This window comes from Phocoena sinus, chromosome 12 (genome assembly GCF_008692025.1).
Source record: "Phocoena sinus isolate mPhoSin1 chromosome 12, mPhoSin1.pri, whole genome shotgun sequence".
In the NCBI taxonomy this organism is placed as follows: Eukaryota; Metazoa; Chordata; class Mammalia; order Artiodactyla; family Phocoenidae; genus Phocoena; species Phocoena sinus.
Window position 1 is genome coordinate 39,990,153 of NC_045774.1, and position 72,089 is coordinate 40,062,241.

A 72,089-nucleotide genomic window follows, 5' to 3' on the forward strand; every position below is an offset into this window, starting at 1 on the left:
AACTCCTGAGGCAAACAGTTAAGTAAGTTTCCCGTATTACTGTAAAGTTTTATGACATTAGAAAACATTCATCTATTGTCAGACTTGCATAGCATCACTACAGATTGCTAGGAGACTGTAAATGTTTTTACAAGCATAAAGCCTTCACTTTTTCCTACTGCTATCTACTGCAAAAAAAGTTTGCACAGCTACTGGTCCAAACATACTCCTTCTATTGACTCAGAGTAACAGATATAGCCTTTAAAGATCTAAGTTGAAGAAAGAAAAAACTGGTTATTATCATTTAATCCACGGAGGGAGGGGACAATATAAACAAGTCTCAAATTTCAATAATGTCCTTGAAGAGCTATTCCTAGCAGAGCTTTGGTTGATGTAGATCTACCAGAAACACTGGACTTTAAAAAACAGGGAGGTGAAACTGTCTTCCGGGTTGTAGAGACAAGACCACACCTGAATACACCCAATCTCTCTGAAAGAATTAAGTACCTACCTCATCATAAAAACCTCCCTTTATGCAAACTAACCAGATTGCCTCAACCTTAAATGAATGCAAACACTTTCTCAATAGATGCATTTATCTCCCCCAACAGCTTTTTCTAGGTTCCTGTAATCATAGGTCATTGCTTTGCATAAAGGTAAACATCATTCCTACCCTTATTCCCACAATTAACTTCCAAATTTAAATTATTCTGTTGTAAAAACTGAAGAAGGAGCCAGACAAATGGTATCCTGGAGAGAGAATTCATTAGCCATGGGACCAGGAAAATTCTTCTAAAGTTTATTAAATTGTTATCTTTAAAAAATTATAATCATCCATTGTTATATTTAGTAATTACATAGAATTAAAATGAACCAAAGGAATTAAAGTGAAATGAAAGAGCACAATAGGAAGATGTGATAAAAATTTGCAAAAAATTCAGATTTGTCAGTGACCCTACTTATTCTGCCTATTATTTAGTTTAAAAAATGTAGCAGAAAACAAAATATCCAGGTTATTAGGTTCTTAAAATAGATTATATGAGCAACTTTAAATATTACCCATATCTCTACAAAGCCACATAGATAAAATTTTAGTTATGACGCTATTTTGAAACTAATTTTTAAAAAGGCATTAATGCAGGTGTCTACTAGAAATAATATAAAATTATTCAGAAAGAAAAGAGCATTCTAAGCTTAAGCTTAATCTACTTCATCTCTATTTAATAAATGTTTGACCACTCACCTATGAAACATAATAAGCAAATAAAAAATTTATCATCTCAGTAGAATAAAGATGCCATGTCAATGCACTGCCATTTCATGGTTAGTGTATCAACAAGTAAGTAAATGTTAACAATACTTTATGTTGTATTTTTATATCTGGTAGTAGGCCCAGAAATGCCTTACAAAGACAGCAAAAATACTAATTAATAAAAGTTAGAAAAAAAAAATGTTGGAACAGGTTAGAGCAAACCAAGTAAGAGGATAATTTAACAAGGATGTTAGAAGTTCTATACACCTTATATGCTATGGAGGTATGGAGCCTCTAGCATACAAAGGGCAGTACTTAAATAAATAAATAAAAAGCCTTTGTATGATGCTTAGCAAAGAAGTTTTTGACCTCTTTTTTTCTGGGAAAAAAAAATGAGAATAAAAATTGTGGTTGTTTTGAAATTAAATATACACACATTCTCAGAACAGTACTTGGCACAGAGCAAAAAATTAAAAAATACTACCAGTAACTATTATAATTTCGGTTTGTGGGAAGATAATGGCAGAAGGAAAAGGCAGATGAGAAAAACGTCTTTTTCCATGAAAATCTCTTTCATAGCACACTATGTTCTATGTTATATGGAAATAATATTGCCTTTAGGACCACCTCAATGGCAAGTGATGATTCTGACCTTTTTTAAGTTTGATGGAGAAAATGAGATGAGGCATTAAAAGAATACAAAGGTGAATGCACAAACACAACGAGAAATATAAAATGGCAAAATTTTCAGTCTTTCAATGGGGTTTTATAGACTTCATCATCACAGGACTATACACCCATACTATGTTTTGTTAAATTTAAGAGTAGAAAAAAAATTTTAATATAGACATATTTAGCTGTGGGGCTCATTCATATGTAACTGTCTACTTTTTAACACCTTTCAAGCCACATAATTACACTTTTCAGATATGGCTAGGAAGTAAAATATATAGCTTTGTCAATGTTTCTTTATTACATTGATGTGAGAAAATGAAGGGTTTTCTTCATGAATGAAAATATTTACCATTGGGTCCCACTTTGTTTTTTTTTTTTTTTTTAAACATCTTTATTGGGGTATAATTGCTTTACAATGGTGTGTTAGTTTCTGCTTTACAACAAAGTGAATCAGCTATACATATACATATGTTCCCATATGTCTTCCCTCTTGCGTCTCCCTCCCTCCCACTCTCCCCATCCCACCCTTCCAGGCTGTCACAAAGCACCGAGCTAATATCCCTGTGCCTTGCGGCTGCTTCCCCCCAGCTATCTACCTTACTACGTTTGTTAGTGTGTATATGTCCATGACTCTCTCTCGCCCTGTCAAAACTCACCCTTCCCCCTCCCCATATCCTTAAGTCCGTTCTCCAGTAGGTCTGCGTCTTTATTCCTATCTTACCCCTAGGTTCTTCATGACATTTTTTTCCCTTAAATTCCATATATATGTGTTAGCATACGGTATTTGTCTTTTTCTTTCTGACTTACTTCACTCTGTATGACAGATTCTAGGTCTATCCATCTCATTACAAATAGCTCAATTTCATTTCTTTTTAAGGCTGAGTAATATTCCATTGTGTATATGTGCCACATCTTCTTTATCCATTCATCCTATGATGGGCGCTTAGGTTGTTTCCATGTCCTGGCTATTGTAAATAGAGCTGCAATGAACATTTTGGTACATGACTCTCTTTGAATTTTGGTTTTCTCAGGGTATATGCCAAGTAGTGGGATTGCTGGGTCATATGGTAATTCTATTTGTAGTTTTTTAAGGAACCTCCATACTGTTCTCCACAGTGCCTGAACCAATTCACATTCCCACCAGCAGTGCAAGAGTGTCCCCTTTTCTCCACACCCTCTCCAGCATTTATTGTTTCTTGATTTTTTGATGATGGCCATTCTGACTGGTGTGAGATGATATCTCATTGTAGTTTTGATTTGCATTTCTCTAATGATTAATGATGTTGAGCATTCTTTCATGTGTTTGTTGGCATTCTGTATATCTTCTTTGGAGAAATGTCTATTTAGGTCTTCTGCCCATTTTTGGATGGGGTTGTTTGTTTTTTTGTTATTGAGCTGCATGAGCTGCTTGTAAATTTTGGAGATTAATCCTTTGTCAGTTGCTTCATTTGCAAATGTTTTCTCCCATTCTGAGGGTTGTCTTTTGGTCTTGGTTATGGTCTCCTTTGCTGTGCAAAAGCTTTGAAGTTTCATTAGGTCCCATTTGTTTATTTTTGTTTTTATTTCCATTACTCTAGGAGGTGGGTCAGAAAGGATCTTGCTGTGATTTATGTCATAGAGTGTTCTTCCTATGTTTTCTTCTAAGAGTTTGATAGTTTCTGGCCTTACATTTAGGTCTTTAATCCATTTTGAGCTTATTTTTGTGTATGGTGTTAGGGAGTGATCTAATCTCATACTTTTACATGTACCTGTCCAGTTTTCCCAGCACCATTTATTGAAGAGGCTGTCCTTTCTCCACTGTACATTCCTGCCTCCTTTATCAAAGATAAGGTGTCCATATGTGCGTGGGTTTATCTCTGGGCTTTCTATCCTGTTCCACTGATCTATCTTTCTGTTTTTGTGCCAGTACCATACTGTCTTGATTACTGTTGCTTTGTAATATAGTCTGAAGTCAGGGAGCCTTATTCCTCCAGCTCCTTTTTTCGTTCTAAAGATTGCTTTGGCTATTCGGGGTCTTTTGTGTTTCCATACAAATTGCGAAATTTTTTGTTCTAGTTCTGTGAAAAATGCCAGTGGTAGTTTGATAGGGATTGCATTGAATCTGTAGATTGCTTTGGGTAGTAGAGTCATTTTCACAATGTTGATTCTTCCCATCCAAGAACATGGTATATCTCTCCATCTATTTGTATCATCTTTAATTTCTTTCATCAGTGTCTTATAATTTTCTGCATACAGGTCTTTCGTATCCTTAGGTAGGTTTATTCCTAGATATTTTATTCTTTTTGTTGCAATGGTAAATGGGAGTGTTTTCTTGATTTCACTTTCAGATTTTTCATCATTAGTATATAGGAATGCCATAGATTTCTGTGCATTAATTTTGTATCCTGCTACTTTACCAAATTCATTGATTAGCTCTAGTAGTTTTCTGGTAGCATCTTTAGGATTCTCTATGTATAGTATCATGTCATCTGCAAACAGTGACAGCTTTACTTCTTCTTTTCCGATTTGGATTCCTTTTATTTCCTTTTCTTCTCTGATTGCTGTGGCTAAAACTTCCAAAACTATGTTGAATAAGAGTGGTGAGAGTGGGCAACCTTGTCTTGTTCCTGATCTTAGTGGAAATGCTTTCAGTTTTTCACCATTGAGGATGATGTTTGCTGTGGGCTTGTCATATATGGCTTTTATTATGTTTAGGAAAGTTCCCTCTATGCCTACTTTCTGGAGGGTTTTTATCATAAATGGGTGTTGAATTTTGTCGAAAGCTTTCTCTGCATCTATTGAGATGATCATATGGTTTTTCTCCTTCAATTTGTTAATATAGTTTATCACATTGATAGATTTGCGTATATTGAAGAATCCTTGCATTCCTGGAATAAACCCCACTTGATCATGGTGTATGATCCTTTTAATGTGCTGTTGGATTCTGTTTGCTAGTATTTTGTTGAGGATTTTTGCATCTATGTTCATCAGTGATATTGGCCTGTAGTTTTCTTTCTTTGTGACATCCTTGTCTGGTTTTGGTATCAAGGTGATGGTGGCTTCGTAGAAGGAATTTGGGAGTGTTCCTCCCTCTGCTATATTTTGGAAGAGTTTGAGAAGGATAGGTGTTAGCTCTTCTCTAAACGTTTGATAGAATTCACCTGTGAAGCCATCTGGTCCTGGGCTTTTGTTTGTTGGAAGGTTTTTAATCACAGTTTCAATTTCAGTGCTTGTGATTGGTCTGTTCATATTTTCTATTTCTTCCTGATTCAGTCTTGGCAGGTTGTGCATTTCTAAGAATTTGTCCATTTCTTCCAGATTGTCCATTTTATTGGCATAGAGTTGCTTGTAGTAATCTCTCATGATTTTTTTTATTTCTGCAGTGTCAGTTGTTACTTCTCCTTTTTCATTTCTAATTCTATTGATTTGAGTCTTCTCCCTTTTTTTCTTGATGAGTCTGGCTAGCGGTTTATCTATTTTGTTTATCTTCTCAAAGAACCAGCTTTTAGTTTTATTGATCTTTGCTATCGTCTCCTTCATTTCTTTTTCATTTATTTCTGATCTGATTTTTATGATTTCTTTCCTTCTGCTAGCTTTGGGGTTTTTTTGTTCTTCTTTCTCTAATTGCTTGAGGTGCAAGGTTAGGTTGTTTATTCGAGATGTTTCCTGCTTCTTAAGGTGGGCTTGTATTGCTATAAACTTCCCCCTTAGAACTGCTTTTGCTGCATCCCATAGGTTTTGGGTCGTTGTGTCTCCATTGTCATTTGTTTCTAGGTATTTTTTAATTTCCTCTTTGATTTCTTCAGTGATCACTTCATTATTAAGTAGTGTATTGTTTAGCCTCCATGTGTTTGTATTTTTTACAGATCTTTTCCTGTAATTGATATCTAGTCTCATGGCGTTGTGGTCGGAAAAGATACTTGATACAATTTCAGTTTTCTTAAATTTACCAAGGCTTGATTTGTGACCCAAGATATGATCTATCCTGGAGAATGTTCCATGAGCACTTGAGAAAAATGTGTATTCTGTTGTTTTTGGATGGAGTGTCCTATAAATATCAATTAAGTCCATCTTGTTTAATGTATCATTTAAAGCTTGTGTTTCCTTATTTATTTTCATTTTGGATGATCTGTCCATGGGTGAAAGTGGGGTGTTAAAGTCCCCTACTATGAATGTGTTACTGTTGATCTCCCCTTTTATGGTTGTTAGTATTTGCCTTATGTATTGAGGTGCTCCTATGTTGGGTGCATAAATATTTACAATTGTTATATCTTCTTCTTGGATCGATCCCTTGATCATTATGTAGTGTCCTTCTTTGTCCCTTTTAATAGTCCTTATTTTAAAGTCTATTTTGTCTGATATGAGAATTGCTACTCCAGCTTTCTTTTGGTTTCCATTTGCATGGAATATCTTTTTCCATCCCCTTACTTTCAGTCTGTATGTGTCTCTAGTTCTGAAGTGGGTCTCTTGTAGACAGCATATATAAGGGTCTTGTTTTTGTATCCATTCAGCCAATCTGTGTCTTTTGGTGGGAGCATTTAGTCCATTTACATTTAAGGTAATTATTGATATGTATGTTCCTATTTCCATTTTATATACTGTTTTGGGTTCGCTACTATAGGTCATTTCCTTCTCTTGTGTTTCGTGTCTAGAGAAGTTCCTTTAGCATTTGTTGTAAAGCTGGTTTGGTGGTGCTGAACTCTCTCAGCTTTTGCTTGTCTGTAAAGGTTTTAATTTCTCCATCAAATGTGAATGAGATCCTTGCTGGGTAGAGTAGTCTTGGTTGCAGGCTATTCTCCTTCATCACTTTCAGTATGTCCTGCCACTCCCTTCTGGCTTGTAGGGTTTCTGCTGAGAGATCAGCTGTTAACCTTATGGGGATTCCCTTGTGTGTTATTTGTTGTTTTTCCCTTGCTGCTTTTAATATGCTTTCTTTGTATTTAATTTTTGACAGTTTGATTAATATGTGTCTTGGCGTGTTTCTCCTTGTATTTATCCTGTATGGGACCCTCTGTGCTTCCTGGACTTGATTAACTATTTCCTTTCCCATATTAGGGAAGTTTTCAACTATAATCTCTTCAAATATTTTCTCAGTCCCTTTCTTTCTTTCTTCTTCTTCTGGAACCCCTATAATTCGAATGTTGGTGCGTTTCATGTTGTCCCAGAGGTCTCTGAGACTGTCCTCAGTTCTTTTCATTCTTTTTTCTTTATTCTGCTCTGCAGTAGTTATTTCCACTACTTTATCTTCCAGGTCACTTATCCGTTCTTCTGCCTCAGTTATTCTGCTATTGATCCTATCTAGAGTGATTTTAATTTCATTTATTGCATTGTTCATCGTTGCTTGTTTCATCTTTAGTTCTTGTAGGTCCTTGTTAACTGTTTCTTGCATTTTGTCCATTCTACTTCCAAGATTTCGGATCATCCTTACTGTCATTATTCTGAATTCTTTTTCAGGTAGATTGCCTATTTCCTCTTCATTTGTTAGGTCTGGTGGGTTTTTATCTTGCTCCTTCATCTGCTGTGTGTTTTTCTGTCTTCTCATTTTGCTTATCTTACTGTGTTTGGGGTCTCCTTTTTGCAGGCTGCAGGTTCGTAGTTCCCGTTGTTTTTGATGTCTGTCTCCAGTGGCTAAGGTTTTTTCAGTGGGTTGTGTAGGCTTCCTAGTGGAGGGGACTAGTGCCTGTGTTGTGCTGGATGAGGCTGGATCTTGTCTCTCTAGTGGGCAGGTTCACGTCTGGTGGTGTGTTTTGGGGTGTCTGTGGCCTTATTATGATTTTAGGCAGCCTCTCTGCTAATGGGTGGGGTTGTGTTCCTGTTTTGCTAGTTGTTTGGCATAGGTTGTCCAGCACTGTGGCTTGCTGGTCGTTGAGTGAAGCTGGGTGCTGGTGTTAAGATGGAGGTCTCTGGGAGATTTCCGCTGTTTAATATTATGTGGAGCTGGGAGGTCTCTTGTTGACCAGTGTCCTGAAGTTGGCTCTCCTACCTCAGAGGCAGAGCCCTGACTTCTGGCTGGAGCACCAAGAGCCTTTCATCCACACGGCTCAGAATAAAAGGGAGAAAAAGTAGAGAGAATTAGTAGAAGTATGAGGAAAGAAAGAAGGAAAGGAGGAAAGGAAGGAAGGAAGAAAGAAGCAAAGAAGGAAAGAAAGGAGGGAGGGGGGGAGGGTTGGATGAAGGAAGGAAGGAGGGAAAGAAGGAAAATAAGACAGAAAGAAAGATGATACAGTAAAAATAAAATAAAGTATAATATAGTTATTGAATTAAAAAATATTTAGGAAAAAAAAGGGACGGATAGAACCTTAGGACAAATGTTGGAAGCAAAGCTATACAGAGAAAATCTTTCACAGAAGCATACACATACACCTTCACAAAAAGAGGTAAAGGGGGAAAAATCATAAATCCTGCTCCCTGAGACCACCTCCTCAATTTGGGGTGATTCGTTGTCTAAAGGAGGGAGGGAAGGAAGGAAAGAAAGAAAGAACGAAGGTAAAGTATAATAAAGTTATTCCAATTAAACTTAATTATTAAGAAAAAGAATTTTTTAAAAAAAGTCATGGACGGATAGAGCCCTAGGACAAATGGTGGAAGCTAGAGTATACAGACTAGATGTCACACAGGAGCATACACGTACACCTTCACAAAAAGAGGAAAAGGGAAAAAAATCATAGATTTCGCTCCTAAATTCCCCCTCTTCAATTTGGGATCATTCCTTGTCTATTCAGGTATTCCACAGATGCAGGGTATATCAAGTTGATTGTGGAGCTTTAATCCGCTGCTTCTGTGGCTGCTGGGAGAGATTTCCCTTTCTCTTCTTTGTTTTCACAGCTCTCAGGAACTCAGCTTTGGATTTGGCCCTGTCTCTGCGTGTAGGTCGCTGGAGGGCGTCTGTTTTTTCGCTCAGACAGGACGGGGTTAAAGGAGCCGCTGATTCGGGGCCTCCGGCTCACTCAGGCCGGGGGTTGGGGGATGGGGGAAGGAGGGGCACTGCGTGCGGGGCCGGCCTGCGGGCGGCAGAGGCAGCGTGATGTTGCGGCAGAGGCCGGCGTGACGTTGCACCAGCCTGAGGCCCGCCGTGCGCTGTCCCGGGGAAGTTGTCCCTGGATCCCGGGAACCTGGCAGTGGCGGGCTGCACAGGCTCCGCGGAAGCGGGGTGTGGAGAGTGACCTGTGCTCGCACACAGGCCCCTTGGTGGCGGCAGCAGCAGCCTTAGCGTCTCCCGCCCGTCTCTGGGGTCCGCGGTTTTAGCCGCGGCTCGCGCCCGTCTCTGGGGTTTGTGCTTTCAGCCGCGGCTCGCGCCCGTCTCGGGGGCTCGCGCCCTCAGCCGCGGCTCGCGCCCGTCTCTGGGGTTTGCGCTTTCAGCCGCGGCTCGCGCCCGTCTCGGGGGCTCGCGCCCTCAGCCGCGGCTCGCGCCCGTCTCTGGGGTTCGCGCTTTTAGCCGCGGCTCGCGCCCGTCTCTGGAGTTCCTTTAAGCAGCGCTCTTAAACCCCTCTCCTCGCGCACCAGGAAACAAAGAGGGAAGAAAAAGTCTCTTGCCTCTTCGGCCGGTGCAGGCTTTTCCCCGAACTCCCTCCCGGCTAGTCGTGGTGCACTAATCCCTTCAGGCTATGTTCAAGCCGCCAACCCCAGTCCTCTCCCTGAGCTCCGTCCAAAACCAAAACCCGAGCCTCAGCTCGCAGCCCCGCCCGCCCCGGCGGGTGAGCAGACAAGCCACTCGGGCTGGTGAGTGCCGGTCAGCACCGATCGTCTGTGCAGGAATCTCCCCGCTTTGCCCTCCGCACCCGTCGCTGTGCACTACTCCGCGGTCCCGATACTCCCCCCTCTGCCTCCCGCAGTCTCCGCCCGCGGAGGGGCTTCCTAGTGTGTGGAAACTTTTCCTCCTTCACAGCTCCCTCCCACTGGTGCAGGTGCCGTCCTTATTCTTTTGTCTCTGTTTTTTCTTTTGCCCTACCCAGTTACGTGGGGAGTTTCTTGCCTTTTGGGAGGTCTGAGGTCTTCTGCCAGCCTTCAGTAGGAGTTCTGTAGGAGTTGTTCCACGTGTGGATGTATTTCTGGTGTATCCGTGGGGAGGAAGGCGATCTCCGCGTCTTACTCTTCCGCCATCTTCAAGGTCCCCCACTTTGTTTTAAGTCGTGTGCAAAGCACTGAAAATTCAAAGATACAAGGAGAGTGCTTATCCTCAATTAAATCCCTTAATTTATAGAGAGCTAACCTGTCTTTATGTATCAAAATTGCATCTTCAGCAACCAGAATGACATTCTTTATGTTGAATATTGGAGATGGCTCAGAAGAAAAGGCAAAAAAAAAAAAAAAAAAAAAAAAAGAAGGAAAGAAAGTATAACTATAGTTTACTAGGAGAGGGAAAATAGTTAAGGAAAAAAAAAAGGAATCCAAGCTGACAGATATATTAAGAGTTGGAAATATAAAAGAGAAAACAATTATATTATGTTTTTGATCATGATGCTTATTAAACATTAATATGTTTAAAAAGAAAAATTAAAATCTCAGTTTCCTAACTTTGGAAAATAAATGATGAGAAATACGATATGAAATGTCCAGAGAAGTCAAGAGATTAGAATCAGACCACAGGATGTGTTCTGAAATAACATACTGGGCTTCAACCAGTAATTCATGTTGAACAATGGAATGAAATGAGATCATCTTGGTAATTAACAATGGTGGGGCAAGAAGAATAGGCATAATACCTATATGAGTAACTAATGCTAAGTGTGTGATATAGTTACCAGTCTGTGATATAATAAGAAAATTGTAAAGTTTAAAACTAATAGAAGTTACACATTAAATGTACTGTTCTTGTAGAAATAACAAAAGAGTAAGTCAATTAAGTAACATCTAATAGTATATATTTGTTTCTAGAGTTTCAATAGCAAAACCCTGGTTAAAGATTTGATCAAGGTGGGAATGTGAAGTGGTACAGCCACTGTGGAGAACAGTATGGAGGTTCCTTAAAAAACTACAAATAGAATTACCATATGACCCAGCAATCCCACTACTGGGCATATATCCTGAGAAAACCATAATTCAAAAAGAGTCACGTACCAAAATGTTCACTGCAGCTCTATTTACAATAGCCCGGAGATGGAAACAACCTAAGTGCCCATCATCGGATGAATGGATAAAGAAGATGTGGCACACATATACAATGGAATATTACTCAGCCATAAAAAGAAACGAAATTGAGCTATTTATAATGAGGTAGATAGACCTAGAGTCTGTCATACAGAGTGAAGTAAGTCAGAAAGAGAAAGACAAATACCGTATGCTAAAATATATATATGGAATTTAAGAAAAAATATGTCATGAAGAACCTAGGGGTAAGACAGGAATAAAGACACAGACCTACTAGAGAATGGACTTGAGGATATGGGGAGGGGGAAGGGTGAGCTGTGACAAAGCGAGAGAGAGGCATGGACATATATACACTACCAAACATAAGGTAGATAGCTAATAGGAAGCAGCTGCATAGCACAGGGAGATCAGCTCGGTGCGTTGAGACTGCCTGGAGGGGTGGGATAGGGAGGTGGGAGGGAGGGAGACGCAAGAGGGAAGAGATATGGGAACGTATGTATATGTATAACTGATTCACTTTGTTATAAAGCAGAAGCTAACACACCATCGTAAAGCAATTATACCTCAATAAAGATGTTAAAAAAAAAAAAAGATTTGATCAATTACACAAATGTATAAGGATTTCACTAGTACAGTAGTCTTCTCCCCTTATCCATGGCGGATACGTTCCAAGACCCCCCAGTGGATGCCTGAAACCGAGGATAGTACCAAACCCTATATATACTACTTTTTTCCTATACATACATATCTATGGTAAAGTTTAATTTAAAAAGTAGGCACAGGGCTTCCCTGGTGGCACAGTGGTTAAGAATCCGCCTGCCAGTGCAAGGGACACGGGTTCAAGCCCTGGTCCAGGAGGATCCCACATGTTGCGGAGCAACTAATCCCGTGCACCACAGCTACTGAGCCTGTACTCTAGAGCCCACAAGCCACAACTACTGAGCCCACGAGCCACAACTACTGAAGCCCGCACACCTAGAGCCTGTGTTCTACAACAAGAGAAGCCACCACCATGAGAAGCCCACACACCACAATGAAGAGTAGCCACCTGTCGTTGCATCTAAAGAAAGCCTGTGCACAGCAACAAAGACCAACAAGGCCAAAAATAAATAAATAAAATTAAAAATTAAGAAAAAAGAAAGAATTAATAAAAGAGAGAAGAGAGAGGGAGAGAGATAACAATGTATGGAAAACCTTATAACATTTTTATGTTTGAAAGCTTCCAAAAGGTTAAGGATGGTTCATCATAGGCAAAGCTGATGACTGTAAGTGAAAACTGAAAAAAATCTGCCCGGTCCCAAAAACAAGTATATATTCAACTTACTAAAGATAATATAATTCATTATGATAGTGGAATGAAACCTCCTGAAGAACAATTGCAGTTGGATGCAATGATCATATAAATTGCAAAATGAAACACCAAAGAAAAGGTGACACTGAGGGTGTTAAAATATAAGACTGAGTAATGTTCATAGTGGGTAGGATCAAGAAACCAATCAGGTTTAAACACCTGAATCTGTTGTAAAATTAGAAATAATAAAGTTGGTAAATTTTTATATTTAATTATTCATTTCCCTTTTCTTTAGCCATAAACTTCAGCCATTTTAACACATTTTGTATCAATATCTTGTTTTGGGAAACCCAAATAGTATAAGTACATGCTAAATTTATTTTGTGTTTCAGAACTACTTAGGATCGGATATAACAGTGAATCATTTTACCTTTTGATAAAAGTAAATCAGTCTGTGAACTTTGTTTATACTAGATGACTTACATAGAAAAATTATTCTTATTTCCTTATATTATGGAAGCAGGAGTTTGCGTTCCTAAATTGACTCAAATTGTAGAAGCCACAGTGTTCTATAATATGATTGTATAATTTTAAAAAAAACAGGCAGACTAATCTAGGTAAATTCTACTTCTTACATATAATTCATATTATATTCAGAGTTGATGGTTGTACATGTGATTGCTGGTTTCTGTTGCAATACTTCATAAAAGGAACTAAAGACATCTATAGACTTTTTCCTCATTATCTTTTCTTTTTCCTAAAGTAAAAATAAAAAGTTATGTGAAAATTGCAAACTTTGCTTGAAACAAAAACAGATAAACCTGAGAACATTCTTAGGATACCATTGATCCATTCCTCTTTAAGCTTAATGGAACAATTTGATAGAAAAAAGATATACCTAATATATCTTAGATAGACAGCTTACATATACTATCTTAATTCCTATAGGGTACTTTTTGCTTATTGGTTGATTGACAAGTCAGAGATGATGCATGTTTCTTACAGAAAATTAGTTATGGTTCTTAGATAAGATTACCTATCAATGAAAAGACATGTTTAAGAGCAATTGCAAATTTCTAAATCAGGGGTCCCCAACCTCCAGGCTAGTACCTGTTAGGAACCGGACCACACAGCACGAGGTGAGCAGCAGGAAAGCGGGCAGAGCTCCATCTGCCGCTCCCCATCGCTCGCATCGCAGCCTGAACCATCCCCCACACCTCCAGCTCCGTGGAAAAATTGGCTTCCACAAAACTGGTCCCTGGTGCCAAAAAATGTTGGAGTCCTCTGCTCTAAATGACCCAAGAGATATTCCCCTTTATATTTATAATATAAATAAAATATATTATAATTACAGTAAAAATAATATTTTAAAAACACAAAATTTATCTCTTAAATTAACTCATTTGTCTCATAAAATTGTCTATGTATATCCAGTTGCCATGCTGTTCTATTATTAAATCTTTAATCATCACATATCCCAAATTTTCACCTTATTCAGATTACCTGAGAAATTAAAGAGGCACTGGATACTTGTACAAGCTTTCGTATTATGTTTAGTGTCCAACCTAAATTTTTATGACAGAAAAAAGTACTGTAAGTTTTTCAGTGATTAATTTCATGTTACAAGGTATCGTTGAAATTTAATGATATTTCCACAAGAATCTAATTATATAAGTTATTAAACAGAAGCAAGATTTAAATATTTACTCTACAGTGAGATGATAGAGTAATGATATTAAAACATGTCTTGAGTTTTCAAATTGATAGTGGAAAAGTTTACCCCTAGATAACAGTTCCAGAATTTTACTGGGTTTTCAAGATCAGCATAAACTGCCTAGTTCAAATGGCTGTGAGATAACAACTGAGAGTGAGAATATTTTTCTCCCCTCTCCCAAATCTTTCATTTGTCATTTGCAAATAATGTATCTATTTCGGAAGAAGATCATTGATGAGGTCATTTGAACTTGACATACAATACCAAAATTGTCTAAAAAACCCCAGTTATAAAATTTGAATATATATTCTGGGTAATATTCTTCCCTCAAGTTAAAATTTTCAGCATGTATAAAGTATCACATTTTATGATTATAAAGTATAAAATTCCCTAAATTATACATGTTCCAAAATTTTGTTTTTAAGTAGATTTTTAAATAATTGAATGTATTTTTCCATACAAGTTGTAAGAACTTATTTTTAAGGAAGAAAAAAAAAGGTAGATAACAATACCGTCTCAGAAATGTCAACAAAAAATAATCAAAAGGATTGGAAAGAAAAATATCATAGTTTATGCTGAATAGTAGTTCTGGAGGGAAAACATGTTTAACTAGAAAACGATAAAGAAGATGTTTGTGAAGGAGATGGTGTTACATTTCCAAGCACATTAACAGCTAATTTCTGTGGTTCTCCCTTTATGATTTTAAATTCAAAATGACTATTAGATACACGCACACATGTACACACGGCCCATGTACATTAGTAGATACATACATCCTTCTTAAATCTATCCACTGAAAGAGTCTAAAACAATGATATCCCCAGGACTACTTGAAGTAATGACTGATTCTGGGGCTGGTATAGGCAGAGTTAAATATGAGCCTTGAACATCTTTTGGTGCCAAAAAGTAAAGAAGTGCTCAGAAAATTATAGAGATATATAAGGACACAGTGGTTCCATTATAACTTTTTTTTAAATATTTTTTAAATTTTTTGACCACACCACCCGGCTTGTGGGATCTTAGTTCCCCAACCAGGGATTCAACCTGGGCCCTCAGCAGTGAGAGTGCGGAGTCCTAACCACTGGACTGCGAGGGAATTCTCCATTATAACTTTAAATCATAGAGCCCTGTTTCTTTATGTATTTATTCCCAGCTGTGAAAAGTGAGGGAATTAGTGTGCTTAAACCACCACTTACCTTTCTTCTCCCTCTCTACCTTCAGAACTATGTTATAATCTTGGGTTATTATCATTCAGCACGGACCTAATACCAGGCACTACATAAAGAGAAGGGTCAGAGAAGGAATAAATGAAAGTAAAATAAAAATATTTTATTTTTCTTATTCTTAATCGAGCTAATAGACAACTATTTTAAAGTAATAATAGCAACAATGTATTGGGCAATTATAGTTTTTAAATAAGTAAGATGAATGACATCAATGTTATAAGAGTGGGAGAGGCGACTTGAGAATACTCTGTTATTAAAGGTACCTGCACTGTCCATGAAGCATTATAGTGTTACTTGAAGATGTTCTTAGATTTGTTGTAAATGTATATTGCAAACTCTAGAGTAACCACTAAAAATTTTTTAAGAAGTATAATTGTTATGTTAAGAGAAGGGAGAAACTGGAATCATAAAAGGCTCAGTTAACACAAGAGAAGACAGAAAAAGGAGAAGCAGAAAAGAAAAAAAGAACAAGGGCGATGAATAGAAAGTTACCAATTTGTCTCCCATGTGCTCAGAAACAAAACTATCTGGTACTATGATGGTGGAAGATTTGCCATCTTTTCTATTTGGATCACTTTGGTCACCAGATGCTAAGGATTCTGATACTTAGATGCTGTGCCTGCTCCTACTGGTGATCAGGAGAGTGAAAAGAATGTATTATATTCAGTTATGTGTATCTTTTTTTGTTTTGTTTTTGTTTATTTACTTATTTATGGCTGTGTTGGATCTTCGTTTCTGTGCGAGGGCTTTCTCTAGTTGTGGTAAGCGGGGGTCACTCTTCATCGCAGTGCGCGAGCCTCTCACTATTGCGGCCTCTCGTTGCGGAGCACAGGCTCCAGACGTGCAGGCTCAGTAGTTGTGGCTCACGGGCCTAGTTGCTCCGTGGCATATGGGATCTTCCCAGCCCAGAGCTCAGGGCTGCCATGAGCTCCTTGCATCTTACAGGAGTTTTAATAAAACACACCTCTCAGTTTTTATTCACCAACACTTCTCTCAGGACAAAGTAATGAATCCATGGAAACTGGGCCAAAAGATTGTCTCAATGACAGACACATTCCTTCACTCAGAATCACTGTCCCTTTTTTCTCTTCCTGAGATAATATATGTAAATAGAACTCCATTTATTCTGAGAAGTTATTATGCGTGCAACACACGATGGGAAGGACTGGTGAGCAACAGTGAATATAAACCCAGTTCCTGCCATCAATAACTTGATATTCTAGTAGAAAAGGTAGGGGACAAAAATAGACAATTACAACATAGTATAATAAGTGCTATGACAGAGAGGAGTATATGACTATAGAAGCACAGGGTAAAAGTACTTAACCTAGACTGGAAAGGCTAGTGAGAAAAGATATGATGACCAAGATAGGTTGTGAAAGATGGGAAAGGGTTAGTTAGATGAAGAAATATACTGCAGACAATGTGAATCACATATGCAGAAACAGGGAGTTGGAAGAGAGCCTGACATTTTCAGGGCTGTGCTGGCACTCTTAGGATAATTTCTTTTCCAGAAGGCTCCTTGCTTCCTTTTACAATATGACCTCTGTCTGGGCCTGCACCTCAATCCACCAGACATCCAGGGACTTTTCTTAAACTGAGGATTAATAGTTAAAGTGCAAGATGGAATCGTGTCTGAGTAAAACTCAATAACATTGTTAAAAAGAGAATGTGAAAGGTAAAATAAGGAGAAGAAAAGAGATAAAACCTAACTTCCTTCCCCCACAAAAATCTCAGGAGGTACCATATTCCAGGTATTTTGTTGGTTCTGGGCCAATAAGTAGAGTGGGGAGATGGTATTCAATCCATCATGCCAAGAAGAAATTTGTATTAACATATTTGTAATTTGTGAGAGATGCCAATACCTGTCAAATTAAAATATGAGAAAACACAAGCCTTTGTCAGCAACTGACTAAAATGACAGGTGCTAGCTTTCCTAATATGACCCAATCCAGTGAATTCTCATTCTTTGCTGCAAAAACAACTGCAGAAATCATCTGATGTCCTGTGTTAGTCTTGGTCATTCTGCTGGCCTAACATGCAAGGCGTTTGCCAGGAAGAAGAGGGTCAGTTGTGTTTTTGAGGCCCGTACTTTGGGGTCCCACATTTTGGTATCCTCAGAAAATCTAGCTAATTTATCTTTAATTGCCTTTCACCTTAATACAGTGTCCTACGTTAAGTTGAGAAATCAGCCAGTCATCCCTAAGCAACCATAGATGTCAAAATCAATCAGATCTCATCCTACAAACAAGTTAAACAAGTTGCCAAAGCTTGAGATTTCATCCTCACAGTATGTAAACGTAGCAATAAATTGTGGACTTAGCATGCCAAGACAGAGGATAAAATGAAAATAATTGGTCATCTCTCTCTGCAATGGGGGGCTGGATCTCAAAGAAAATAATTTTTTAAAGCATGAGTGAAAATGCTTATGCTTAACCCCTTGCCTTTCATTCCTATTCTGTTCCTTCTTGATGGAGATTATTAAATCAATAAAAATTTTTTTAAACGCTTACCGTGATTTCATAAACATTATTTATTATCTCTAGCTTCCCATCTCACTTTTCCCCTGGATTCAATCCAGCAGAGAAAAGTATCTTCATCTGTTGCTTAAACCACAGCAAGCCCAATTTTCCTTCATGGCATTTCTTTTCTTTTGCATTAAGTTCAGTTGGTTTACTAGGAAATAATTTCTTTCCTCAACATTACCCTTTGAACTTAATAAAGGTATTGAGTAGATGTGGTTTCTAGATTTGGTACCAGAAAATATTTATGTGGAGAAAAGTTGAAAATAATAGATAACTCCAGAAATTATTCATTTATGTCAAGTTTTATGTCAGTTAAGAGCCTCTGTCCCAAACCTTTGGATTTAAAAACACCTTTTTCGTTTTCAGAAAGTTTAAGGATCTAAGGTAACATATAGAAGAATAAGTAGGTAAGAACATTTAATAAAAATAGACTGTGAAATAGTAGACTGAGCTCTAAAAGATCCTCGATAATAAAACCTATTCTGAAATTAAAATAACTTTTATGATGCCATTATAACACAACACTAGACACAGCTCAATAAAACAGATTTGATGGACCGGAACTGACTCTATTATATGTAAATTATAATATAATATGGGAAGTGTCAAATCAATTAGAAACAGATGGGCAGTTTAAAAAACTGTGTTGGCCAAAATATTCAATGTCATAGAAAGTTGGGAAGAGACGGTTAGAGACTGAAGAGACACAACAAAATGCAACATATGGACTTTGTCTTGTCTCAAATGCAAAGAAATCAATTGTAAAAAGACAACCGTGAGCTATGGACTGAGTATTAGTCAATATTAAGAAATTATTTTTAATTTTGTTACATGTGATAAATGCATGGTAATTATATTTTGAAAAAAAGGAGGTGTCTTTCTCAGGTAGAAAAGCATACTCAATTATTTACAGGTGAAATGACCAGATACCTGGGATTTGTTTTAAAATATTCAAGACTAAAAAAGAAAAAAGGAGTGAAGGAGAAATGAAGTAAGAAAGACAAAATAATCATTGGGAAAGTATAGGGATTCATTATGATTTTTGCTACTTTCAAGTAGTTTTGAAAATTTCTGTAAAAGCGTTTTTCTAAAAAACACTGGAATTATTTCTTCAAATAAATCTCACATTGAAACAAAGCAGAGTGTTTTGCTGAAGGAGGAGAGAGAAGAGAGCTACAAACTCCTAGCTCTTGACCCTTTCCCAGGAGAGTCCCTGAAATGTCTCTGTTGGAGCATGGTATGAGAACAGCAGCATCTGGTTCAACTCCCTCAGCTGATAGACAGCAGAGCTCTCTCCAAGCACCACGGTGTCCGAGTTGACTCTTCCCATCCCATAGCTGATCTTTTTATAGAAGTACTCACCTTCCTGCACAAACCCCTCTTCACCTGTCCAGGTAGGGATCTCCCTGTATACACTCTGACTTCACCCCTTCCCTTGCTCTTGGTGCCTGAGAATTTGGTAAATATGTTATTCATCTTTTGATTTGTTGTCCTCATATGCAGAATATTTTATCATGGGACTAACCATAGTTTCCATTTTAATAAAGGATGCTTTTTAAAAAGAAAATGGTGTAGAGGCAATCGGTCAACTACTCAGAAAAAAAAGTCAATAGATGCCTTAACTAGGTTCTACTCCAAAAATACAAGAGTAGTAAAAAGTCAAATGTAAAATAAAAAGCATAAAATGAACAGCTAAAATAAAATTGTGGTTAAATATCAAGGTAAAACATACCTAGGTAAAAGATAGGATTTTCTAATCTTGAAAGTAAAAATCAAAATCTTTACTATACAAAGTCTAAAAACTTTCATCCCCAAAACATACAAATGTTTTAAGGGTTAAAAACATACAATAAGCTAGAAAAAGAGCCATAGCAAAAAAAGACAAGTGGTCAAACATTTTATTATTAAAAACAGCTCTTAAAAATACTAAGATCACAGAAGAGCAAAAGGCTAAGGTCATAAATAGTCATTTCATATGAGAAAAATATCATAGGCATATCTACATAAATATCTATATTATTCTTGCCACTATTAATTAATGTAATTGTAAGGTAAATGAGAGTTTTTACCTATCAAAACAGCAATAAAAATGTATCAAATATAGTTCTCACTCAGTTCAAAAACATCTCTAAAATATTCAAATCTTTGACTCTAATTCTTAGAATTTATCCTAAAGAAACAAATCTTATCAAAAAAATAAATTGTTCATTAAAGTTTGCTTATCACAGTAAAAAGCTGAAAACAAGTTAAATGTTCAACAGTAGAAGATGATTAGATAAATAATGATTCAAATGCTTAATGATATTGTAAAAGATTCTGTTAATGCAAAAATGTTTCTGTTTTAAGGTTAAGTCTAAAAAAATTAAAGGATGTAGATTTTAATATAAAAATGGTCACTAATATTTTCAAATTAAAGGTTAACTTTTTCATAAATTCAAAATAAAATCTATTTAGTCATTCTTTCCTTTGGATGTTGAGATTAAATGATTTTGTTCTTTCCTGTTTTTTGTTAACTTTTAAATTTCTCTCAAATTTTCTCTAATAAATACTCATTACTTTTATTATTTTGTTAAATATAATTTGGAAAAGGTGTGTGCTCTACTTGCAGTGTAAACAACTTTACACTGTGTATTTATTAGGAAAGAATGACATAGAAGTTTGGCAGTATGAGCTGTTCCTTGGTCTTCATAGTCTTATAGTATGTCATATTGAAATTTATCTTTTCCCTTATAGATCTTTGTATCAAGCAGCTAGCTAGGCAGAAAGTGAAAAGGAATTGCTGGGTGAAGACGAAATAAAGGTCTCTGGCAGAGCTACTGATCTTCCCTTAGCAAAATTCTTGGAGATTCCGAAAGGTAATGCCTCATATTATACTGAACGAAAAATTGCCATCATGATCAAGACATTTTCTATCATGAGCCTAACACAATGTCAATAATGTTAATAACCACATGCTGATGATGGAACATAGTGAAATATTTGAGATATGTTATTTAGGGAAAAAAGAGCATTCTGCCTACTAAAGTTTCCTCTTTTAATTTTAAAAACATGGCTGAAATATGCATACAAGTATTGTAGTATTATTTGTAATAATGGCAAATTGGGAAAAAACTGAAATGTCCAACAATAGAGGAATAATTAAATACAGTACTGACTATTCATCCTTGTGGAATATTATATAACCATTAAAAATGAGGTAGGTCCATATACTTTGACATGGAAGTTTCTTGTAAAGAATAAATAAAATAATTCACAAGCTATATGTATACCTGTGTATAATTTCATTCTCTTTAGGGGGTGGGTTGGAAGGGGCCTTCACTTTTTTACATACTTCTGCCTTTGCTTTTTTTTTTGCATTCCGTGGGCCTCTCACTGTTGTGGCCTCTCCCGTTGCGGAGCACAGGCTCCGGACGCGCAGGCTCAGAAGGCCATGGCTCAAGGGCCCAGCCGCTCCGCGGCATGTGGGATCTTCCCCGACCGGGGCACGAACCCATGTCCCCTGCATCGGCAGGCGGACTCTCAACCACTGTGCCACCAGGGAAGCCCTGCCTTTGCATTTTTGTGATGAGAAGATGTTGCTTTTATAACTAAAGAAGAAGGAGAGGGAAAAGAAGAGGAGGAAGAGGAAGAGGAGGATGAAGAATCAACAGTAACAGGAGCAGCAACAAAGCAAGGAAGGAAGGAAAGAAGGAAGAAAAGAAGAAAGGAAAAAAGGAAGGAGAATTTGCAACTGACACCACCAGATTGATATAGAGTCATTCTCCAGAGCTGGTCTTGACTATCCACAGAGGGTGTCACAAACAGCAATGTCTTAGTGAAATCACTGTAGGTCACGGTATGGTCCTAAATTTTTATAGCTCAAATATCAGTTTACCAAGAGCTGATCTATTTCTGAAATTGAGGCCTGATGTTTTTTCCAAATATGAGGCAGATGTAAAAACTAGGAAACCACTGCATACATTTATTATTAGAAATAAATGTAAATATTGGCCCAGAGCCTCACATTCTCTGATCAACCTCGTCCCCTCACTAACAAGGGCATTTGGGAGAGCAGAGTGGGCAAGGATGCAGATATGGTTGCAGAACTTAACTGGGCCACTTACTGCTACTGACTTTGGTCAAGTTTCTTAACCTCAGTTTACACATCTGTAAAAAGAAGATAATAATTATCTCTCAGGTTTGTTGTGCAGAAAAGCATATATGAATATACAGAGGAGGTAGTTTGATGAGCATAGAAAATGGGGGAAGAATTTGATGTGGGTGGCTAGTTTCAACCTATATGTCTATTTCCCTAATGGAGGTATACCTGACTTAGAGCCAGAGAATTGTATCTGCTACAATTGCATTCATTAGTTAGCAGTCAATATATTATTAATTTGCCAGACAAAACACTAGGCAGTAACAAGACTGCAGAGAAAAAGAAAAAAAAAGGCTCCATAGTGAGTCCCTGACTTACTATGGTTGGAGTTATGATTGTTTTACTTCGTGATACGCATTCAGTAGAAACCATGCTTCAGAATTTGAATTTTGATCTTTTCCAAGTGAGCGATAGCAGTACAATGCTCCCTCATGATGCTGGGCAGCTGCAGTCAGCCACGCAATCACGAGAGTAAACAACGAATACATTTACAACGATTCTGTACCCATACAGGCATTGTTTTTCACTTTCATTACAGTAATCAATAAATTATGTGAGGTATTCAACACTTTATCTTTAATTGCCTTTGTGTAAAGATGACTTTGCCCAACTCTAGGCTAACGTAAGTGTTCTGAGCATGTTTAAGTTAGGCTAGGTTGTTCTGAGCGTGTTTAAGTTAGGCTAGGTTAAGCTATGATTTTCAGTAGGTTAAGTATATTAAATACATTTTTACTTATAATGAGTTTATCAAGATGTAACCCCATCTTAAGCCAAGGAAAATCTGTATTAGGGAAGTCAAACACTAAACCATTCAGCCCACATTGTAAAGAAGAGAGCAAGGTGCCATGGGAGTATAAAATGGGCAGCCCCAGGAAATCAGAGAAAGGTCCCAGGAGGAAGCAACATTTCAGTTGAGAACTGAAGGGTGAGTAGGAGTTAGCTAAGTGAAAAATGTAAGAAATTAATAAGCAGAAACCTCAATTAAATATAAAGTCAGAGGACTCACACCCAGCTCCAATAGCAGAGCCCAACAGGAAGAAGAAAGGCTCCTCTTCTTTCCTGACAACAACACAGCCAAGGAAAAACCATGGACTCTTTGTTTACTACAGCCCTCCCAACTTCCTTTTCCCCTCTATAAAAGCATCCTCCTTCCCTTGCTGTGTGGGCCTTGCCTGTGGCTCCCTGTGGTTGCAGACCCCGAATTGCAATTCTCTGCTGATCCCAAATAAACCCATTTTTGCTGGAGAAATAACTGGCGGTCTATTAGCTTTAGGTCAACAAAGAGAAGGAGTGTGACTCAGGCAGAAGGAACCGTTTGTGCAAGGACCACAGGTGGGAAGAAACTGAGAGATTTGGAGGTACTAGGAAAAGTCAAGAACAGCTGTGACAGAGGGCTATGAAGAGCGATGAGACTGCAAAAAGTCAGATCCAGCAGATCCAGTCTGCTTAGAGGCAGACTGAAGGATTGCAGTCATTTCCACAAAGACAAAAGGAGGCATTAAAGATTTCTAAACTGGAAATTCACGCTGTCTCCCGTCTCCATTCTTTTCCTTTATGTTAATAATACTCCTTTTAGCTGTCTTATGGTGGGGACACATTCTGACCCTTATTCTTTATAAGGTTAATATTTATTCATCAAATTCTCAGAGTTCTGAAAGTGACGATGTGTCCCTATCTACTGTAAGAACTGAATTTATTTAAAGTATTCTCACCTTGTGTTCTTTTCATATTTGTAATGGTCTTAATTTTCTAGACCTCACGTATATCACCAAATGTGGTGTCAGACACTAAGGTTTGTTTTTCAATGGCTTCTGATTACACAAATTGTCCTATCAGTGTTTTACTTATTACAGTTTTTTACAGAAGTAGAAAACAGCGGTAATATTTTGGCATTCAGAATTTGACCACGCTGGATTTTTTTTTCCTAGCCATACTAATTTTCCCTTTGTTCATTTCCTTTGAAAGAAATTGTAGCCATTAGTTAATGCCACCCATTTGTCAGGGACTGTCCTATACACGTCACTCACATCTCATTTAATCATCACAATAACGTTGCAGTAATGAATTTCTATTTTCTTTAAAGTTGGGGGACTGAGGCTCAGAGGTTATATATCTTGTTCAAGGTCGCACGGTAAATAAATGACAAGCACTTCCCCAAATAGTCAGTTTCAGTTTACCTGTGCTTCTGCCAACTTCAAAAGTCCCTAGAACCATAAATGTAAATTTTTTTTAAAAAGTATTCCTAGACTCAAAAAATTCATGTTTGAAATTATAGGCACTGAAGAAGGTGAGAGGAAGAGTATTCTACTCCTCAGACCTCTGGTCCACAAACTAAAAATATGCAAAATCTGATCATTGATGAAAAATACACATTACTTGCTATAAATGGAACTGAATGGTTAGAATAAAAGTGAGTACTCCACGTCCAAACCATCAGTACAGCTTTGCCCTGACACATGGTTGTATTTATGGTTTGAGGAGATACTAAAAATAACAAGAAAGGGCAGAAGTCTTGTTTAAAGCAGCATCTTTTAAAAATGTGTAGCGTGCAAGGATGAACACAAGACCAAATCTTATTTAATGTGGTAAGAATTTTTTCAGACACCCTTTTCTTATAAATTTCTCATCTAGTTCCACTTACATCATTTTTGCTTGACATATCATTTCACCACAGAGCACATTTTTATTGATTATCCAAGTTTTGTGAATACTTTTTAAGAGACAACAGAGCGTATGTCTCACAAATATTGGAAATTCCCCAGAAGTCCTGGGAAGTTTGGAAAATCTTAAGACATTCCTGTTTCTAATTCTTGAAAACATTTGCAGCTTTAATGTAATGTGGCTTTTAAAAACAGTGCCTGCTTTTTAAAGGTCATCTTGCATCTAACCACAAATTGAGAGGATTATTCAAAATATTTTTTGAATGAAAAACAAAACCCTGTCTAAATACCTAAACGAATCAGATTATTTTTGTCATCACAAACTATGGGGTTAGCACTATGGTAGACTGATTCATAACAAATTGAAAGAGTGAAATTTTGTTTTAATAATTTATTTCCAAAGCTAAAATGCTGCTGTAAGCAAACAAAAAAGCAGTAAGTTCCTTAGTCAACTAGCTAACTACACTTTTTTTCTCTTAGAACTACTCTTCTTTATCTTACAAGATTAGAATACTTTTATATGAACATATTCCCACACAGAAATCTTTCTTTAATGTGATGTTACTTATAACATATTATAGCTTTTTTAGCTCTTTTTCTCTCACACATAATAGCTATTTATCACGTAGAATCATCAGTTTAGAGGCAGAGTTTGGCTATAATGCTGACTAAAAAGACTGGTCAAATGCCAAATGGTAGCCTGCTTCCCGCATTTGCCGCATTTGGAAGTTTGGATAACCATCACGTACAGCTCTTACACTCTTTAATCATAAAGTGTTGCAAGTCCTCCAGACAAGTGAGGACGAGAGTAAAAATGAACATTAAACAAACTTTTTGATGGTTTCTGATGATACTCTTTAATCACAAATAAACTTCTGCTAGATTATTCCAGAGTTACTATCTAAATGTTTAACTTGCTCTAGTTTGTTAAAAGGTAAATATTTAAGGGAACAAGCTATAAGTTATATATGGCAAAAGGAAGTATTTGATACAAAAAAATCAACAAACAAAACCCAACAACAAAACTGTTCTAAATGTGTATAAGAAAAAGAAAGAAAGGAATTTGGTGGAAGCTTTATATCACTGAAATTGTTTTAACTTCTACTGTAGATTCATGGTAGGAAACAAATTCCATAATTGAAACTCCAGCTATGAACAAAACCTGAGAGGAATAGAATGTATATATTATATTTTAAGCTATCACAAGTCAGAAAATTCTAGTGAGAGATTAGACTGAAGAAATAAAGAATGTGAAAATGGAGAAGAAATATGATTGAAAGTTCTAAACTGAAAGAAATAACTTCAATAACATTATAATTTATTGCATCTGCTGTCATTTTTATTTTACAAATTATGAATTATAAAATTATAAATTATATGATATTTCAAGTATACAGAAATAATATAACAGGAAAATATCTATTATAGTTTTATATTTGCCTTGAATTATAAATGACAGGATGCTGGATATAGTTACATTTAACTTCCAAATTACTCAGTCTCACTGAAATTTGAAACTCATGGTTCCCCCAAATATTTTTGAATTAACCTGCCCAAGGAAGGGCAGTCATTGACAAGCTTGGCTAAAATATGAAAAATTGTCTCAGAATAAACATTTTCTTTAACTAGCTCTCTGGTTGTGTCTACCTTTGAAAATGTCTTTATATAGGGAGTAGCTTGAATGATTAGAAATTAATATGTTAGCGAATTATAAAGGTCAGTTTAATTCCAGTTGCTCTGAGTTGAGAAAAACTTGAATGTGAGCCGCAATCACATCAAAGTCTTCAAAAGCAATGGCCAATTTATACTCTAGGACTCTGGGTGGAGTTGAGACTTCAAGTAGTGTTTTAAAGAATCTCAAAATATACCTTTTACCCTCCAGAGTTCTTTGAGTTAATCTCAATTGAAGTTGTTTTCTCACAGGCTTAAGGTTAGTTTAAATTTTTTCAGGGAAGGGTTTCTAAATTAGTTAACTGTGTTCAGAATTAATAAATATACCTGAATATATGAAATATATAACTCTGACCCAAGCTTTTCAAAGCAGAAGGCAGTCTTACATTTCTCTCCATTTACTTTTAAAATAAAAGAACCCTCATGGTTTCTGCTACCATAGCAACTAAAAGCTCTCTTACTGTCTATACTAATTCTGATGAACAGTTTTGTAAAAAGTAACTGACTAAGAGATTCCAGCACAAATACCCGCCCAGGCTCCATTTCATTCCGTGTCTTGTAGGGACAGATGGCTCATTACATTAAATAAGACCTGAGACCAGGGTTGGCTTTCTAAAGTGGGTGCCTCTTGAGACAGATTTTATATTCAACAGGAAAGTGTGTGGGCATTGAAATTACTCTACACGTCACAGCCCAAATAAGCATTGGGTCATTTGAGAGAAACATCCGGAGACCAGAAGAAATAATCTGACTTAAAATTTCAACACTTTGAAGACAGGAAACAAATGCAAAAATTTTCCTCCAAATTTTCTTTCTTCTTTATGTGATATTCTTGTTACTCTACTGTCCTTGAAGCAAAGTTCCACATCTGCTCTTGAGTTCTGAAATTTGCCAGCTGCAAATTCTGACATGCCAAGGGGCTCAGCTATATTTGCCCAACCAAGAAAAGGTAAAAACAGAATCTTGGAGCCAGTAAAGATTATAAACATGTTTCTATACTTTGGGTGTGCTGTTTATAAAAAGAACCCACTTTAAGACTTTAATAAGCCCCCAAACTTCATTATTTTGCTCTCCCTCCAAGTACAAAGCACAGATGTTTTGGCATGTTGGAATATGAAGTTTGGAATTTTTAGGAGAGGCAGTGTGTGGGCAAGGACCTAGCACCCTGGGCAGGTAGAGGTTCAGCAAGTTTCTCAAAATAAGGTGAAAGAACAGCCCATGGCCTAGAAGCTTCGTTAGGACCCACAGGGGCTAGGATGATAATGCAGTGAACCAAAAGGGTTCACTAGACTTCTTCCCAATATTTAAGGACTTGGGGCAATCCTACCACTTTTAATAATAGGTAGCATAATTTTGTGCATGAAATTCTGAGGTAAAACGATGGTAATATAAAATATATGATTATCTAACAAGACTAGGTAGTTTCATGTAAAAGCAGAGACTTTGCTTAAATAAGTTTCCTATTGTTTACAGAGTAAGAAACACTATTATAAGACTATAAAATTGACCCTGAAGTTTCTCCTTCCTGTTTCTAACATGACCATCCTTTCCTCCATTTCCACCCAATATTAATTATTTTTTCCCCAGCAGATTCTAGAACTGCACCTCCCAATTCAATAGCCATTAGCCACATACAGATATTTAAATTAAAATTAAAATAATCCTTTTCTAAACAACCCTCAGAATAGGAGAAAATATTTGCAAATGAATCAACGGACAAAGGATTAATCTCCAAAATATATAAACAGCTCATGCAGCTCAATATTAAAAAAACAAACCAATCAAAAAATGGCCAGAAGGCCTAAATAGACATTTCTCCAAAGACATATAGATGGCCAAGAGGCACATGAAAAGCTGCTCAACATCACTAATTATTAGAGAAATGCAAATCAAAACTACAATGAGGTATCACCTCACACCGGTCAGAATGGGCACCATCAGAAAATCTACAAACAACAAATGCTGGAGATGGTGTAGGGAAAAGGGAACCCTGTTGCACTGTTAGTGGGAATGTAAATTGATACAGCTCCTATGGAGAACAGTACGAAGGTTCCTTAAAAAACTAAAAATAGAATTACCATATGTCCCAGCAATCCCACTACTGGGCATATACCCAGAGAAAACCATAATTCAGAAAGACACATGTACCCCAATGTTCATTGTAGCACTATTTACAACAGCCAGGTCATGGAAGAAACCTAAATGCCCATCGACAGATGAATGGATAAAGAAGATGTGGTACATATATACAATGTAATATTACTCAGCCATAAAAAGGAACGAAACTGGCTCATTTGTAGAGATGTGGGTGGACCTAGAGACTGTCATACAGAGTGAAGTCAGAAAGAGAAAAACAAATATCATATATTAACACATATATGTGGAATCTAGAAAAATGGTACAGATGAACCTGTTTGCAAGGCAGAAATAGAGACACAGGTGTAGAGAACAAACGTATGGACACCAAGGGTGAAAGTGGGGGAGGGGGGTGGTGGTGTGATGAACTGGGAGACTGGGATTGACATGTATACACTGGTATGTATAAAATAGATGACTAATCAGAACCTGCTGTATAAAAAATTAATTAATTAAATTAAATTTAAAAAATAATAATCCTTTTCTTCAGACTCACTAGCCATATTTCATGTGTTTCAATAGCCACATGTAGCTAGTGGCTACCGTAGTGCACACAATAGAACATTTCCACAACAGAAAGTTCTACTACTTCTAGAAGATTCAAAAATTTCCCATTTTTCAAACCTGAAATTTTATGCCAAAAATGAGTATCTAATAAAAATTTGTGGAATAAAACTGCATAGTTTTCTCATAATTTTAAAACACAGCTCAATTCAATTTTTAGTTGTGGAAAATAGGCAGCCAATTAAGGTAAGCAAAACGGAGTGGAACATCATTTTTAAAACTTCTGGAAGGCTTCACATTGTAAGCTTCATGGAGCAGGGGACTATGGGGTCATTCTAATAATCACCACTACTTAACAAAGTGTCTGATATATGGCTGGTGTCTCAAATTTTTAACAGTGATTTCCTCTGGAATTAGAACTTCGCTGATGTCTCTGTTGGAGAATGGGGAGACCTGAGGTTTGATTTTCAATTTCGTATACTAAAACTGTAGTTTAAAACTGTATATTTATAATATACTTAGGTTTTATTTTTTTAAATAGTGAGAAGCTTTAAAGTTTGGGAAATGTTTAAGATGGACTATTTTTTAAAGATGTAACTTGCCCTCCCACCTCCACACACGTACATCAGAAACCTACATTCAGTAGTCTATTTGTCCATCTGTACCCTACGAACTGTTTGTGAATACACACACACATTCAAATAAACCACACTTCTCTATTCCCCATAGTAAATGCAAACACATACATGTACAGAGAAAACTTGCCTCTCCCTTCAGATTCTCAGCCAGACAAATGGTAATACTTGAAGACATCTTGATACTACCAATTATATTGACTCAGAAACTGGTTAGTAGACAATACTTTGACTTTAGGCACATCCTGTAACATTTGTTCATTAATTAAAAAAAAAAAAAAAAGAAGCCACTGAACTGAACTAGGTTATTTCTAAACTAGTTATATATATATATATATATTTTTTTTTTTTTTTATAAATTTATTTATTTATTTTTGGCTGTGTTGGGTCTTCGTTTCTGTGGGAGGGCTTTCTCTAGTTGCAGCGAGCGGGGGCCACTCTTCATCGCGGTGCGCGGGCCTCTCGCTGTCGCGACCTTCTGTTGTTGAGGAGCACAGGCTCCAGACGCGCAGGCTCAGTAGCTGTGGCACACGGGCTTAGTTTCTCCATGGCATGTGGGATCTTCCCAGACCAGGGCTCGAACCCATGTACCCTGCATTGGCAGGCAGATTCTCAACCACTGCGCCACCAGGGAAGCCCCTAAACTAGTAATATTTTTATGTTCCAGGCATTTACTAGTTTGCTTTGTGATGTGTTCATGTAAACAACGTTAGTAAGTTAAAAAGCTTTTGGGACTTCCCTAGCCGTCAGTGGTTAAGACTCCGTGCATCCACTGCAGGGGGCATGGGTTTGATCCCTGGTCTGGGAACTAAGATCCCAAATGCCACATGGTGTGGAAAAAAAAAAAAAAACTTTGTTGAAATGTGACTTAGAAGTGCTAATACATTTTATATTTTAAATTACAGCAATACTATCAGTTGCCCAGAATTGTTCTTGTCCCTATGAATGGTTCAATTTTTCTTGGGTGTTAAGAATTTTAAAATTCATATTTTCTGTGTTTTCACAATGTCTTGGAAAAATAGAATCATAGATCTATTTCATTCTTTTGTCACACAGCATAACCATACTCAAACCAACCCTGCATTATTCTTTTATATCTGGGAGGCCCTATAGCTTTAAAATTTTAGCACCCTCATCTTTTTATGCTTACTTGTCATGTAGGGATCTACTAAATTACTCACTTTAGACTCTATCACACATCTCGTTAATTTTATATTCCAAATTCAACACTCTAATACTTTACCTTCTCTGTTGAATAAATATCCAAATATGTTAATCAATGTTGCACTGAATCTAGCTAATAATAAATACTGTCCTTTTAAAGATTCTGGAATCTTGTGGATCTTATTTGCCCATACCCTCATAACCAATGGAAATGTCTTTGATAATTGTGAATTGATGCAATAAAAGTTTTAAAAAATCACATGGGATATAAAGGCTATCTTTATACTAAATTAAAACTTTATTGAATAAAGAACACTCTCCAGAACACATGATCAGATGGACTAGGTCTACATTACATGCAATGAAGCTGAACATGACAGTAGTTTAACATGGAATGTCAAACAAATTAGTATTTCTCATTGTACAAAACTGCTTATGTAGTTGACATGCAAGAAGAAAAGTATGATACTCTGCATTTTCACTAATCATCCGTGATGAATTTTAAAAAGACATTTGAAGAAACTGGTAGATTTCTTTAGGATAGATTTCAAATAAATTAGTTACATGTGTACTATTGAAACTTCTTTCAACCTCTCTTGCATTCCAAATAAAATCTTAGTGCAAACATCAAAGTTGCTGGTTACTCCAAAAGACTGTCAAACTCATGATAGAATAAAAGTTCTGAATTAATGTGCATAAGTAGGACAAAACCAAGAACACCAGTTACTGCAAAATTCATTTAGGCACACTTAATAGTCCACTCTAAGCATTTTTTCTAAGTCTCTCACATTAAGTACTAAAGCCTGTTTACAGTACTAAAATTCTATCATTCAAGCATCAATGATTATATTTCAGAGAAAGAAAATCATTCATTTCAGCAATAGCATTACTGCTATATTCTAAAAAAAGAAAAAAGAAAAAAAAAAAGAATCATAATTAACAAAACCAGTATCCATAATAGGACACATGGAGAAAAAACATTTTAGGGGAAAAAAAAAATGTGCTTTACTTGCACAGCAGGAATTATATAATGTAAACACCATATTGGCCCACACCACAAAATTCATGAGAAAGGTTCAAATTTGAACACCATGTGTGCATTATTTTCAAATCTGTGTTTGTGAGTTTATACTGCATCTGCTTGTACCAATACATGACAAATAAAACACACTCTTCCACACACATTCACATACAAGTGATTGTTAAACATTGAGCATGGCTTGCTTCCCTGACTATAACTCAAAAAATGGTAAGTGATATCCCAACTGTTTTTTAAATGTCTACAGAAATCATCAAATGAATGTGAATAGTAGTTGAGGAATGATGCAAAGTGATGGTAATAATAACGTGGATGTAAAAAAGAATGTACGTAAAACTGGCTGAGATTTGCAAATGCATGGAAAGTCTTCTTCTGTGGGCCGTGTCTGAACTTTTAACTGATACCAAGAATAAAAAATATAGTAGCACAAGTCCATTGACACCTGGAGGGTCAGGCCTAGAAAGCTTACCTTCAAAGTGCAAATTTTAACAATGGAATGTTTTAGCAGGGACATAAGGACAATCCTCTGCCTTCTTCTTGATAAAGAGAAGTAGGATGTTCAGGAAGTATTTTCTCCTGGCTAAAGTTATTTCAGTTTCTTGGTAAAACAAAAAAGTATTTAACCAAAAATATCACCCACCCACTCTTTCACATACACAGAAGTATTCTTAAGGGTGTGTGGGGAAGAAAAAGCCCTTAACTATGGATCACCTAATGCAACTTTTATTTAAAATTTAAGTTCTTTGAATCAACTACATTAAATACCAACATGTACCTCCCTCATCCCTTCCCTCTCCACCTGCCTATCCCTAACACCCCCAGTGAACCAGGTATTCTAATGTCTTTGTGTTTTCTAAGCCTCGTGACAAGGCTGTTGAGTACCACCTCCACTGGAAAAAAAATGAACACCTAAGGTGCACTTTCTATAGCACCTTTTTCTTCTCCACAATTGAGTGGAATCTTTATACTCTCAAGACTGGACCTAGATCTCTAGGTCATCAGGCCGAGGTCGGCTGCTGGCACGACTGCTGGCTCTGCTGGAAGGTCGCTGGTCCACAATGGCTAGAGGCTGTAGTTCATGGCCAGCATCGAGCTTTTTAGAATTCTGGTGGTCATCAGGGAAATCAAAAGGCTGTGCGTGGGAGTTAGAGATGGTGCTTCCTGCCTGCCCCATTCGATTTTGTTCTGCACTGTAATTAGCCCAGTTTTGCTCACTTGCTTGTTTGTTGTAATTGCGACAGGAAGAATTGTTTCTGTCTCCGGTAACCAGCTTGTACCCGGGAGGAGACATGGGTGAGAGGGGAGCGGTTGGGGAGGAGCAGCCATTGAAATAAGCATATTTTGGAGATCCACAGTCTTTGGCGTGGTTCAGTGGGCTGCTGGTAGTGTGGTAAGGATCATTCTTTCCCTTCACGCGATCCTTAACACCCTTGAAGAAGACATAGAAGAGTTCGATGATGTTCAAGCCAAGAGACACCAAGGACACGACCAGCATGAAGATGATGAAGATGGTTTTCTCTGTGGGACGAGAAAGGAAGCAGTCCACCTGATGCGGGCAGGGATCTCTTTTACAAGTGTAAACAGCACTCAAACTGAATCCATAGACGTACCACTGGATCAGCAAGAAGGCTACCTCAAAGACAGACTTGAAGAGGATACTGATGATGTAGGTTCGCAGCAAACCCCCTCGCATTTTCACCTTGCCATGCTCTTCGATGCCATACTTGAACTTCTTTATTTCAATCTGCTTCAAGTGCATCTCCAAATTCCTATCATCAGTTTGGGCTTTGAGTTCCTCCTCTTTCTTGTTCAGTTTCTCTTCCTTTCGCATCACGTAGAACACATGAGCCAGGTACAAGAGTGTGGGAACAGACACAAATATGATCTGCAGGACCCAGAAACGCACATGAGAGATTGGGAAAGATTTGTCATAGCAGACGTTTTCACAACCAGGTTGTTGAGTGTTACAGCGAAAGGCAGACTGCTCATCACCCCAGGCTGACTCAACTGCTGTTCCCAGTAGCAGGATTCGGAAAATGAAAAGGACTGACAGCCACACCTTCCCTCCAGCGGTAGAATAGGCTTGAACCTTGTCAAGGAGTTTGCCTAAGGCACTCCAGTCACCCATGTTGCCTGGGCACCACCTGAAAAGAAAAAGACAACTAAATGATCATAGGCCACAGATTGTTAGTTTAATATACAGTTTCTTTCAGCCAGCAGTCAAAGTACTGTAAAAGATCTCCTATCTTTCTAGCGCTCTTCAAAAACAAACAAATAAACAAACAAAAAAGCCACAAGTGCAAACTCTTCCATTTTCCCCTGAAAAGAGCTCTCAAATTTTCTTGAGATACGCTAAATCTTCGAAACAGCAGAGTAAATTGCGATCTTAACTTTGCGAAGATGTATTACTTGCTCAACCACTGTCTTACCACGTGACTTGAGAAGTTGTCTGCGCTAAGTGTCTCTGCTTATTTTATCCCCCTGGACGGTCCAATGAGAGGACTGTTCTTACCCGATAGGCCTGTGTCTGCATGCACACCCAAGCAAAATGCTGATATGTGGTATTCAAAAAGCATGGGTACCTAAGAATTGAGGTAAGAACACCCATACCCATGCACATGCATGCAACCTGTTTTCAAACCTCATTCCTATTACATATAGTACTTTATTCCTAATTGTATCCTGAAATGTTTCTCCTTGGTAATTCAAGTGTCATTTGTGCATACTCTACAGTGTAGTCATTTATACTTCTCTGTTTCTTCTTAAGCAGTGACTCATGTGGTTCAGAAGTCTGTCTTCTGCCCAGAGGAAAATACGTTGTGCTGAAACACACCATTTTGACACACTGTGTCCCTAGATGCAGGAACGTACTTTCAAAAAACAAGACTAAATGCACATCACATTTCAAGTAAGAGTCCAATTGACCTCGATACTAATTATAGCCTGAGAAATAAAAAGACAACTTTAGTGTTATCTCTAGTAAAAAGGATTGGTTTTAATCTTTGGATTGCTGTACAAGTAAGTTCCTTTACTGGGCTTTGGGCCCTCAGCCCACGCACTCTATTTAACTTCCTATCAATACCTAGATATCTCAAGCCTAGGACTTACCCGTTATTGGGGCTGATATGACAGGAATCCCAAAAGCTTTTTAGTTCAATTTATTCTTCTAATGCCAATAGTCCTTTTAACTGATGAAAATTGAGGTCTTAAGTATATAGGAAATATTCAGCTATCTGTAGAGCCAGAAAAAGACTTTCAATCCCAAGACCAAGGCTTCCCAATGCACGACACTGGTCTTAAAATTATAGCAAAGCCGGGTTAACGTTAGAAATGTTTCCGTGCTTTAACATATACAATCTTAGCGGGGGCTGAAATCTGGTAAGAAATGAATAATTGCATGTGGCAGCCAGAGAGAATATAGTCTAATTTTCAGCAGAGAGTAATTGGAGGGTTCAGAATGGGATGAAGTAGTCAAAGATTATTTAATAATTAAAAACAAGCAAAGCAAAGACTTTTCAGGAGCTTACTGAATTTTAAATAGTATAACTGGGGCTTCCCTGGTGGCGCAGTGGTTGAGAGTCCGCCTGCCGATGCAGGGGACACGGGTTCGTGACCCGGTCCGGGAAGATCCCACATGCCACAGGGCGGCTGGGCCTGTGAGCCATGGCCGCTGAGCCTGCGCGTCCAGAGCCTGTGCTCCGCAACGGGAGAGGCCACAACAGAGGCCTGCGTACCGCAAAAAAAAAAAAAAAATAGTATAACTAAAAGTAGGATTATATAGACTTCCTAGAAATATGTTTGTTGTCTGGATATAAAGAATTTTTCACCTGGTATTAAACTATAAGCCATCTTCTCCTTGTGGGAAGTAAATGAGGTCCATGGGAATCTTCTTCCCCACCAAGCAATATTACATTTCTGTCTAATGCCTGTACCTCCTAGCTATAGAGGCCAGAAAAAAATGAATTGGAAACCTGGCCTGGGATTTCCTGGATGGAACAAAGAAAAGATGGCTGATCCATAAACTGAAAATGTATCAGCTATCTAAATTAGCAGTCAGTGAGTATTTTTGATGACAGCCCAGAGACTGGTGCCAAAGAAAGGGGGGGTGGGTGATGGGTAAAGGTTGGAGGTGAGTGGTAAAGGTTGGAGGTGGGTGGGCAAGTTACAGTAAATAACGCCCCCCTGCCAGTGGTCATAAAAAAGGGAGCTTCACCTCTAGGAAGGGCCATTTTAGATTGTGAAGCGAAAGTGAAATTGATGTATGGAAAGAGCAGTCAAACAAGAACAAAGGCTTGTAGGACTGACAAAGGGAGTGAAATAGCCAGGGGAAAGCTTGAAAAGCTTGAAGAGAGGCAGTAATTTAGCTTTGACCGACAGTTTGATATGAGAGAATGTAAAAGAAAGAAACTACAATTTAGCAGAAGACACTACACTGGGAATGAAGAAGCACAGTCCGTGAGGGTCAAACAAATAGAACAGAATTTTTGAAGCTCTATCAATAGACAGTTTCGATGTGATGATGTGTAAATTGGTCCCGATTCTGTGTAGAGAATTACAATATTTTGCCAGTGTCATCTGCTTTTGCTCAATACTCTAGTTTTGGGGCGGGGGTGGGGATGAATGACAAAAACAATCAAGTATAAAATGATAAACTGCACACATCTCTTCACATTCACGCGATGATCAAGCTCAAGAAAAACTTAACGTGCTTCAGGTACACTGAGAAGTTGTCATTTTAGTCAGTGTTTCATTATTATTCAAAGTAAAATATGTAGATGCTTGTGGCAATTAATTACTAAGTTTCTTTACACTCTATGGAAAAATAAAACTTGAGTTTCATATAATTCTGAGATGCCACAAAAATACCCTGTAGTGCCACACTATGTGAACTGGGTCACTGGACAGCTCTCTAGGTAGTAGCCAAGTTGTCTTTTCTTTAAGCAGCCACCCAGTTGTCATTGGCATTAACTGAGTTATACTCTTTTATCTGAATGAGATGAATTATCCAATTGGACACCTAGTATCCTGCAACATGTAGAGACCTGTTATTAGCACTATCATAGAGACCATCAGATAATGTTTAACGTGATGGCTTATAATGCCGTTATCTTTTTGGTAGTCATTCACTTTGCTGTGAATTAAAAGTTCTATCAACTGGTTGTCCCCTCATCCCCATTATTATTTTCATTTTTCCAAGTCATAGTTGAAAAAGTAATGCCCTTTTATAAGAAGAGGTCATAATTATGTTTACAGAATCCCTAGCATTGATTTACAGACTATATACCCCATTCACATTCACTAGTATGAGACAGGTATATTCCTTATTTGATATATGATAACATCATGGCAGTTGAGCATATATCCTGTATATTCATGCCTTCACCTCTAGGTTCCCAGGGTGGAAATTTATATGTAGATTAAGGTCTAGGTTAAGGAGTTGTACAAACTTCTCATTAGGAGCATATGCTTGACAGTAGCTGGACCGTCCTTCTTGTGTCCTCTATGTACCATGTTAGATCACATTTTCCATTGCTCTTCATGGCCCTCTAGACTAGAAGCCAAAAACCAGTCACGCCAGGTGTGACCCGCCCAAGGACCCTCTGGGCCCTTTGCAGGTTCCCAAAGGGCATCAGAATCACTTAGCAGCATGTGTTAAGAACATACATTCCTGACACTCACCAGTTTGAATGAATATCATGGGGTGAGGGTGGGGGGTGGCTGTGAATCATTCTTTTGTTTTTTTTTCTTTTTCTAAACAAATGCACCAGGTGATTCTGAAGTAAGTTTTCAGGCCAAGAGGCAAATGTTTCTTGACATTTTTTGGTGCTCTGTCTCGTTTCTCATTCAAAATATTTAGGAGTGGGGAAATGGCAGGAGAGCAGAAAGGGATTGAGTGTCTAAAAAGGTCAAGGGGATGGGGGGGCAGGGTTAGTATAGGGAGCAGAGGTCTCTGGGCAGCTGGGAACTGAGCTTACCCTTTACTGTACAGCCCCCTGTCCCTCCACCTCCATCGGCTGCTCCCCAAGAGCACAAGGACTCAAATGCTTTATTCAAAATGAAAAAAGAAAACTTCTATTTTAAGTTACTTTTGACCGTCCCCTGTTCCAGAGCCATATAAACAAATCACTGGGCCAAAGTTAGACACTTTGCTGTGTCATTAATGTTCTAATAATTATTAGGAGAATTAGAATATAATTTACTCCCAATTTTAAAGATTTTCCCAAGAAGAGACACTGTAATGAGTTGAGAGTGGGGAACTAAAATAAAATAAAGGTAAATAGGAGTGCTTCCTGATAAAAATCCACTTAATGGATTTGGGGGGTGGGGCGGGCGGAAGTACTGTGTGTGTTTCTAATATCCTAAACCAAACATTATAAGCCCCTTGGGACTTCCCTGGCAGTCCAGTGGTTAAGACTCCAAGCTTCCACTGCAGGGGGCACAGGTTTAATCCCTGGTTGGGGAACTAGGAGCCAGCATGCCCTAGGGTGTGGCCCAAACAAAAAAATACTATAAGCCCCAAAACTAAACTGTAAACTCTCCTAATGTTTTTCTTTAATTTTTGTAAGAACCCCTCTCCCTTGCAGTAAATGTCTTTGAGTGGGCTCAGTTGTGACCATTCCTCTATAGTTACAACAGCCAGATGTGTTTTTGGTAATATGCATACCCACACATAATTAACATAATCTACATTCAACCTATCTGCAAATTCTATAGGTTTTATCTTCCACCCAAAACAGACTATGAGTCTCACCACCACCCCTGCTCTTAGCCTGATCTCAGTCATCATCAGGTTACTTGTCATCTTTCTTCAGGTTATATGTCAAGACCCTAGTTACCCTGCTCGCCAATCTATTCTCCTCAGTCAGTCTTGAAAAACTAACAAGCCGATCTGCCTTGATCAGCTTGGTTCCATCCCCATGGCTTGTTCTGGTATCACCTCATCAGCCAGCACTCTAGGCCTGTCACTTGCTACTCCCCTTGTTCTGTTTTTGTTTTTTAATGGCCCTTAGCTCTACTTGGCACATTAAGTATTTACTTGTTTATTGTTTGTCTGCCTCCATGACAAGGACTTTTCACTATCTGCTTTCCTCAGCTAGATTGTGAGCTCCATGAGGGAGTTTCTTTTGTCCACTGCTGTATCTCCAGTGCTTAAAAGATTTAAGAGATAGTGAATATCTATTGAATGAATTAAAAGCGGCTTGTACAAAGAAAGGTACTAGGTTTCACCAGTTTTGTTTGTTTGCTTACTATCTCCTTGGGACTCTCTTAATTATAGTTATATATCCCAAACTTCTTAAGTTTCAAATTAATTAAAAAGAGACTTCCACAGTAAAAAAAAAAAAAAAAAGTGGTATTGTCAGCATCTCATATTACACGGACTATTAAATTTTCAAGTGATAATTGCTGTAACAGAGAACTGTCTGAAACAACATACTTTAAATGATTCCTGAACAGGCAATATGACTGAATTAAGAAAACAGGCTCTTTAACAAAGAATTTGTTAAACAAGGTCTTGAATTTATTACACAAGGTCATAGTGATTTGGGATTCTTGCAGAACTGCACCAGGTATCATAGACATTTATGCAGTTTCACTATTATGCTGTTTTACAGGTTAAGATTTTAAAACACCACCACCAAAAAAAAAACCTTGTTCGGTCCAATTCTGACTGTCTAATTCTGACTGGACTACACAATTCAATTGTCGCCGAAAGAGACCCCACAGTGCCTTGCAATAGAAGAAATAATCTGTTAAAACTTGTGTTTATTTCAAGAATGATAAATCTCGGGGTAAGATTAGGGCTCGGAACAGAAGAATAACAGCTGATATCAACCCTGGTTAATATAGCATCTCTATATAGTTTGAGTGTATGTTAGGATGTTAAGTGATTTGAATCAGTACCATAGAAAATGTATCTTCCCAGGGCTTCCCTGGTGGCGCAGTGGTTGAGAGTCCACCTGCCAAGGCAGGGGACGTGGGTTCGTGCCCCGGTCCAGGAAGATCCCACATGCCGCAGAGCGGCTGGGCCCGTGAGCCATGGACGCTGAGCCTGTGTGTCCGGAGCCTGTGCTCCGTAACGGGAGAGGCCACAACAGTGAGAGGCCCGCATATCCAAAAAAAAAAAAAAAAAAAAAAAAAAAGAAAATGTATCTTCTCAGTTCATCAGGTAATATACAACCTTTGCTTCCTTATACCTGGGTAGTTAGCCTAACTCTGTGATGTATCAAACCTATTCCGTGTAAACCTCTGTTCTATTTAAAATTCTGTCTCATGGCTCCCTGATTAGCCTTAGATTCCTTTGTAAAGACTGAAATACTGCTACATTTCTGCAGGTATCTGATGTGTGGCATTGCTTTTTTGAGGGAGGTAGGATGGGGAACACACTAACAAGCCTTCTTTCCATGGCCCTCACCCTTTTTCATCACCCTGTCAGCACACATCAGCCTCCACAGAACAATGAGATGAGATGGGAGTTGAGGAGTGAGGGACTCCATCCAAAGAGACAATCCCCTCCCCTAGTCCGATAGCTACCACTCAACTCCCCTACTAATGGAAGTTTCTAATGGTCACTTGAGGGGTGCTAGAGGAAAGAGCCTAAGTCAGAAGCTGCAGGCTAAAAACCATGTTCTTAGATTGTGATTGGATGGACTTTAAAATAACGCTATTTCTATCAGTTTTGGTGCTTCCCCCAAATGTCACCTCCAAATTTACTATTTTTATTGAACAGCCTAGTTATTTTGTCATCATATAAACACACTCTTAGAGCCCTCACAAGTGTATTGATTAAGAGCAGTCTATTTTCCTTAATGAGCATTGAATGAATATCTTATGCACATGAAGCTCGTAATAAAAGCTCAATAAAGTTTAGCTATTACTCTTTAAATGAATTTTAGATATAGATATAGCCCACTTATTTTCTAACTTTGGCATCCTTTCTTTAGCAAAATAGCAACTAAGAAGTGATTAACATTTGCCTAATGGTAATCAAAATTAGTTTTCTAGATGCTCCTGTAATGAGTACAATATCGCTATTTTAGCAACCTCAAAGAGATTTATGAGAAGGAGGAATTTACCCTTTATCAATTAATATGGAGAAAAGACCATGAAGAGGGTCTTTGTGTTTCTATTTGGAGGCATCTCCTCTAAATCATGGAAAAAGTCATAAACTATAGAATGTATCTGCCTTACAGAAATTGCTAAAAAACACTATATATTTTCTATATTACTGTAACTTTTAAACATTCCATAAAACACATTTTTTTTTGGCTATCCTGCGTGGCATGTGGGATCTTAGTTCCCTGACCAGGGATCAAATCCGTGCCCCCTGCAGTGGAAGTGCGGCGTCTTAACCACTGGACCGCCAGGGAAGTCCCAAAACACATATTTTTAAGAAACTATTTAGAAAGCTAGGAAAGCTTGGATGTGCAAGTTATTGAAAGTTAAGAAATTCTTAAAGAAAAAATTTATATATATATGTGTATATATATATGTGTGTATATATATATATGTGTGTGTGTGTATATATATATATATATATATATATATGGCTCACCCTGGTTTGTGTTTTAACTTTGGCAAAAGACAGTATGTACATACATAGCCAAATGGTGAATCTAGACAGGCAAAGTGGAGACAAAGTGAAGAATTTAGGTAGTTACCCGAAGGAGGTTGGGGGGGGGGACTCCCGTTGAGGAGACATTCTGGGGATATTTTTTTAAACTCGACTCATCTATACTGAATATTGACATTAATGGTAAACACTAGATAATTAATAATTAATAACTTGTCTCCCTAGAGCTGAACCAACTTAACGTGTGTGAATATGCTCCAACAATCTATTCAAACAATTAAGAATCTTGAAGGGAAGTCAGATCAGAACAGGAAAGGTGGAGTAGAAGGTATTAATCACTGGTGACTTTCCTCATTCCCTTCCCTCAGTATCATACAGAGGCTCTGAGGCTCATACCAAGCTACCCCTCTGGATATCATCAGAGAAATGAAGGAATGCACTGTAATGTGAGGTTTCCATCCTTCTCTACGCAGGAACTGGAAACATGTACGTAACAAAACAACTCTCGATATCTGAAAACACACCCTTTCAGACACTTGCTTGGAACTGTGTTTCCCAGGGTCAGCAATGTAAGAATTACACTGTAAAGGGCCAGGAATTGAGTGAATGGAGTGGCACTGATAAACTATAAAAGGTAGTAGAAAAATGTGGAACATATTTAAACAGTGAAGAGAGTAGGATCAAAGCATTACCACTGCATTTTCCAGGCAAAGGACAGGTGATAACTATACTGACTTTGGAAACTACAAAGCACCAGACATACACACTGCTAGGACAGAGTAACCTTCTGGCAATCTGGCCTACATAGAAGAATTATCCTTTCTCCTGAAGGGTTTTCTACTTGGCTTTTTTCATTATTTGAGACAGGGTTAATTTAATGAGGTCTCTGCATTATTGCAGGATTTTATTCTTGGCAATCCTTGTATAAGTTAGGTTTTTTAAAAATTTTTCATAATCTACTCTTCAAACTGCCTGAGGCATTTTAGACTGAGTTCAAGTGTGCCCAATTATCAGAAGGTGAGATTAAGCATCTTTTCATTACCAGCTTGGTTTGGGAAGCAGAAGAAATTAAACCCACCTCCAAATAAAGCCACGTCTATTTTTCCAACAGTTTATAGCTCTCCTCTTCCCACCCCCACTTTGTACTCCTGGAGAGAAACACAGGCACGCCCTAGGGTGAGGATGAGGTTGGTCAAGGAGAGCTTTTGATAAGCTTTATCAGAGATGCTCTGTAAACATCTGGATGGCCAGCCAAGAGGATAAGGGTGGGCGAGCCGCTGCTGGGAACTCAAGGTTTGAGTTTCCGAATTCTGATCTGCCTCTGGACACGTCATGAACTCTTTACTCATTTCATTATGGGGCTTCCTCCGCTCTCCCCACCCCATCCCTATCTTGGGAAGTTTTGAGAATTTACAGAAGAGTTACAAGTGCCATTTAGGCACTTGTAATTCCCAAGGTACTCAGATTTCCTTATGCTTTATACAGTAGCATTCAACAAGTTCCAAAAAAAAAAAAAAAAAGGACACTGCGGGTGCGGGTTTTGGAAGGGAAATTAGATTGACACATTTAATTCAATTAATCACTTGCTCTTCTTTTACCATTTGGCCACAGTCCATCTCTCCCCCTCCCCCTTCCTTTCCAGTGGCGGAACTCGGACCTGCGCTGGGTTTGACCGTGAGGATTTGAGGAAAACTTCTCAGCAAACGTTTCAAAAGCGCGGAGGCTCGTTAGTGCAGGAGCCCCGGGCGAGCCGGGCAGATGATAAGATGGCAGGAGGCTCCCCGAGCCCTCCCGGCCCCAGGCCCCCGTCCTCGTTCCGCAAAGCGTTCATTTTTATTTGCTTTTCAGCATTCTCTGGTGCAAATACTTCAAACTGCAGGGTCACACCAAGAATTTAAACTAATTAGTCTGTGGAGTTAGAACAGACAAAATCCCTACCGGACACGAAAACGCACGGTTGCATTTCTGGCTAACTGAATGTGTGTTACCCATAAGAGCACGTAAGAAACTGAGCCCTTTAAAATAACAAATCAGTGTTATCTTTGCCTACTGGCAGCACCGCACCCTGCGGCTCAAACTCAAAAATGTTGCCCAAGAGCTCTGAAGTCTGCTACAGGTTCGGACAAGCGGAAGGCGGCGGGGGCGTGGGGCTGGGGGGAGGTAGCTCCCTCTAAGGCGCCGATTTAACAAATTTCGTTTCCTATTCTTTCTAGGAGCCTCTGTCTTAGGAGACCGTTTTGGAAATGCACCCTGGCATATAGTCTCTTCTAAACGTCCGTTCTCTCTCTGTTAATGCTTTGTTAAGTAACCACCACCCATTCAAGGGATTTCACCTCCTGAACCGCCAGCGTGGTCGACTCAGTGGTGGCTCTCCTGAGGGTCTCAAGATTTTTGCATAGTGGGTGCTAATACAAAGTAACCCTTTACTGTTGCTCTAAGAACCTCAATATTACAGCTCTGATTTTCATACCTTTTTGTTTACCGGGTAAAATTCTAGGGAGGGACCACGTGGAAGTCAAGCAGCAACGTCTTAACAAAGCACTTTGTTAAGAAGTTTGCTTTGCAAGGCTATAGAACATCAATCAAGATTTCCATATGAAAAAGTACAAAGAGTAGAATTCTATAGCAAGCACGCTAAGCAAATTTGCACTTTGATTTTTCTGCTGTTGTCAGTCAAACCCCCAACCTAGGCCCCCTAACCCCGCCCCCCTCAAAGTTACAAAGCACCTAGACTATTACTGATTACCCAAAAAAGTAAAATTATCCTCTAAAATGGAGAACCAAATATCCAGTAACTTTATTCTAATATTCTGATTCTAATCAGAAAGATCTGAATCTTATTTACCTGTTGCATTATTAAAAGAAAACTTTTTAACAGTCAAAAAGTAAATACCGTAAGTTCAATTTTAAGTTTAAAACTATAGACACTTTCAAGTTCATCATTCCCTTTACAATATCATGTGAAAGCTACATTTAACAAATTTTAAAACTTTAGAAAAGTTTTTCTTGTAGAAAAAGAAAGGAATAGGTAAAGATCTTTTTAAAAAACTTACTGTTTCTCTTGAAAGAAGTGAAGTAGTCACGCCAAGTGATTGAACTCCTCAGAGAATGAAGTCAAATGCAAAAACAAGTCCAGGCCCTCAGACCTGTCTATTTAAAGTTTAAAAGTCTGCAGCTATTTGGTACTTTCCTCACTCCTTCCCCCTAATGAAAGAAAAGTGCTGATACCTCATAAAAGCTTTTTTCTTACTTGGAGCACAGAGCTTTTAAAAGTTTCAAGCCACTGACTCAACAAGGAGGAGGGACTAAAAGAAAGGGGCGGGGAAGAGGAAAGGCGGGCAGGAGAGTGGAGAGGAGGCCGGCGAATGTGGAAGGGTGGGGGAGAAGAAGCAAAGAGGAGTAACCAGCCCGGATAAAGCTGTACTTTAAATCTGCTGACTAGAGAAATGAAATAGCATTAGAGACGTGCTTGTAGTTGCTCCTTACAAAAACAATTATGGGTTTTAGTTAGCGCTTTTTTCACCAAAAGTCCAGGGATGATAAAAAGCAGTGTATTTTAGAATATTACTACCTTTTCCAAAATTTTACTTACTGTAATATTACAGTAAATTAATGTGGTGGAAAAGAGTATAGCCAAGACATACTTGTTTCCTACTGGCCAAGGTGTGTGAAGATAAAGGTGCGTGTGAGTGAGTTATTTGATGAGCTAATTCCTTTCCTCTTAGTTTAAGTAGGGACAGTGAACAGAGGAAATGGAGATGGGAGAGAGAAATGTCAGAAATGAACATTTTATGGTGGTATGCCCATCCCAAATCCACCTTCCATCCCCGTGACTGCTTTGAATTTTATTCTTTACTGCAGTTTAGCAAAACCAATGTACTTTTATGTAACAATAGTTATAACTGTATAATATATAATACATTTTGACTGTGAAAATCTTGATATCTAACCTCTGCCAGATCTCCAGGGAACTGAAGATTTATAATATCTCAGCCCCATTCATGCCAACTCACTAAAAATGAAATCTCTTTTGTAGTGAAATGTCAGGATATTTTTATGAAATACTCATATGTTAAGTTGGCATTAAGTGGGTCCCAAAACTATCAACCTTTCTTGAGACCATCTCCCTCTCTAAAACCCACTGGATAGTTTTCTGCCTGATGACAGCAGAGGTCTGCATATAATTTTTATGTGCTTTTCCACTACTTCCATGGTCCTCCCTCTTCAGCACTCCGCATTAGGGTTTATAATAGCCTGAGTCATGTGGCCTCAATCTTAGAGTGGGTAGGTCCTTTGAGGACTCTCCAGATGCCATACTAAAGGGCTGTGGTAGGACAATTCCCATAAACTGGCTTCAGTGATGCTCCTGAGGTTGGGCAGGGAAATCTCTTGATCATTATTTTTTGGAAACAAAGCAAACACATCCAGCCTTAATACTCTTTACTCTTCTCAGTAGTACAGATATCAGAAAAGGAGAGGATGGCAAATATTTTCTGATAGATACCTCTCCCTAAGTTTCAATTCATTGAAATAAGTAATAAAACACCTTTTGAAATGTTGTAGTGTTAAGACAGAGTTTTGCTCTCTTATTTGCTGGCTATGTTATTTCTAAGGGTACATTTTTCTTTATGTTAAAGAAGGGGAAAAAAGAAATGGAAATTATAATCTGACTTTCAAGTTTTCATGCTCAGCAATCCATAAATATTGTTTTGGTCTTGGATTTACATTGTCCTTTCCTTCAAATGAGTTTATTGTTTTGTCCTAACTAAAAATTACTTCCTTTGATTCAGGACACATTCACGAAAATGTAATTTATTCTTTTTATTTTAAGAAAATCTGCTTTCCCTTCCCCTTAAAAAAAAAGTGTATGCTTCATTTAATTTACGTAAATATTTGGTTTACTTTTGTAAAAGGATTTATCAAGTACAATGATTACTGAAATCATCCATTTTATTTTTAAAAATTTCCTAAAATGCTAATTCAGAATTCGTTACATGAAAGAAAAGTTGCAATTGGCTATTCTATAACAGGGGTTTTTTTAAATGAAAAGTTGTGTTTATTTCCAATTCTGTTTTGTTAGGTGTATAAAATGAAATTGTTATCTAAGTATTCTGGAACCTTTTCTTTTTAGTCTATTGCTTATGTGACCAACTGGAAAGAGAAAGAAAGAACTTCTTTATACCAAAATAAGTTACTCATGGAAATTGCTTGAACCATTTTCTAAGCCAAAGAGATTAGTCATAACATTAGCCAGCAATTAAATAATAAGTTCTCCTAACATATGGACTGTACTATATCTTTTATTTCTAAAGTGATTTCCACAAAATCTTTTATAAAAGATGAAGACATTCTATGTGATCTTCTCTTCTTTTGGAATAATGCCGCCAAGATTTGATCCTATGAGTAAGAGTGCTCAAGAAGACCTGGGCCGCTGAATGGCTTCCTTGTTGGAACATTGACAACAGTTACCTTTCGTGGACCCCTCGAAGCTTCTCCAAATGTCTAGCAGCAACTCCTATTATACTTCACACTGTAGCAGTGCTGGTGAGTTGTATTTTGACCAATAATATACATTTTTTAAAGTATCCCATTCATCTGACCTTAGAAGCTTATCTCCATCGGAATCTTTTGCAAAAATTGTGGGATGGCTTTTTTTAATGTTTTTCTCATATTCTTAAAAATGCCAATGCCATTTCATTAGTATAAACACTGACTTTTCAGAACTGTATATTCTCTGACTGCCAGGCCCTGTCTATGCAGAAGAAACAGATGCGGCCTGATGTGCTAGGCAACACTGCTCTTTGAGAGATGAGGGACAGTCACTTAGAGGTTCTGTCCTCTGCAGAATTTCTTTAGGTGCCACCATGAGCCAGGCCTTGGACTCCGTTTTATCCATGTTGCTCTGTGTATTGAGAGACACACATTATTGGCACAGTGAAGAGTAGACTATTTTTCAGAATCGTGCGAAGTATTTCTTAATATGAAAACCAACTGCGTTTTTTGATTTTTACCTTTGTTTCAAAATAGCAATTTTTGAAATTTTAAGAGATGAATGGATTAATTTTTAAGGATTTTGAGTGCTTATCTCACACAAACTCTGATGGATTACTCCCACTTAAATGTGTAGCATGGATGTTAAAAAATAATTGATGGAAAAAGATTGAAGATTAGTAAGGAGAATATTGTAATGGTAGAGGAGTGAGTAAGTTATAAGAATCTGAACTAGGGTACTAGGAGTAAGAAAGGACAAGAAGGTAGATTTACCAGAACTTGATGATAGATTGAATGGGGAGGACAAGAGAGGAGTGTGGAAACTGATTTTGGAGTTTTGATTGGGAAAATGTTACTAACACACACACAAAAAGGAAGTCCGGACGAGGAACTGATTTGCTGAAAGATATTTAATGATTTCAACTTGGAAAATTTGGTATGAAGAACTGAAAAATCTTGGTGAAGATATCTGGCTGGCAATTTCAAACATGGGCTGTGGAGTTCAGTTTAAAATTGCTATGAGATTTGGGGTTTTACTCATAGAATTGCTATTTGAAACCACAGGTACAGGTATTATAACTGAGATGGTATGTAGGCAGTGTGCCAAAAAGACAGCACTCACACAGCCTCAGTGGATTTCCTCATTTAATACAGGCAAAGAAAAAGAATGAAGAAAGAGGCAAGGTAGAATCAGGTAAAGGGAAGTGGGTTTATTTGTAAGGAAAATATCACCCTGGTACTTGGGGGAGTCTTAAATTTGGAAAAAAGGGCAGTTACTCCTTTCAAACAAGAGTGAATGAAGACCATAAAGGAAAAAAAAAATGTTTTAAAGTAGAGAGTATGTTAGAAAGCTAAGGTTTAAAAGTAACTTCTCAAATAAAGTAGATGAGGTTATCAGCTGACTCTCACATTAGAACAAGTTGATCAGAGTTGAAGTTTGCAATACCTCTGTGGGAATCCAAAGGCAGCTGTAGAAGAATAAAAGGATTATCAAAGACTGGGAGGGTCTAGGATGATTTTGTATTGGATTAAGATGGCATTGTCTTATGGATTTCCTTTCATTAACATCAGAATAACTCTAACCAGGTACCAAATTTCCATTTTATCTAATGTTTATTGGACTGTAAGGAAGGAGAAAAAGTTAATTTGCAACCCCAAAAGTATGCAAATTCGGAAATACTCTACCAAAATTGGTAAAACCAGCCAGAAAATGAGTTCTTAAAGTGACTGTTGGTCAACCATATTTCCTTTGGAATAGTGTAGATTTCCCAATATATTACCCACTTGTGCTAGAATCCTTTTCTTTTTTTTTTCTTTTTTTTTTTTTTTTTTTTTTTTGCGGTACACGGGCCTCTCACTGTTGTGGCCTCTCCCCTTGCGGAGCACAGGCTCCGGACGCGCAGGCTCAGCGGCCATGGCTCACGGGCACAGCCGCTCCACGGCATGTGGGATCTTCCCGGACCGGGGCACGAACCCGTGTCCCCTACATTGGCAGGCGGACTCTCAACCACTGCGCCACCAGGGAAGCCCTAGACTCCTTTTTCAATAGATATATTTCTGGGGTCTGACAATTTACTTCGGAGCTCCAGAGTATTCACTTAAGTGAAACTTGCTTGCCATTTATTTATCATTCTGTCATCCTTGAGAGGGGTTTGAGGATAAAAGGTTGTCTCAACCTGGGTAAAATCTGAACTTATTCTCTAGCCTACACCTATTTCCAAGTGAATTTTTCTGTGAGGCTACACACAAAGTATTTGTCAAGGGAAGAATCTTTTGTGTTGTTTTGTTTAATGGGAAAGACTCCCAGCCAGTAGATAAATATGTCTTTGGCTCCACCTACTGTACAGAGTGAAAATCAGCAGCAGAAGAAGTAACTGGTAAACCATTTATTTAATACTTTAACTTTAAATTTGTTCACCTTTTTCATTAAGCATGGTTAATTTTTTGGATCATTTGTGAATGTTTACATTAATTCATTTAGCAAATATTTATGTCTCAGGAACTATGCTACTGAGGGTTTGTTAGTTATGCAGGAAAGTGGTTACTGATATAAAAACAAGGTCCAATCTGTTGGAAGTTTTAGGTGACTTTTTAAATTCTTGGAGATTCATGTTGTCACCTACAACAGAACACTAGAGGCCAAGGTCAGCTCAATATAAAGTCAGAATATTATCACCCAGTGAAGTACAGCTTAAGGACATGCAAAGCTCTTTCAGACCAAAACCATCAACCTACTCATTCCCTGCAGAGGCTAGGTTTTCCATCATTAAGTTCCACCTTTGGATTAAGACACTGGAGTTTTAAGAAGGTGAAAATGGAGATGAAAGTATATTCTTGGAAATGGTAAAAGAAAAATTAACAAAAATTAGTTTACCGTTGTGACTTACAAAGACAGTTTGAAAAGCCTGAGGATGTAAATTCTTATGAGAATGAGCAGAAATGAATCAAGGGGCCTGTGAACTCACCTAAATTTGATAGAACTGACCTTTAGTTCTTTTTGGCACCTATTAGTGCACATCACAAAAGACTGAGGTGTATTAAAGCTACTCCCTCATGACACCAGTACCAGCTCAAAATAAAACAAGCTTTAGACCAAGTTTGGCTTCACATTTAGACACTTATTTAATAAACAGCTATTAGTAAACAGACTCTAAACATTTCATACAACTTGCTTTGTATTCTCTACAAAGTCCCAACTCTCTGTTCTTTTGAGGTGCTGAGACTACCACCTTGCATGAAATGAAATGTTCTTTTTTTTTTTAAATACATTTATTTATTTTTGGCTGCATTGGGTCTTCGTTGCTGCATGTGGGCTTTCTCTGGTTGCGGCGAGTGGGGGCTACTCATTGCAGTGTGCGGGCTTCTCATTGTGGTGGCTTCTCTTGTTGCAGAGCACGGGCTCTAGGCGCCCGGTCTTCAGTAGTTGTGGCACGTGGGCTCAGTAGTTGTGGCTCGCAGGCTCTAGAGCGCAGGCTCAGTAGTTGTGGCGCACAGGCTTAGTTGTTCCGCAGCATGTGGGATTTTTCCCAGACCAGGGATGGAACCCGTGTCCCCTGCATTGGCGGGCAGATTCTTAACCACTGCACTACCAGGGAAGCCTGAAAAGTTCTTTTAAAGCAGAAGCGACAATATTCCAGAAACAGCACTTGATTGTAATAGAAAGACTCAGCCACCGGATATCCTCCAACCAATGACTGGATACATGACCATTTGGGGGTCAAGTAAATAGTTTCTTAAATTCTGTTCATGCAAATGTCTCTAGATTATAGCCAATCTACGTAAATTGAATACCACTCATTTCACCAAGGAGAGCCTGTTTCTACCAACCATTATGCTAATTAACAAATCACTAATTTCATCAGTAAAAATCCATATCTGACATTCAGGATGCTAATTAGCAAATATCTGGTGTGTTTCAAAGACATGAATACAGAAGCACTTGTAGTCCTCTCTGAGGTGGCCTTTTTGATGTATGTTTGCCACCCATGCCAAGCCATGAATTCTTGATTAAGTACCCATACTCTACATGTAACTAACTCTGTATGCAACCAACCAACACACACGTTTATAGTACTGCATCTTTGCTGAAGTTTTTAAAAGTAAATTACAGACATCATAAAACAGGGAAACTGTGTATTGCTTATATAGTGCAACTTAGTACCCTGGAAAATGGAATTAGCTCCTGGCTTCCTGGTGTTAAGAGATGGAAGCAAAAGCCATGAGTTGAAAGGAGATACCAGAAGAATTGGAGCATCTTAAGAACATATAGGGATATTTTAACAATTTTACATTTGAATGGCCCCATCTCAAGACGTTATATATCTACCTTTAAAAATGGCATAGCTATTTTAAATGCTTTTTGTTTGAAGTTAATATGTGTTCTTAATGCTTCATAATGCTTTCTAAATATTTGCTTCATAAGTAACTTGAATCCTACATCATGTGAAGTTCAGACTGATTCATATTCAGTGGGCTTTCCTTTATGTTTCACGCTGACCCTCTTCAGTCCACCCCTGCACCCCTGTCATTTTCCTGGCCTTGGGCCACTCATGTTGAAATACCGACAGGAGGTTGTTATCACCTAACTTCTGATCTTACAAGCATCAGCAACAGTTGGTCTTCAGTATTCTCCTGGCAATCCTGTTTTATAAAATTTCCAGTCAAAACAGCAAACTTGATGTGTTTGGAAGATTCAGGTGACTTTTTAAACCTATTAGATGGGATTCATTCCAATAACTGATTTCCCCTCAATAATTTTAGTAGTTCTTTTATTTTCATTCTTGAATAAAGTATGAATGGATTTTAAATATTAAAGTTCAAAATATTAACATGTGGAAAGTGAAAGAAATCAAGCTTTGATTATTATAGATTATAGAAGTTTTTTTTTGTTTTAAATTCCAAAGCATTAATAGAGGCAATGGATATAGCTCAGTGATATGATTCTCCTTTTATGGATTTCTGTATAAAGAGTTTCAGTAACTTTCTTGGCTTTTTATGAAACAGTTTATCCATTGGGGGAAAAGACTACAGGTTTGTGAATCAGACTTTTCAATTACACTCATCCATAAAAAGATATATAACTTTGCTATTCATATCATAAATTACAGGATCTACTAAAACAGTATATAATTGCTTAATAGTTTATCATGAGGTAGGATGAGCTGGTAATGTTTAAAGATTCTTGATGAACATACTCTTCAAAATGTCAGTTTATCTCCTAACTATATGTATAATCTTATTTGGAAGTGATATAAAAACTTCACATTTGGGGTCCTTCCTGAATAGGAGGTCCAGACCAAATGGTCCTTCTGATAATGGCCTTTTTGTCCAGCCCCCGCTCTGTCCCCAGCCTCTGAGCGAAAGGATCTGCATTCCAGGCTGGAAGTTAGAACTCCTCTTTTGCCACTGACTTGCTAGTTAATTTTGCTTTGGATAATTCCCTCTGCCTCTCTTTTGTTTTATACAAACTTTTTGATGTATAACATACTTAAAGAAGAGGGAACATATCCTGAATGTAAAGTTTGGAGGACTTTTGCAAATCAGATACACCTGTTTAACCAGCAGTCATATCAAGAAATGGAAAATTACATCAGTATCATCCCTGTAGTTTTCCTTGAAGGCCCTTCCTTTCATTAATACTTCCTCCATAAGCATAATCACTATTAATTCTTTCCTATTTTTCCCCTTCTCTTTAATAATTAAGTTGAATCTTAAAGAATGTACTATTTTGTGTGTCTGGCTTTTTTGGGGGGATTATTAAAAACTTTATTATGATTATTAAAATAATGCTAATGTGTTAACTTATTTGTGTGTCTGCCTTCTTTCATTTTCATTCATATTCTTGCAGGCCGTCATAGATCATTCATTATTATTGATGTGTAATATCCCCTTGTATGACTATATCACAATTTATTTATCTTTTCTACTGTTAATGGGCTTTTGGGGAATTTCCAATTTGAGGATTTTATAAATAAAAATCCTCTGAACATTCTAGTACAGGTCTTTTGAGTTGTCTGTCATTTTGTAGGAGTTCTTTATTTATTCTGTCTATGAGTCCTTTGTCAGGTAAGTGTATTGTGAATAGCTTTTCTTTCTCTGGGTTGCCTTTTTACTTGCTTAAGGGTTTCTTTTGATTAACAAAAGAATTGTAGATGTAATATAGTCTAAATTGTCAAATTTTCTCTCTACAGTTTGTACTTTTTAGAATCTTTTAAAGAAATGTTTGCCTCCTCCAACTAAAATCAAGAAGATATTCTCTAGGAACTCCCCTGGTGGTCCAGTGACCCTGCACTCCCAGTGCAGGGGGCCTGGGTTCCATCCCTGGCCAGGGAACTAGATCCCACATGCCACAACTAAAGATCCTGCACGAGGCAACGAAGATTCCCTGTGCCACAACTAAGACCTGCCACAGCCAAATAAATAAATATTTTTTAAAAAAAGATACTCTCATGTTTCCTTCTAAAAGTTTTACTATTTTATCTTTCACATTTAGATCTACAATACCTGTGAAGTTGATTTTGTGTATGGTATAAATTAGGGGTCAGAATACATTTTTGTTGCTATAGAAATTCAGTCTACTCAGCATCATTTATTAAAAAGATCATCCTTTTCTCAGTATTATCTTTGTTGTGAATCAGGTGACCATACATATCTGGGTCTATTTCTGAACTCTGTATTTTGTTCCATTGGTCAGTTTGTTTATCTTTGCACCAATAACATGTTCCCTTAATTACTATACTTTTATGATAGGTCCTGATATATGATAGTATAAGTACTCTAGCTTTGTTCTTCTTCAAGATTGTCTTGGCTGTACTTGGTTCTGCATTTCCATATGATTTTTTAAAACAATCTTCTCAGTTTTCACATACACACAAAGTATTTAAAAGATAAACAAGAAAATTGAACTGTTGGGATTTTGATTGAGATGGCATTAAGATGGTTCTATAGCTTTTTATTCTTTATTCTTTATTTTGCCTTTATTTTCAAGGATTATTTTTATAGATTCTGGGGTTGACAGTTTTTTCTTTAAGTATTTTCATGCATAATGTTCCACTCTTTTCTGGCCTCATAATTTATGAGAAGTGAGCTGATTAATTGGATTATTATTCTCTTATATATAAAATGTCATTTTTCTCTTGCTTCTCCACAATTTGCTCTTTATCTTTCATTTTCAATAGTGCAACTACTGTAACTGAAAATTTCTGCCTTTCATCAGATTTGGGAAATTTTGGCCATTATATCTTCAATTAATTTTTTTTCTATTATAGTTTCATTCTCATATCCTTTTTGAACCATTATGCATATAGAACCATTTGCTATCATCTGACAGATATCTGAGGCTCTCTATTTTTTTCCTCTTCATATTGGCTAATTTCTTTTGATCTATCTTCAAATTCATTATACTGTCATCTCCATTCCTCTAAGTCCAACCATTGGTGATTTTTTTTTAACATATATTTTTTGGTTCTAAAATTTCCATTTGGTTTTTCTTTTACCATTTTTATTTCTCTGCTGAGATCTCCTACCTTTTTATTCAATCGTGAATATATTTTGTTTTACTTCATTGAGGTAAGTTAAAATAGCCACTTTAAAACCTTTAATTTCTAGTACTGACACCTGTGTCATCTCAGAGTTGCTCTTAATTGGTTTTCTTTTCTATTGGCAATATGTTCCATTTATCTGGTTTCTCATATGTCAGGCAATTTTTCATTATACCCTAGGGATTATAAACGTTAAGTTGTTGAGATTCTGGATTCTATTATTTTCCCCTGATGTGTGTCATTTCTTTTGTTTTAGCAGGCAATTATCTTATTGGAATTTGTGTAGGATAAAATTATTTTAGATCTGGACTAGAACAGCTCTATGTTTATCTCCAGGGACATCTGGAAGTTTGGCACCTTATCCTGGCCAAGAAAAGATCAGTCAGCTAACTAATGATTTATAATATTCTGTTTTAAGTTCAAAACTTCCCCGGAGGCACCCAAGATCAGCTTGTTTATTGATGAATTACACCTGACATGACCATTTAAACTTTTGGGCTTGGCTTTTATACCCAGAAGAGCATAAAAGAGCCTGCCAGAAACTTTTGGGCAGCTCTCCTGAAACCAAGATTTATCAAAGAAATATTGGCAATTCAATCCCAAGGTGAAATACATATTCATTTTGTGAACATAACAGACCCTGGGGAGCTGTGCCTGGAGGTTTCAAGCATCCTCAGTGCTTTTTTTTTAAACTTTTTTTCCTCTTGACGTACCATATCCTCTGCCTTTAATAAAAGTCTTACATGAGTACAGTCATCCCTCGGTATGCACAGGAGATTGGTTCCAGGACACCCAGCAGATACCAAAATTCACTGATGCTCAATTACCTTTTATAAAATGACATAGTATTTGCATATAACCTACCCACATCCTCTGGTATACTTTAAATCATCTGTACATTTACTTCTAATACCTGATACAATGAAAATGCTATGTAAGTAGTTATAAATACAATGTAAATGCTATGCAACTAGTTGCCTGTACAAGACAAATTCAAGTTTTGCTCTTTGGAACTTGCTGGAATTTCTTTTTTTCTGAATATTTTCAATCCATGACTGGTTGATTCCACAGATGTGGAGCCCACAGATAGAGAGGGCCAACTGTGTGCTCTGTGGAGTCTGACAAATCCTTTCAATTATCAATCTATGCAAAATTGACAATGCAAACTTTGTTTCTTGGGTGGCAGCTTTAGTCTCCTTTCAGTTCAATTACTACTGGCCAAGATGCTTTCTATGTTTCATGCATGTGTGGTTAATGGGTCAAAGATATGGGTAGGAAGAATTTGATAACGCTCTTCATGATTTTTTTTTCTTCCAGTTTACCTATTCTCACAGTTTTCTGGCTTCAGTATTCTGGTTTACCAGAGGCCATTTTCCATCGTGTCTCCACTGCCTTCAGCACCATTCGCACCTGGTCTCAGGCTGAAAGTTTCAAAAAATGGGGACTCCACTTTCCTAGACAAGTATAATCCACTATAGTCGATCTTTTTCTGTTTACTTTCCAGTGCTTCACGTAGCTGCTATTTGTATTAGGTCCAGATTTTATGGTTGTTTCCTGTGGAGGATTCAGTCTGGTTTGATCTTATTCCATCATCATTAGAAGTGGAACTGCTCCCATAAGATTTTTCTATAAAAGGTGTCTTAAAACTAAAAAAAAAAAAAAAAAAAAGCTGCATTTTAGTTTGTTTGGCACACAAAATCTATTACCAACCTTGAGCTAATGGAATGTTTAGAACCAGAGCATTTAAAGGAGATGCTCCTCTGAAGAATAATCATGAATCCATTTTTTTAAAGACCAGGATGGTCAGAAAAATTATTTTTACCGAAAAAATAAATAAAATTTTCCTCTCATCCCCCAAAAAGCTTCATCAGTTGACTGCTAGTTATAACTGAATGGTTTGGTAATGTGTTTGACTCTCTCACTACAGTCCTGGCATTATTGAACAATGACAAGTAGATGTCAATGAAATCTAGAAAGATTGCTATGTAACACAGGAACATAATCTCTTCTTCCTTTTTACCATGTCAATATGCTATCTCATTTAATCCTCATACTACTTAAATTAGGTAAGCATTATATATCTATTTAACAGATGATCAAACAGATATTCTGAGAAGTCAAGTAACTTGCCTGAAGTCACAGTACTAAATGATAAAACCTAGTCTAGTGCTCGCTTTGGCTGCACATATACTAAAATTGGAATGATACAGAGAAGATTAGCATGGCCCCTGCGCAAGGATGACACACAAATTCATGAAGTGTTCCATTTTTTTTTCCAGATTTTACTTTATTTTATTTTATTTTAATTACAAAAGCAAAGACATTGATAAAGCAAATACAATCTGCAATAATAAATACATCTGCAACAGATGCTAAATATCATTAAATTATTATATAATTTAGACAGTAAACATGGTTTATTTTTGCTTCTTTCCAATAGAATACATTTGATCACATTTTTTTTATACAGCAGGTTCTTATTAGTCATCAATTTTATACACATCAGTGTATACATGTCAATCCCAATCTCCCAATTCATCACCCCACCACCCCCCTCCAGCTTTCCCACCTTGGTGTCCACACGTTTGTTCTCTACATATGTGTCTCAATTTCTGCCCTGCAAACCGGATCATCTGTACCATTTTTCTAGGTTCCACATACATGCGTTAATATACGATATTTGTTTTTCTCTTTCTGACTTACTTCACTCTGTATGACAGTCTCTAGATCCATCCACGTCTCAGCAAATGAAAAAATTTCGTTCCTTTTTATGGCAGAGTAATATTCCATTGTATATATGTGCCACATCTTCTCTATCCATTTGTCCGTTGATGGGCATTTAGGTTGCTTCCATGACCTGGCTATTGTAAATAGTGCTGCAAAGAACATTGGGATGCATGTGTCTTATTATTATTATTTTTTTTTGGTGGTCCGTGGGCCTCTCACTGCTGTGGCCTCTCCCGCCGTGGAGCACAGGCCCTGGACACACAGGCTCAGCAGCCATGGCCCACAGGCCCAGCTGCTCCATGGCATGTGGGATCCTCCCGGACCGGGGCACGAACCCGCATCCCTTGCATCAGCGGGCGGACTCCCAACCACTGCACCACCAGGGAAGCCCCGCATGTGTCTTTTTGAATTGTGTTTTTCTCTGGGTGTGTGCCCAGTAGTGGGATTGCTGGATCATATGGTAATTCTATTTTTAGTTTTTTAAGGAACCTCCATACTGTTCTCCATAGCACTCCCTTCTGGCTTGTAGTTTCTGCTCAGAAATTAGCTGTTAACCTTATGGGAGTTCCCCTGTATGTTATTTGTTGTTTTTCCCTTGTTGCTTTCAATAATTTTCTTTGTCTTTAATTTTTGTCAGTTTGATTACTATGTGTCTTGGTGTGGTCCTCCTTGGGTTTATCCTGCCTGGGACTCTCTGTTTCTCCTGGACTCTGGTGGCTATTTCCTTTCCCATGTTAGGGAAATTTTCAACTATAATCTCTTCAGATATTTTCTCTGGTCTTTTCTCTCTCTCTTCTCCTTCTGGGACCCCTATAATAATGAATGTTATTGTGTTTAATGTTGTCCCAGAGGTCTCTTAGGCTGTCTTCTTTTCTTTTCATTCTCTTTTCTTTATTCTGTTCTGCAGCAGTGAATTCCACCATTTTGTCTCCCAGGTCACTTATCCGTTTTTCTGCCTCATTTATTCTGCTATTGATTCCTTCTAGTGTATTTTTCATTTCAGTTATTGTATTGCTCATCTCTGTTTGTTTGTTCTTTAATCCTTCTAGGTGTTTGTTCTTTAATTCTTCTAGGTCTTTGTTAAACATTTCTTGCATCTTCTCAATCTTTGCCTCCTTTCTTTTTCCATGGTCCTGGAACATCTTCACTATCATTATTCTGAATTCTTTTTCTGGAAGGTTGCCTATCTCCAATTCATTTAGTTGTTTTTCTGGGGTTTTATCTTGTTCCTTCATCTGGTACATAGCCCTCTGCCTTTTCATCTTGTCTATCTTTCTGTGAATATGGTTTTTGTTCCACAGGCTGCAGAATTGTAGTTCTTCTTGCTTCTGCTGTCTGCCCTCTGGTGGATGAGGCTATCTAAGAGGCTTGTGTAAGCTTCCTGATGGGAGGGACTGGTGGTGGGTAGAGCAGGGTATTGCTCTGGTGGGCAGAGCTCAGTAAAATTTTAATCCTCTTGTCTGCAGATGGGTGGGGCTGGGTTCCCTCCCTGTTGGTTGTTTGTGAGGCAACCCAGCACTGGAGCCTGCAGGCTCTTTGGTGGGGCTAATGGTGGACTCTGGGAGCAGTCACACCAAGGAGTACTTCCCAGAACTTCTGCTGCCAATGTCCTTGTCCCTGTGGTGAGCCACAGCCACCCCCCGCCTCTGCAGGAGACCCTCCAACAGCAGCAGGCAGGCCTGGCTGGCTCAGTCTCCTATGGGGTCACTGCTCCTTCTCCCAGGTCCCGATGCACACAGTACCCTGTGTGTGCCCTTCAAAATTGGAGTCTGTTTCCCCTAGTGCTGTCGAAGTCCTGCAATCAAGTCCCACTAGCCTTCAAAGTCTGATTATCTGGGAATTCCTCCTCCCATTGCCAGATCCCTAGGTTGGGGAGCCTGTTGTGGGGCTCAGAACCTTCACTCCAGTGGGTGGACCTCTGTCATATAAGTGTTCTCCACTTTATGAGTCACCTACCCAGCAGTTATGGGATTTGATTTTACTGTGATTGAGTCCCCCTTAACATCTCATTGCAGCTTCTCCTTTGTCTTTGGATGTGGGGTATCTTTTCTGGTGAGTTCCAGTGTCTCCCTGTTGATGATTGTTCAGCAGTTAGTTGTGAATCTGGTGCTCTCGCAAGAGGGAATGTGTGCATGTCCTTCTACTCTGCCATCTTGACCCAATCTCTCTCTTTCTCAAGTTTGAATTGGAGAAATTTCACTAGGGGAAAAAATAGATATCACATATCTAAAAGTTAAGCAATAGATTTTTAAAAATGTAACACATATGGAAAGAAAAAGCTAGAAAACTTTGTATAAAACTAATAGAGGTTGCATAAAACCCCATCAATAATCATCATATATAAATGGGAAAAGTTGATTAACAAACAAATTAAAATGGTTAACACATTTTAAAAATTACCACCACTAGTTTAAGAAATATAGATTAAAATAAAATAGCATTTCCCCTATAAAATTAGTAGAGATTTAAAAATAGTAATATGAAACATTGATATGATGATACCCTCATTAAATGGTACTGTGTATATACATTTCTTGAAAAGTAGCAATAAAGCATCAATCTTAAACATGCTACACTCTTTTAACTAGTCTGGTCTCTGAGGATTGCAAGTTGTAGAAACTCTCACCTTACACCTGCTTAGGTCAAAAAAGAAATTATTATATCCTAGTTTTAGGATGGAATCTGCTACTGAAATTCTGTTATTAGGAATCTGCCTTTTTAAATCTCTAGCTTCTGCATTTCCTCTGTGTTAGCTTCGTAACAAGGTAGGCTCTCTCCGGTGGCACTAGAAAATTGGGCTTGTATCAGATCACATTAGCAATCCCTAATGAAAGGGAATGACTCTTCCACAGTAGTTCTTAGAAAAACCAGGGCTGAATCTCGGTGCCTGTGTTGGGTCTCCCATTCGGTCCTGAATGAGTAACTGCAGCCAGGAGGGATGGAGATGACTTTACTCAAACATCTTGGGATACAAAGTGAGGTGCTGCCACCAAAAGAAGGGGAAAAAAGGTCAGCAAGGAAAAATCAATAGATACTACATAATTTCACCCTTTAATAACTCTCCTATGAATCAATGTTAAGAAATAATAGATGCAGATTTACATCAGTGTTTATTACAGCTTTAGTTTTAATGCTAAAAAACAGAAAACAAGAAAACTTAAACAATCTTATTGTCCAACAACAGGGAAATTGTAAATTAAGGAATATAAAGTGTTTTAGGGAGTCATTAAAATAATATTTTCAAATGGTTTTTAGTGCTTATGAGGAAAGAACATTTTATAATAGAAAGCCATAATAGCAGAATATGAGATAATTTATAGAGTATGATCTCACCTCTATAAAAAATGTGCAGAAAAAATGAGGAAAAACCTATTAAAATAATAATTAGTTCTAAGAACTGTTGGAATTCACTTATTCATAAAAATATTTTTGGAATGCTTATTTTATGGCAGGAATTTTTATTCAGAATATTGTTGTCTCTATAGTTTCCATATTTTTACCTATGTTACAATAAGCAACTGAGAGGTGCATTACATTTAGACTGAAATTCTAATAACCTTACTTAAATCCTTACTATGTTCCAAACATCATTCATCATGCTTTCAGGTATACTGTCTCATTCAATGTGTCCCTTATGAAATCAGTTGTCAGCTCTATTTGCTCCACGAGAGTATTTTTCTTCTATAGGAGCCATAAATAAAGTCTGTTGATTGACAGAGTGATTCATTTGTTCATTCATCCAACCACCACCTATGAATTGTTGAAGGGATTAAAAATTAACCCCTAAATTTCCTAAAATTGGAAAGGTAAGAAAGCTTTTAAATTATCATAGGTCAGTGAACAGGTTTTTGCTATGATTAGAATACGTTAGTTATTCTTTGCTTTAAGTAAGTGAAGAGTTACACGAATGTCAGCAATTATGTCAAAGCCATTGTGTGTGAAGAGATTATATTCATGTATAGTAGCATTCAATTGCAACCATAAAAATCATGTATTATGTAAATGGTCTTTCTGCAAGATTTTGGAATTATTGTAATTCCTGTTATTAATGTTTAAATATATAATGTGTATACATTATATATATATATACTATATACACATTAAATATATTCAGAGTTTATTTTCTACACATTTATTTATGAATAATTTTCATTCCATCTGCTGGCTCAAGTGGGATAAAAGGTTACAAAGTTTTCTGACGAAAGGATCTTCTGGTGGGAGTTTGTGGCTGCCACACCCTGAAATTTCAGATCATGAGAGGACATTATTTGGGGAGGCAGTGCATCCAAACCTCCAAGGAGACCGCTGCAGCCAACTCTCACAAGAAAGAGATGTAGGCAGAGGTTTCCAGGTTGAAACCTCTGATGGGGTTGTCAATAGTAACTGTGAGAGAACGTTTTTATAGAGTGTCACAAAGCAGGCTGCAATGACCTGGGGTAGTTTTTGAGCAGGACAGAGGAGAGGTACTGCATGCTTATTATTTTCCCCACCTAACGCAAAGCAAGAAGGTGACAAATGCTGCCCATCTAAACGCAGAGCTTAGCGTGTCCAGATAACTTAATTCTTAGTGATTCACACACAACAGTTCACTTACTCCTCACTAAACCCTATAGGATAGGTACTATTATACAGATGAAGGAGCTTTTTTTCTTTTTTTTAACAAATGAAGGAAATGAGACTTTGAAAAGTTACTTGACCAAGATCACACAGTTAGTAAATGCCTGAGCTCAAATTCATGCTCTGAATCCCAGGGTTGGTTTCTAAAATGCTGAAAGGAAACAGACGAGTTATACTTGATAGTGGTAGGTTTCCATTTTTATCTTCATAAAAAATGCATAATTTTTACACTGAAACTGAATAAATGAAATTTCTTTCAAGCTTACCTAATGCGTTTTTTTTTCTTTTAAGAAAAAAGAACACGTCTTTTAAGATGTGTTTAGCATCTTTTAAAATATCTTTGTTCTTGGAAGTTTTGGGCATGGGGGATAGTCTGTTAAATATTATAATCCAATTCCCAATACCACCCTGCTTGTATTGGTGCCAGCACATGGGGAATTCAGTCCCTCCAGCTGCATTTGCAATGCTTACCACTAGAGGGAGGGATCAGACCATGGAGAGGAGCAGCAAGTCCACTAAGGAACTCCATGGTCAATTCATTCATCGGCAGCTGGAAGTAGCCTGAGCAGAAACTGGGGAGCCCTTTGTTAGTAAAGACAGATGTCTTCTTGTTACCTGGAAGAGATGATTTTGCAACCTCAGTAAAGAGAAGAGCCAGGTTGTGGAGCCTTGAAGTGAGAGAGGCTAATACACTTAGTATCCTAGATTTGATCTTCAGCACTATTGACATTTTAGACCAGTTAATTCTTTGTTCCTGGAGGTTGTCCTGTGCACCATTAGAGGCTTAGCAGCATCCCTGGCATCTACCTACTAGGCACCAGTGGCACTCTCTTTCCAACTGTGAAAATCAAAAATATCTACAGACATTGCCACATAATCTCTCCAGGGGCAAAATTGCCCCTGATTGAGAACCACTGTCTCAGAGATCCAAAATCTCCTGAAGACTTGAGGCCCCAGAATAAATAAAATATTTCCTCTCCCTGGTGACTGGGGAATTCCTCAATTCAACGGTATGCATGGAAAAATGAGGTTAGTCCCAGTGCATAAATGAAGCATGGATACATAACAACACATATTGTAACACTAGTGAAAGTGGCTAACGAAGCAAGAAACAGGTTGAAATTTTGCAATTAGGGAGAAAAAAGTAAGAACTGAACCCGAAAGGATGATAGGAATGATGTTAGGCAAGAAGGAGTTATCAGGCTCAAGAAGCAAAGCCTGGACTTCCCTGGTGGCACAGTGGTTAAGAATCTGCTTGCCAATGCAGGTGATGTGGGTTTGAGCCCTGGTTTGGGAAGGTCCCACATGCTGCAGAACAACTAAGCCCATGTGCCACGACTACTGAGCCTGTGCTCTAGAACCCGCAAGACACAACTACTGAAGCCCGCGTGCCTAGACCCCATGCTCCACAACAAGAGAAGCCACCACAATGAGAAGCCCATGCACCACAACAAAGAGTAGCCCCCATTCACCACAACTAGAGAAAGTCTGTGTGCAGCAATGAACATTCATCGCAGCCAAAAATAAATTAATTAATTAAAAAACAAATGTGTAAAAAAAAAAAGAAGCAGCAGATTGGTTCAAGATGGCAGAGTAGAAGGACGTGCCCTCACTCCCTATTGTGAGAGCACCGGAATCACAACTAACTGATGAACAATTATCAACCGGAAGACACTGGAACTCACCAAAAAGGATACCCCACATTCAAAGACAAAGGAGAAGCCATAATGAGACAGTAAGAGGGGTGCAATCACAATAAAAACAAATCCCATTACTGCTGGGTGGGTGACTCACAAACTGGAGAACACTTATACCACAGAAGTCCACCTACTGGAGTGAAGGTTCTGAGCCCCACGTCAGCCTTACCAACCTGGGGGTCCGGCAACAGGAGGAAGAATTCCTAGAGAATCAGACTTTGAAGGCTGGCGGGATTTGATTGCAGGACTTCAACAGGGCTGGGGGAAACAGAGACACCATTCTGGGAGGGCACACACAAAGTAGTGTGCACTTCGGGGGCCAGGGGAAGGAGCAGTGACACCATAGGAGACTGAACCAGACCTACCGGCAAGTGTTGGAGGGTCTCCTGAAGAGGCAGGGAGTGGCTGTGGTTCACTGTGGGGACAAGGACACTGGTGGCAGAAGTTCTGGAAAGTACTCCTTGGTGTGACTGCTCCTAGAGTCTGTCATTAGCGCCATCAAACAGCCTGCAGGCTCCAGGGCAAGGTCGCCTCAGTCTAAACAACCAAGAGGGAGAGAACAGTCCCACCCATCAACAGACAAGTGGATTAAAATTTTACTGAGCTCTGCACACCAGAGCAACACCCAGCTCTACCTACCCCCAGTCCCTCCATCAGGAAGCTTGCACAAGTGTCTTAGATAGCCTTATCCACAGAGGGCAGACAGCAGAAGGAAGAAGAACTACAGTCCTGCAGGCTGTGGAATGAAAACCACATTCACAGAAAAACACCAGACAAAATGAAAAGGCAGAGGACTTTGTACCAGATGAAGGAACAAGATAAAACCCCAGAAAAACAACTAAATGAATTGGAAATAGGCAACTTTCCAGAAAAAGAATTCAGAATAATGATAGTGAAGATGTTCCAGGACCTTGGAAAAAGAAAGGAGGCAAAGATTCAGAAGGTGCAATAAATTTTTAACAAAGTGCTAGAAGAATAAAAGAACAAACACCTAGAAGAATTAAAGAACAAACAAACAGAGATGAACAATAAAATAACTGAAATGAAAAATACACTAGAAGTAATCAATAGCAGAATGAATGAGGCAGAAAAACAGATAAGTGACCTAGAAGACAGAATGGTGGAATTCACTGCTGCAGAACAGAATAAAGAAAAGAGAATGAAAAGAAAAGAAGACAGCTTAAGAGACCTCTGGTACAACATTAAACACAACAACATTTGCATTATAGGGGTCCCAGAAGAAGAAGAAGAGAGAGAAAGGACCTGAGAAAATATTTGAAGAGATTATAGTTGAAAACTACCTTAACATGGGAAAGGAAATAGCCACCGAAGTCCAGGAAGCACAGCGAGTCCCATGCAGGATAAACCCAAGGGGAAACACACCTATGCACATAGTAATCAAATTGACAAAAATTAAAGACAAAGAAAAATAAATGAAAGCAACAAGGGAAAAATGACAACATGCAAGGGAACTCCCATAAGGTTAACAGCTAATTTCTAAGCAGAAATGCTACGAGCCAGAAGGGAGTGGCACAATATATTTAGAGTGATGAAAGGGAAGAAACTACAACCAAGATTACTCTACCCAACAGGGATCTCATTGAGATTAAACGGAGAAATCAAAAGCTTTACAGACAAGAAAAGGCTAAGTGAATTCAGCATCACCTAACCAGCTCTACAACAACTAAAGGAAGTTTTCTAAGTGGGAAACACAAGAGACGAAAAAGACCAACAAAAACAAACCCGTAACAATTAAAAAATGGTCATAGGAACATACATATCAATAATTACCTTAAAAATGAATGGATTAAATGGCCCAACCAAAAGACACAGGCTCACTGAATGGATACAAAAACAAGACCCATATATATGCTGTCTACAAGACACCCACTTCAGACCTAGGGACACATAGAGACTGAAAGTGAGGGGATGGAAAATGATATTCCATGCAAATGGAAATCAAAAGAAAGCTGGAGTAGCAATACTCATATCAGATAAAATAGACTTTAAAACAAAGAATGTTACAAAAGACAAGGAAGGACACTACATAATGATCAAGGGATCAATCCAAGAAGATATAACAATTGTTAATATATATAAACCCAAAATAGGAGCACCTCAATGCATAAGGCAAATGCTAACAGCTATAAAAGCGATAATCGACAGCAACACAATAATAGTGGGGGACTTTAACACCTCACTTACACCAATGGACAGATCATCCAAAATGAAAATAAATAAGGAAACAGAAGCTTTAAATGACACAGTAGACCAGATAGATTAACTTGATAATTATAGGACTTTCCCTCCAAAACCAGCAGATTACACTTTCTTCTGAAGTGCACACTGAATATTCTCCAGGGTAGATCACATCCTGTGTCACAAATCAAGCCTTGATAAATTGAAGAAAATTGAAATCATATTAAGCATCCTTTCCGACTACAATGCTATGAGATCAGAAATCAATTACCAGGGAAAAAATGTAAAAAACACAAACACATTGAGGCTAAACAATACGTTACTAAATAACCAAGAGATCACTGAAGAAATCAAAGAGGAAGTCAAAAAATACCTAAAGACAAGTGACAACAAAGCCACGACAATCCAAAACCTATGGGATGCAGCAAGAGCAGGTCTAAGAGGGAAGTCTATAGTAATACAATCCTACCTCAAGAAACAAGAAAAATCTCAAATAAACAATCTAACCTTACACCTAAAGGAAGTAGAGAAAGAAGAACCAACAAAACCCAAAGTTAGTAGAAGGAAAGAAAACATAAAGATCAGAGCAGAAATAAATGAAATAGAAAGAAAGAAAACAATAGCAAAGATCAATAAAACTAAAACCTTGTTCTTTGAGAAGATAAACAAAATTGATAAACATTGAGCCAGATTCACCAAGAAAAAGAGGGAGAGGACTCATATTAATAAAGTTAGAAATGAAAATGGAGAAGTTACAACAGACACCGCAGAAATACAAAGCATCCTAAGAGACTACTACAAGCAACTCTATGCCAATAAAATGGACAACCTGGAAGAAATGGACAAATTCTTAGACAGATATAACCTTCTAAGACTGAACCAGGAAGAAATAGAAAACATGAACAGACCAATCACAAGTAATGAAATTGAAACTGTAATTAAATATCTCCCAACAAACAAAAGTCCAGGACCAGAGGGCTTCACAGGTGAATTCTATCAAACATTTAGACAAGAGCTAACACCCATCCTTCTCAAACTCTTCCAAAATATAGCAGAGGGAAGAACACTCCCAAACTCATTCTATGAGGCTGCCATCACCCTGATACCAAAACCAGACAGAGATACTACAAAAAAAGAAAATTATGGACCAATATCACTGATGAATATAGATGCAAAATTCCTCAGCAAAATACTAGCAAACAGAATCCAGCAACACATTAAAAGGATCATATACCATGATCAAGTGGGATTTACCCCAGGGATGCAAGGATTCTTCAAGAGACACAAATCAATCAATGTGATACACAATATTAACAAACTGAAGAATAAAAACCATATGATCATCTCAATAGATGCAGAAAAAGCTTTTGACAATATTCAACACCAATTTATGATTAAAACTCTCCACAAAGTGGGCATAGAGGGAACATACCTCAACATAATTAAGGCCATATACAACAAACCCACAGCAAACATCATTCTCAGTGTTGAAAAACTGAAAGCATTTCCTCTAAGATCAGGAACAAGACAAGGATGTCCATTCTCACCACTTAGTCAACATAGTTTTGGAAGTCCTAGCCATGGCAGTCAAAGAAGAAAAAGAAATAAAAGGAATACAAATTGGAAAAGAAGTAAAACTGTCACTGTCTGCAGATGACCCGATACTACACATAGAGAATCCTAAAGATGCCACCAGAAAACTACTAAAGCTAATCAATGAATTTGGTAAAGTTGCAGGATACAAAATTAATGCAAAGAAATCTCTTGCATCCTATACACTAACAACGGAAGATCAGAAAGAGAAATTAAGGAAACAATCCCATTTACGATTGCAACAAAAAGAATAAAATACCTCAGAATAAACCTACCTAAGGAGGTGAAAGACTTGTACTCAGAAAACTATAAGACACTGATGAAAGAAATTAAAGATGATACCAACTGATGGAGAGATATACCATGTCCTTGGATTGGAAGAATCAATATTTTGAAAATGATTGTACTATCCAAAGTAATCTACAGATTCAATGCAATCCCTATCAAATTACCAATGGCATTTTTTACAGAACTAGAACTAAAAATCTTAAAATTTATATGGAGACACAAAAGACCCCGAATAGCTAAAGCGGTCTTGAGGGAAAAAAACAGAGCTGGAGGAATCAGGCTCCCTGACTTCAGACTATATTACAAAGTTACAGTAATCAAGACAATATGGTACTGGCACAAAAACAGAAATATAGATCAATGGAACAGGATAGAAAACCCAGAGATAAACCCACACACCTATGGTCAACTAATCTATGACAAAGGAGGCAAGGATATACAGTGGAGAAAAGACAATCTCTTCAATAATGGTGCTGGGAAAACTGGACAGCTACATGTAAAAGAATGAAATTAGAACAATTCCTAACACCATACACAAAAATAAACTCAAAATGGGTTAAAGACCTAAATGTAAGACCAGACACTGTAAAACTCTTAGAGGAAAACATAGGAAGAACTCTCTTAGACATAAATCACAGCAAGATCTTTTTTGATCCACCTCCTAGAGTAATGGAAATAAAAAGAAAAATAAACAAATGGGACCTGATGAAACTTAAATGTTTTTGCACAGCAAAGGAAACTACAAACAATATGAAAAGAAAACCATCAGAATGGGAGAAAATATTTGCCAATGAATCAACGGACAAAGGATTAATTTACAAAATACATAAACAGCTTATACAACTCAATATTAAAAAAACAAACGACCCAATTTTAAAAATGGGCAGAATTTTGTAAAACTAGCAACAATAAAAATATTTCATGTACATGTTAAAAAAAAAAGGGCAGAAGATCTAAATAGACATTTCTCCAAAGAAGACATACAGATGCCTAATAAACACATGAAAAAAATGCTCAACATCACTAATTATTAGAGAAATGAAAATCAAAACTACAATGAGGTATCACCTCACACTGGTTAGAATGGGCATCATCAGAAATCTAGAAACAGCAAATGCTCGAGAGGGTGTGGAGAAAAGGGAACCCTGTTGCACTGTTGATGGGAATGTAAATTGATACAGCCACTATGGAGAACAGTATGGAGGTTCCTTAAAAAACTAAAAATATAATTACCATGTGACCCAGCAATCCTACTACTGGGCATATACCCAGAGAAAACCATAATTCAAAAAGACACATGCACCCCAATGTTCATTGCAGCACTATTTACAATAGCTAGGTTATGGAAGCAACCTAAATGCCCATCGACAGACGAATGAATAATGATGTGGTACATATATACAATGGAATATTACTCAGCCATAGAAAAGGAATGAAACTGGGCCATTTGTGGGGATGTGGATGGACCTAGACACTGTCATACAGAGTGAAGTAAGTCAGAAAGAGAAAACCAAATATCATATATTAACTTATATATGTGGAATCTAGAAAAATTGTACAGGTGAACCAGTTTGCAAGGCAGAAATAGAGACACAGATGTAGAGAACAAATGTTTGGACACCAACAGGGGAAAGTGGCGGGGGGGTGGTGGTGGTATGAACTGGGAGATTGGGATTGACATATGTGTAAAATAGATAACTAATAAGAATCTTCTGTATAAAAAATAATTAAGTTTAAAAAAAAGAAGAAGAAGCAAAGCCTTCCACAAAGGGAGAACTCTTAAGAGACATGTGCATGCATGGGAAAGGACTAAGTTCTCTGAGCCAATTCAAACTCTTGTCTCACAAGCTTCCTCTTCCAGTATTTTCTGTCTCACTTGCCAGTACTGTTCTCCATTATGCTAGAATCCTTGGAGTCATTCTTTGCAGTCACTCCTTTCAGGAGAGAAGTGATTTAAATATGTTTCCATAGCTATTAGATACATTCTTGACCCACAGAACCTAGCTTACATTGAGGGTTGTAGTGAACTCTGCATATTCCAGCAGGCTGGCTACAGCTTCCTTACTTGCAAGCATACTGGCCACATATAATGCAAAAGAAGTTTAATCAACAGGAAAAAACACGTATTATGCAAGAGGACAAAACCAAACCGATAATATATAACTTCTAGAGCAAATGTATTCAAAGCCCCACATGTTCTTTTATGTCATATAGGGACTCATACTGCCAAGAGCTCTGTTTATATCAAAGGTAATATCCATGGATCCTGGGTTTTGACACCAACAGGCCAGTGGTTGGTGCTTCTGGTAGGCTCAAGTCCAGCCTTGGGTGGACAGCTCAGTCTAAGCTGTCCATTCAGTTCTCCTGAGGCCCTTTGAAGAAAGGATAGTGTAAGGATCCATCCCATCCAGTGATGAACACTTTGGTTAAAAAGATATGGTTTCTTGGGAATTCCCTGGCTGTCCAGTGGTTAGGACTCTGTGCTTTCACTGCCAAGGGCACGGGTTCAATCCCTGGTCAGAGAATTAAGATCCCACAAGCCTTGCAGCCAAAAAAAACCCCCAAAAAACAAAACAAAACAAACAAAAAACAACAACAACAAAAAAAACGATTTCTTATACCAAATCACTAAAAACCATTAGTTTGGCACATTCAAGGGCGTCTGACTTGAACATAGTTGCATTGTTTACTGAAGCAGGTCAGAGTAAGCAGGACTCAATGTTTATTAATTGATTATATGAAGAAATGAATGACTACATGCATGGCTACACTCAGAACTTAGAATATTCTAGTATTAACACTTGTACTTTTTTGAGTACTTGCTTCTGTTCTGGGAAGTAAAGGAATTTTAATCAGAGGATGGTGTTGGTGCTTGCCTAGATTCCTTTTGTTAGCTGAAGCACCCATCCTACAGGGGCTTCAGGTGTTAACTACTAACAAATCAAAGCTTCCCCTTTCTCTTATAGAGAAATTCTCTTACAGAGAATTTCCCTAGGTCAAGAGGCAGCCAGGAGCCACCTGACCTGCCTTGGAGGCTATACCTTCCCAAACTTGGCCAGTGACTGACTGACATAGGAGTCCAAAAGTCAGCCCCTTCACCTCAAGGTGAAATCTGTGGTGTAATTCCTATTCCAGAGCTTCTCCATGGGATCAAAGCTATTGTTTAGCTGAGAATACGTCCCTGCCAGCTTTATTTTTCCCTGCCTATTCCTCTTCCCTCACGCCCCCCACCCCACTCCTGAGAACACTCCTCCAACAAGGCATTTGAACAGGTATCTCCATCTCTGACTCTTCTAGGGAACGTGGTCTCATCGATTGCACACTCAGAGCTACCAAGACCACATGTCAACATGAAATGGAGCAGGACCCTATGGTCCTTGCCCTCCCCACCCCATGTCCTCAGCCTTCCTTTTTTCTGTGGAAAAACTTTAGCCAAAGAATAAGGTTAATCAGAGAAGTGAGAAAATGCAGGAACAAAGGAAAACGGTCAAAGGAGACCAAATAATAATAGTTTAGTCATTAAGTATAGTCAAGAACATTTAGTTCCTCCTTAAGGGCTATAGATAATATTCTGAGCCATATCCTGTGAGCTGTCTTATAGATACTGAAACTCCCACCAGGTGGAAGAAGTTAACTACATGATGACCAGGCTGTAGCCATGACATAAGATGCCACAATTCCGAGAACTGGCCTCAAAGAAATGGAAACAAACTGACCCTGGAACTGAAGATTAACTGTACCTGACACAGTCAAGATGATGCTGGTCAGACCACTGATGATGACTGTCAGAGCTGACTATACCGTTTCTACATGTAGCCCCCTCCCTCTGTCTATAAAAGCTCTTGTCCCCTGATTGTCAAGGTCAAGGGGAGTCGGCCTTTGGACAGGTGTCCACCCTCCCCCGCTCCACTCTCCAGTTGCCAGCACCCAAAATAAAGCAAACTTTCCTTTCCACAAACCTGGCCACTTTATTGGCTTTTGAGCGGCGAGCAGTCGGACCCCGTTTTTGGTTACAAACACTGGTGTCTTTCCCAAGCTTTTCAGAAAAAAAAAAAGGAATGGCACAGCATCCCAATTGCAGATAATTCTTTTTTTTTTGGCCGCACAGACGCGGGATCCTAGCTCCTGGACCAGGGATCAAACCCGTGGCCCTGCAGTGGAAATGTGAAGTCTTAACCACTGGACCATTAGGGAAGTCCCGCAGATAACTATTCTCCAGTTGTTTTGAAGCCACCGCCCTCATCTTACTTTAAGCTTTTACTTAAAGTCAGTATTATCAGTAAATCCTTGGGTGAAAGCAATGTAATGGTAAGACCTGAGGACTGATATTTGTAGAATGGTAGACTATACAGCTGGAAAGGACCTTAGAAGTCATCTAGCTTAACTTCTTATTTTACAAATGTGTTGATTGTGACACAAAGACATGATTTTCTCAGGGCGATATAGTTAGTGAGTGGCAAAGCTGGGATAGAACCAGGTTTCCAGTCTACCATTTTAGTGTTTTCTCCAAACCTCTCTCTTTCTTGTTAGTAACTGTGCTTACATGAGGGAATCTTAAAATTTGGGTGCTATGTAGGCAAGCTGGAAGAAATACCTTTTAAGCACTCAACATCATAAAATATTATTAAAATAAATTTAAGAACAATGTGACTGTAGGATGCTTGCTATATAGAACTTTATTTTTGAATCTT

At 38.0% G+C, this 72,089-nt stretch overlaps 1 protein-coding gene and 1 non-coding gene across 4 annotated transcripts; one reads left to right on the forward strand and one right to left on the reverse strand.

Annotated features, from left to right (window-relative positions):
* Positions 1–30,908: 30,908 nt before the first annotated feature.
* On the reverse strand, positions 30,909–44,553 carry GJA1 (gap junction protein alpha 1). Of its 3 annotated transcripts, none has more exons than XM_032651659.1 (3): positions 44,300–44,495; positions 34,784–34,908; positions 30,912–33,819 (listed from the first exon to the last, which is right to left on the reverse strand). In XM_032651659.1, exon 3 carries the CDS (start codon positions 33,801–33,803, stop codon positions 32,658–32,660), a length of 1,146 nt encoding a protein of 381 aa, XP_032507550.1. In that variant the 5' UTR covers positions 33,804–33,819; positions 34,784–34,908; positions 44,300–44,495; the 3' UTR covers positions 30,912–32,657. The 3 variants fall into 3 exon arrangements, with proteins under 3 accessions (XP_032507549.1, XP_032507550.1, XP_032507551.1); XM_032651660.1 differs by lacking the exon at positions 34,784–34,908 and adding an exon at positions 35,203–35,401 and having other exon boundaries at positions 44,300–44,488; XM_032651658.1 differs by lacking the exon at positions 34,784–34,908 and having other exon boundaries at positions 30,909–33,819; positions 44,300–44,553.
* Positions 44,554–56,443: 11,890 nt separating this feature from the next.
* Positions 56,444–56,550, forward strand: LOC116763815. The gene has a single exon (XR_004352630.1). It is a non-coding gene; the product is annotated as a U6 spliceosomal RNA (small nuclear RNA).
* Positions 56,551–72,089: the final 15,539 nt, after the last annotated feature.

Excerpts from the sequence above, each read along its gene's own strand:
- GJA1 (XM_032651658.1), bottom strand. The coding sequence starts at position 33,803 with ATGGGTGACTGGAGTGCCTTAGGCAAACTCCTTGACAAGGTTCAAGCC.